The sequence below is a fragment of the Misgurnus anguillicaudatus genome, chromosome 5 (genome assembly GCF_027580225.2).
Source record: "Misgurnus anguillicaudatus chromosome 5, ASM2758022v2, whole genome shotgun sequence".
NCBI lineage: Eukaryota > Metazoa > Chordata > Actinopteri > Cypriniformes > Cobitidae > Misgurnus > Misgurnus anguillicaudatus.
Window position 1 is genome coordinate 2528044 of NC_073341.2, and position 72089 is coordinate 2600132.

The 72089-nt window shown below is 39.6% G+C and overlaps 3 protein-coding genes and 1 long non-coding RNA gene across 7 annotated transcripts; 2 read left to right on the top strand and 2 right to left on the bottom strand.

Annotated features, from left to right (window-relative positions):
• The first annotated feature begins 8297 nt into the window (after positions 1–8297).
• On the top strand, positions 8298–31364 carry creld1b (cysteine-rich with EGF-like domains 1b). The gene is made up of 11 exons (XM_055167876.2): positions 8298–8497; positions 9524–9646; positions 18621–18703; positions 18858–18968; positions 19397–19488; positions 25331–25510; positions 25666–25761; positions 27062–27145; positions 27216–27311; positions 27435–27575; positions 29821–31364. Exons 2-11 carry the CDS (start codon positions 9530–9532, stop codon positions 30039–30041), a joined length of 1221 nt encoding a protein of 406 aa, XP_055023851.2. The 5' UTR covers positions 8298–8497; positions 9524–9529; the 3' UTR covers positions 30042–31364.
• Positions 31365–31759: 395 nt separating this feature from the next.
• Positions 31760–37287, bottom strand: mbd4 (methyl-CpG binding domain protein 4). Of its 2 annotated transcripts, XM_073867407.1 has the most exons (7): positions 36556–37274; positions 35595–36034; positions 34511–34570; positions 33629–33767; positions 33370–33515; positions 31964–32067; positions 31760–31883 (listed from the first exon to the last, which is right to left on the bottom strand). In XM_073867407.1, exons 1-7 carry the CDS (start codon positions 36708–36710, stop codon positions 31809–31811), a joined length of 1119 nt encoding a protein of 372 aa, XP_073723508.1. In that variant the 5' UTR covers positions 36711–37274; the 3' UTR covers positions 31760–31808. The 2 variants fall into 2 exon arrangements, with proteins under 2 accessions (XP_073723508.1, XP_073723509.1); XM_073867408.1 differs by lacking the exons at positions 31760–31883; positions 31964–32067 and adding an exon at positions 32613–33033 and having other exon boundaries at positions 36556–37287.
• Positions 37288–37363: 76 nt separating this feature from the next.
• LOC129414015 (uncharacterized) lies at positions 37364–46561 on the top strand. 2 transcript variants are annotated; one of them, XR_012369488.1, is made up of 3 exons: positions 37364–37654; positions 46013–46066; positions 46329–46561. It is a non-coding gene; the product is annotated as an uncharacterized lncRNA (long non-coding RNA). The 2 variants fall into 2 exon arrangements; XR_008634201.2 differs by having other exon boundaries at positions 46338–46561.
• A 201-nt stretch (positions 46562–46762) lies between these two features.
• trh (thyrotropin-releasing hormone) lies at positions 46763–49416 on the bottom strand. Of its 2 annotated transcripts, none has more exons than XM_073867409.1 (3): positions 49231–49416; positions 48868–49053; positions 46763–47956 (listed from the first exon to the last, which is right to left on the bottom strand). In XM_073867409.1, the coding sequence occupies exons 2-3, from the start codon at positions 49043–49045 to the stop codon at positions 47403–47405; spliced, it is 732 nt and encodes a 243-aa protein (XP_073723510.1). In that variant the 5' UTR covers positions 49046–49053; positions 49231–49416; the 3' UTR covers positions 46763–47402. The 2 variants fall into 2 exon arrangements, with proteins under 2 accessions (XP_073723510.1, XP_055023854.2); XM_055167879.2 differs by having other exon boundaries at positions 48868–49058; positions 49231–49404.
• Between the last annotated feature and the right edge of the window lie 22673 nt (positions 49417–72089).

A 72089-nucleotide genomic window follows, 5' to 3' on the forward strand; every position in this document is an offset into this window, starting at 1 on the left:
CTTTTTACCAAAATAATTACAACATTATTAGGTATTACGTGTATTAATATGTGGTATCAAGAGAAACGTCTCGGTTACGTATGTAACCCTCGTTCCCTGAAGGAAGGGAACGGAGACGTCACGTCGTGACCGACGAATTGGGAACCGCTTCGCGGGTGACCTATCTACTTCGAGAACTATCAGAAACGCCAATGAACTTGGCATGCAGGTATTTGCATAATGCCGGCGCCGCCCCGCCAGGTGCGTATATAAGGCGCAGGTGCATAATACCAAATCAGCTATATTATTGCTGAGAAGCCGAGCAACAGTGCCCGGCCTGAAAACAGCAATGGAACAGCAAACTGTGGCGACGGGACGTGACGTCTCCGTTCCCTTCCTTCAGGGAACGAGGGTTACATACGTAACCGAGACGTTCCCTTTCAGTCGGTCACTACGACGTCACGTCGTGACCGACGAATTGGGAATCCCTACCAAAACGCCACTGCAGCTGAACCCTTTCAGTGCCTGCAAAAGCCCTCCGCCTTCCACATAAAGGGGCGGAACCTAAGGCAAAATGCAGAAGGCCGGTCACTACCTGTTCCTTAACCCACGATAGTGAAGCAGCAAACTGGGGAAGCATCTAAACTGAGCGGAGCTAGAACACTGCGGAAGCCATCCCCTAAGAAGGTTAAATGGATGACATAAAAATATATGAAACAACCGACAGGTTGCTCACAAAAAAGTCTCTGAACAATACATGGTATGCCGAGAGATGCAGAGCAGGCTCTGCTAAGGAAAAACGTGGAGGATTAGAACCCCATGGACTATACACACAAATGAACCCCACGTAGGGGACAAATGTGGACGCCTAGCCTACACAAGTTTACAGAGAATACAACAGTGATAGGTTGACAGCGGATGGTCCGCAACACCAGCTATCAGGGCGGTGGAGGAGAGGCAAAAACAGTTTTTGTGACGTTTTTGCCCCGATGGCCTTCCATATTGGTGCAACTGTACAGCACCAAAATAGAGGCTCCAAGCCGACACACGAGCCGACCCTCGGCATTCTTAACTAGTTAGTAGAAAGAACCCGAGTGGAAACCGGTTCGACACGAACACTATAGAATCTTGTGAACGTATTAGGTGTCGCCCAGCCTGCAGCTCTACAAATATCTGTTAGCGAGGAACCGCGAGCCAGTGCCCAAGATGATGCCACACTGCGTGTAGAGTGGGCACGTAAATTAAATGGACAAGGCACATTCTGCTTTTGATATGCAAGGACTATAGTATCCACAATCCAATGGGACATCCTCTGCTTGGTGACAGCTTTTCCTTTCTGCTGACCACCGTAACAAACAAAGAGCTGATCTGAGGTCCTAAAACTTTGCGTCCTGTCTATAAACACACGTAGTGCACGAACAGGGCATAACAAAGCCATGGCTGGGTCTGCCTCCTCCAAAGGCAGTGCTTGGAGATTCATCACTTGATCTCTGAAAGGAGTGGTGGGAACTTTGGGCACAAAGCCGGGCCGGGGTCTCAGTGTTACGCTGGATGCAGCCGGCCCGAACTGAAGGCACGATTCATCGACCGAAAATGCATGAATATCCCCTATCCTCTTAACAGAAGCCAAAGCAAGGAGAGTTAATATTTTCATAGTAAGAAATTTAACACTCACACTATGCAGAGGCTCAAATGGGGCTTCCTGGAGTGATTTCAGCACCAAGGACAGGTCCCAAGGAGGAATAGAGGGAGGACGCGAAGGATTCAGTCTTCGAGCGCCTCTGAGAAATCTAATGACCAGGTTGTGCTGAACCACTGTTCTACCGTTTACGGGTGAATGGTGAGCTGATAACGCAGCGATATCGACCTTAATAGTGGATGGTGACAGCCTATTCTCCAAACGACGCTGGAGATATAAAAGCACAACACTAATCGAGCATTCTCGGGGGTTTTCACTTTGGGAAGAACACCAGTCGACAAACAGGTTCCATTTAAGCGCGTAAGCCTGTCTCGTAGACGGCGCTCGCGCAGCAGCAATAGTGTTAGATACCTCTTGCTGTAAATCACTCATATCCTCCGTGCCCCGTCCAGAGACCACACATGGAGGTTCCACAGGTCAGGGCGCGGGTGCCATAATGTGCCCTCTTGTTGAGAAAGAAGGTCCTTCCTCAGGGGAATCTTCCACGGAGGGGCTGTCGCGAGGAGAGAGAGTTCTGGAAACCAACTCCTGGTTGTCCAATACGGTGCCACCAACAGCACGCTCTCCTCGTCCTCCTGGATTTTGCATAGGGTTTGCGCAATGAGGCTCACCGGAGGGAACGCGTATTTGCGCATGTTTCGTGGCCAGCTGTGTGCCAGTGCATCCACGCCGAGCGAGTCGTCGGCTAATGAATAGAACAGGCGACAATGGGTCGTCTCTGGGGAAGCAAACAGATCTATCTGCGCTTTGCCGAAACGTCTCCAAATTTGCTGAACCGCAATGGGGTGGAGCCACCATTCGCCGGGACGCGCAGCCCGAGAGAGCGCATCCGCCTCTACATTGAGCGTGCCCGGGATGTAAATGGCACGAAGAGACCTCAAATTCTTCTGACTCCAAGTGAGGAGGTGACGGGCGAGATGCGACAGGTGACGCGAGCGTAAACCGCCTTGACGATTGATGTACGCCACGGTCGCAGTGTTGTCTGTTCGAACTAATACATCTTTGCCCCGTAACTCGTTGCTGAAACGGACGAGCGCAAGATATACAGCCCACATTTCCCAGCAGTTTATATGCCAATGCAGCTGGGGTGTCGTCCAGACCCCCGAAGCCGCAAGCCCATCGTACGTGGCCCCCCACCCCGTGTCTGAAGCATCTGTGCATACTATCGCATGCCTGGAGACCTGTCTCAGAGGCACACCGGCTCGGAGAAACACACGGTCTAACCACGGAGTGAAAGTGCGACGACACGCAGGTGTAATGATAACACGGTGAATGCCGCGCAGCCACGCTCTCCTCGGGACTCGATCGTAAAGCCAATGCTGAAGCGGTCGCATATGAAGCAGTCCGAGCGGAGTTACAGCTGCGGCTGCTGCCATATGCCCCAAAAGCTTCTGAAATTGTTTCAGCGGGACCGCGCTCTTGCTCTTGAATGTATTCAGGCAAGTCAGAATCGACTGTACACGCGCTTCTGTTAGACGAGCTGTCAAATCGATCGAGTCCAGTTCCATACCGAGAAAAGAGATTCTCTGCCCGGGGCAAAGCTTGCTCTTTTCCCAGTTGACCCGAAGACCCAAACGAACGAGGTGTTTTAAAGTTAAATCTCTGTGATCGCACAGCGTCTGACGTGTTTGAGCTATTATTAGCCAATCGCCCTGATACGCGAGAATGCGCACACCTCTCTCTCTCAGGGGTTTTAAAGCCCCCTCCACTACTTTGGTGAATACACGGGGCGACAGAGAGAGCCCGAATGGGAGGACTTTGTACTGGTATGCTCGCCCCTCGAACGCAAAGCGGAGAAACGGCCTGTGCCGGGGGAGAATCGATACATGAAAGTACGCGTCCTTCAGGTCGATAGATGCGAACCAATCGTTTGGACGAATGCATGGAAATATGCGTTTGGGCGTCAGCATTTTGAACGGCATTCTGTGAAGTGCACGGTTCAGCGAACGCAGGTCCAGGATCGGTCGCAAGCCGCCGCTTTTCTTGGGTACAATAAAGTAAGGGCTGTAAAACCCCGACCTCATCTCGGCTGGAGGGACCGGCTGGATCGCGTCTTTCGCCAATAAGACAGCGATCTCTGCATGGAGGACGTGCGCATCGGCAGCTCTCACCGTAGTGAAACGAACGCCGGAGAATTTGGGGGGACGCCGGGCAAATTGGGAAGCTGTTCCCACGCCCCCAGATACCGTGCGAAGGGGACTAAAGGCACGATCGGTGTACCCGCGGCGGGCGCAACGGAGGTGCTCGCCGGTGTGTGCGTAACGGCCGCACCGACAGCAGTGTTGTGTGTGATAACACTCACCTGAGTCCGTTGCTGGGTGGTTGAGTAAGGGAGGCTCTGCTGAAGACACCTCACACCACTCGATGCACCTTCTGGCGAAGGAGGAGGGAGACGATGGGTTATGAGCCCGTAGCTGTCTCCTACCGCCTGAGAAGTTGGAGAGCGCGGTGGGGTTATGAGCCCGTGCGCCGCTCTCGTTCTCCTCTGATGAGTCGGAGAACGAGGGGGGGTTATGAGCCCGCTCGTGTCTCCGGCGCTCATCTGAAGACCTAGAGATGGAAGTGGAATTCGCTCTTTTTGTGAATTTGTGGGTGCCGACTGAAAAGTCGGCGGAACAGAAAAATGAAACAAAAGATTCCCCAACCGGCCCTCCTCCGGTGGGGGGAGTGGTGCCTTCACCATCTCCCAAAGAGCAATCCCCTCCATCTCTAGGTCGCCCGTCTCAGGGCCGCTTTGATCTTCTTTTACCACCCTTTGAAGCGGGCTGAGCGGGCGGGGCGGGCTGCTGACGACCGGTTCCTCGCTTCTTAGAAGAGCCCCGGGGAGGAACGGAGGCGGCCGCCGCAGGACGCCCTCGGCGAGGAGCAGGCTAAGGCGCCGACGTGGACGGGGCAGGCGCAGGACGCTTCCGACGTGGCATGATCTGAGCGATGGCCTCAGTCTGCTTCTTGGCCGCGGAGAATTGCTGCGCAAACTCCTCGACCGTCTCGCCGAACAGGCCGGTCTGGGAAACCGGAGCATTCAGGAGCCGGGTTTTATCGGCGTCCTTCATGTCCGCCAGACACAGCCAGAGATGGCGTTCCTGGACTACCAGGGTAGACATCGCACGCACCACAGGGCGCGTGCGGTGACCTTGGTCGCACGAAGCGCCAGATCCGTAGCCGCACGTAGTTCAGAGAACTCCGCCGAGTCGTGACCTCCCGCGTGCAGGTCCCTCAGAGCCTTAGCCTGGTGAACCTGCAGCAATGCCATGGCATGCAGGGCAGAGGCTGCCTCCCCACAAGCCTTGTAAGCAGCACCGGACAGCGCCGAAGACTGCTTACAGGCCCGTGAGGGGAGAGTAGGCTGGTCCCTCCAGGAGGAAGCGACACCGGCCGGACACAACTGCATCGCGACCGGGCGCTCCACTGACGGGATACCAGTGTACCCCTTGGCATCCCCACCCTCGAGAGAGGTGAGAGGTGAAGGCTGATACGGCCGGTTCCGGGCGGAAAACGGGGTTTTCCACGACCGCGTCAGCTCTTCATGCACCTCGGGGAAGAAAGGCACCGGGGGCGAGGACTGAGAAGCCCTGGCACCCCCGAAGAACCAATCATCGAGGCGGGATGGTTCAGGTGCGGGAGGTTTAGTCCACTCCAAGCCGACCGCCTCCGCCGCCCGAGCGAGCATGGCTGCCATTTCAGGGTCAAACGCAGGACCCGCAACCTGGCCCGAAGGCGGGAGCGGATCCGGATCGACGTCCGAGGCTGACAACCCCCCCTCCGACGTTACGGTGGACATCGCGTCAGGTGGAGGCTCGACAGAGCGCGAGGACACCGTAGAACACGGGCCGCTCGTCTCCATCGGGACCTCCGCTGGCAACGGATCAGGGCGCTGGGAGCTACTGGACGAACCAGCAGACCGACCCAGCACCGTTATACGGAGGTCATCCTTCGCAAGTTTGGTAGCTGCGCCCTTAGCAGCACCAGACTGGAAAGGCGGGAGCCGTTGCCGGAGGAACGACACCCGTCTCCGCAAATCCGCCTTAGTCATGCCCTCGCAGATGGGGCATGAGCTATCACGCAACGCTGCCTCTGCGTGCTGAAGCCCCAGACATGAAAGACAACGCTTGTGGCCATCCTGGGGGGCGATGAACACACCGCATCCAGAAACGGAGCACGGACGGAAATCCATCTTTAAAAAGACGACCCCGACCGTGACACGAATGAGTGGCTGTCTTTAAAAAGACACAAAGCTCAAACGTGCTGCTCTTTCAGGGAAATCACTCTTTTGTGCGAGCTGGTGAAACACACAGGGAGAGGTAAACGCACTCACTCGAACTCAAGTCCTAAAAAAAGAGACAGAGAGAGAGAGAAAGGGTGGAGAAAACACTGCGAGCCTCCGCTGAGGTGTCTTTACCCAACCAACTTCAGCAAGCTGAGATTTTTTCTTTTCCCTCTTAGAGACAGGATCTACGAAGATCAGTTTAAACAGCTTCTTGAGAGCAGATGTCTGCCGGCTTCGAAGCAATAAAGCTGATTTGGTATTATGCACCTGCGCCTTATAAACGCACCTGGCGGGGCGGCGCCGGCATTATGCAAATACCTGCATGCCAAGTTCATTGGCGTTTCTGATAGTTCTCGAAGTAGATAGGTCACCCGCGAAGCGGTTCCCAATTCGTCGGTCACGACATGACGTCGTAGTGACCGACTGAAAGGGAATGGAATAACATAAATGTCGTGGCTTTCCGTTACCTTTTTACAGATTGAATGTGAAAATGGTTCAATCAGGACTGTGTTGAGAATGTGAATGTGTTTCTTTGCTCAGAATGCATTTAAACTGTTAACTTTCACCTCCACCCTTCTAATCTATCACCATCTTGGTCCTGCAAATTTTATAGTGATATAGTATTATCACTGTTGATTATAATGATTATTTTGTGTTGTTCTAGCATGTGAATTAGTATTATACAGTTATTTAGTGATGCTTTGTACTGGTGTGTACATGTCTCCCATTCAACCTATACTACATTGTCTGTCATTTTTCTTGCGATATTAAAATGAAATCTATTCTAGAAATACTCCTAGTAAACAGGACAATCTTCCTGCAGAAAAATTAATTGTAATCCTTTCAATTTTTAGTTATATGGGAACATAACATAAAAAACCTTTTTTGTTTTTACTGTCAGATTGTGTGATTAGACCTCACCAAAGTGAATTTGGGTAACATTATTGTCATTATGGGGGTCACAGATTTCAGTAACCTGTTGTTACTGTCCGTTAGATTGTGTGAACCTGCTTGTATGTGTGCTACTGTTAACATCAGGTCAAAATCCTCAATCAATCACCAGAGTGAATAATACACTTGAAATAAGTAATATACATTTATACACGTATCCTATATACTGTAACATTAAACAGCAACAGTCCCAAGTAAAAAACATTTTCATTTTAATCGGCGCGTTCGCTTCTCACAAAGTCTGAGTAACAGAAGAGAAGAAAAATGCAGTGAAGGAGGAGAGATGCCACAAGAATTGCGGCTGGGCGCAGAGGCACGGAGACTCACGTTTATCATATGATTTTAATGATGATTGACAAGTTTATGTTCCTTTCAAACCTACGTTAAAAGTGTAGCCATTAAAATATTATAAGCCTAATAGTTTATTTTGATCATGGTGCTATGATCGATGGATAATTCTGAAGTTGTTTTAAAGAAGAATAAAATAATTAATTTTCAGTAATTTGCGCTGTCACACAGTTGAACGTCTCCGCATATGAACATCATTGCGACGTACATTTGCAAATCATTCATAAAGTCATACCTCTGCAATTCTTTGATCGATTGTGTTTTAAAAGTACTGTATGCTTAAACTCTAATGACCACAATGTGATTGCCAATGAACTGGAGAGAGGGCAAAAAAAGAGAGTGCGCGGCCCAGTACAAAAGTGGAAATGACTGATGTTATTTAAAGTCGTCTCTTAAAGTACATAATACCCGATTAAGCTATTAGGTGGCTATTATACAAATTATTTTCGGGACGTTCTTGCGACCCGGTGGCAACTTGTACACGACCCAGTACTGGGTCGCGACCCGGTGGTTGGGGACCTCTGCGCTAGAGACTAGACAGAGCACAAGGTAGAGGTCTGCGCAGCGCCACATGAAGTCGAGAGGTTTGTTTGAGTTTGACTTCATGCGGCGCCACAAGAACCGACACCCGGACGACGTCATGAAGTTCCGCGAGAGCGATTAAAAGTAAACTTATTTTGCGATTCGCTCTCGCGGTACCTTGACGCCATCCGACTGTCGACTCCTGCGGCGCCGCATAAAGTCGAACAAGCCTGAACTCTGCAGTACGGGGCGGGCTACACGTGTCGGTCCGCCCACAGTTCCCCTCATTGGTTAGTGGCAAAGTAATTCAAGTAATGACGTTGAGCCTGCTTTTCATTTTACTGGTCATCGCTTTATGGTGAGCAGACTACATCTTTTGAAAATTATTAGTGTACTCTCTGTAGCGGGGATAGTGTTGTATAATTTGTTTCCCTAAGGTACGATTACCCAATGATAAACTGAGTAATTTTGGCACACGGCGGCGTGTGATTGGTGCATTAAAATGCTATCTTTAACAACAGTGGTTGTTTTCACAAATAGGCGGGGCTAAAGCGGTGAACCGCAGGACACAATCAGAATGAACTAGAAGAGTGAACGTACCGACGATGACTCTGGTGGGAGATTCTCTTTAAATTCAGCGGAAAAAAAGGTCCCTGTGAAGACTTCACCAAGACGAAGAAGTGTTTTTGTCAAGAGTGTCTGGAAACGGTTAACTGTCGCACTATTTTTAAGTGAGTATACGGAATATAGCCTACCAATCACCCCTCGCCCACAAGGCACGTTTAGATCAAAGTAAGGTTTTTATTATTGTGTTAATGCAAACACAGGGTCGAAACATTGTAGCCGTGTATGAACAACATTATCCGTTTCAGTGCTCTATATCAAATGTTGCATGAATACATTTACTCTAGGGTGAAATGTCCTTATTATCGAGCAGTCAGGTGTTGCCCTACATGCATGCTGCTTGGAAAGAGAATCTGATTTCAGATCAGTGTAGCCCATAAACGGTTATTACACGGAGATCTGATTTTTGACAAAATTCATCACAGCCTGGGCTTAAGTGTCTTTATAAGCATGATCTGATGTAAAATATACAAATGTGGTGTTATAAAAAGGCAGTTATTCCATGTAAGACAAAATCTGAATGTTGTCATGTACATTAGGCCTGTCTTGCACATTCATAGATTGTAACATGCCATACATTATTATGTATCCATACATGCATGTAAATGTACAAAAAGTAAAGTAAAAGAGTAAACCCCACTTTTCAATGTCTTCAAATTCAATGCCTGTCTTCCTGTATGATAACTTCTGTATTAAACCACACTTTTTGATATACTACTTGGAAGACTGTTTATTTGTTATTGTATCTTATATTTGTTATTATTGCAATAAAATGCCATACATTATTATAATATCTTACAAATGCCATGCTATATCATACCAACAAGTATGGTCCAAAAGTAAAATTGAGAAAATTATATGAAATGTATAATTTGTAAGTATTTATTATGCTTCATTTTGGTTTTATAAAAGCATCCACTCAAAATGACATAAACAAGAACCTTGTAAAGTTTCATTTATTTTGGGTAAATATATAATTTAATGTATGTCCTTACAGTATTTTTTAAAATTGTAAGTTCCATTTCTAAACTCACATAGGACAAAATAAATAAAACATTAGGACAATGGGTTATATTTAGTTGGAGTGGTTGTATTTGGGGTATTAACTCTTTGCTGGTTGTTTTGTTATACAGGACGTTATGTGGTGGTCTTGGCCCCTCGTGTCTGTTGTGGTGCTATGCTCTCTCTTGTCAGTGGGTACTGTGCGGACCGCACCCTGCCAGACTTGTCAGAAACTTACGACCAGCTTCATCAAGGTGGGTGTCTGTTTTACACATTTTACCATATTAAAAAATCCATTTTGGGCAGAAAATGCAGCAAAATCTTTAGATACAGTTCAAGGCTACTATTAAGCGAAGCTTTCATGTATTTACAGACAACATTTCTCTATTATTAGCAAAGTCAATGTAGATATTTCCGAATTAAATTAAAATTACTCAAATTTAATATGAATATGAATATCATTAGAGGTCGACCGATTTATTTTTGGCATATTTTAAAAAATCGGCTTTGGCCGATTTTGCTGCAAAATTAGGCCGATTAATAGGCAGGCGCATCTGCGTGCACCTAAGCGCTGTTGTAGAACTCGTGACGCTGCCTCTTGCTGCAAGCAGATCGCTCCCGTCTCGTGTGTGTACAGCCATGCCTTGTTCACAAACAGCTTTAGTACACGATGGCGGGGTCACGCGAATTAAGCAGCCAGTACAACAGCGCGACGGGCTTATGTCTGGCGGTGCACTGTCCGTGCAAAGATTAGGCTCATTTCATGTGATAATGAGTGATGATGAGTTTTGTTTGCGTGACAGAGAGAGAGAGAGAAGAGCTGCGCGCGCACGCTTTCTGTCTCCCTGCTTTTATTACTCAAAACAAAACTGACTCGATGGCGAGAGGTCGGAAGACCAAATCATATCCACCGAGGAAATGTTTTTCGTGTTGTTACAGCAAGACTTTGTTTACAGTTTTGCGCTGCTCAGCCTGGATTAGAAAACACAGCGCGTCCGATTCGCGAACTGACTCCTTTGAACGGATTCGTATGAATGAACGGTTGAAACAACAGATCTGTTCCAACACTAAACTCACAAGACGTCACTGTCAGCACAATCAGTCACTTATAGCGCCTCAGAAATGAGAATGTAAATGTGTTTAGAAAGATTTGCCCTAAATAACAGTCTCAACTAAAAATCATAGACATTTACTATGTTAACTTTATGATGAATAAATAATTTATTAGGTCTAACAAATAATGATTTTATCCTACGAAGCAATAAAAGCCATGGTAAAAAACTGATCAAAGATGATGACAGAGTGTCAAGTAATATCTGTGTCTGATAAATGCATGGTGCAGAGGAGGTTGTAAAACTCTTCAGAAAGACCAGTCATAATTTTTTAAAATACTTTGACTTAAATAGTGACATTTTTACATTTAAAATATCTGCTAATGATGAGAACATTTTGATTATTATGTACAAATAGAAAATCGCCCAAACATGTCGGCCATCGGCTGCCCTGATTTCTAAATATCGGCATCGGCCAGAGAAAAAGCCATATCGGTTGACCTCTAAATATCATAATGAATTGACTGTGTGATTGAAGACATATAAAGGTTTTGTTGAGGGATGCACTGATATATCGGCCTTTAATGCGTGTCAGCAGATGAAAGCATTTTTTTTCATTGTCGGACATCAGCCGATTCTTTTCCACCAGTAATGCGATTATTTCCAATAATCAGAGTAAGGACCTAATCGCAGGAGGATGCTTACATGTCTGAAGCTAACCTCCACACTACTGTTTACATGCAGTTTTTATTTTCTGATTATTTGCTAATAATTGTGTTTATTATTTACACATACCCCAAAGCACATGAAGATGATGAAGACTGAAATGATATGACAGTGCCTGCGTTAACGAGTCTCATTTACTTTGAATGGATGATGTCATGCGTTGCCGAACTGAATTGTGGCTTCGTCAGGGTCGCGTCACTGCCTTTGCTTGCTGCAGAAGTTAAACATTTCTCAACTTTTCAAGCGCCAATGTGTGCGTCAGCCAATCAGATTGCCTTATTAAATTACCTAGTACAGAACCAGCCAATTAAAGGACAAGTTTGGTATTTTGCACTTGAAGCCCTGTTTTCAGATTGTTTATGATGAAATGGAACGGTTTTGACTGAAATTTCGACATATGCGGCTGCCCTGAGAATTTTTGGGTGTTTGTGTTTCACCTCCCACCTCTACAATGGGTTTATAGGTGCACTGGAACAATCCTTTCTAAAATGCATTAAACTTTCATTTACAAAGACGTGAAACTCACCGAGTGGTCAGGGGTGTTCACTGATATGCGGTTTTCTTTTGGTTCGTTTCAACAGTCAGACATGTATTTAGCATTTAGTCCAGGAAAAAATAAAAGTTTTGATTTTATGAAAATTTACTTTTTCTGACTGTAATGCATAGTGCTAGTAGCCCTAACATCCATACGCATTACAAAAGTCCGGCATCTTCCATGAATTCGAAGTACAGGCGGAGATACAGTAGCAGCTTTACCTAGATACTTCCTATGACAAGACCCCTGTTCTAAGATGGCGGCGGTTTTGACGCATGCTCAGAGCCCCAAGGCGACAACTAAGCTGTGTCTGAAACCGCTCCCTATAAACTATATAGTGCACTATATCGGATGTCGGCCATTTTGTAGTGGTGTCCGAAACCTGAGTGAACAACTTCATTCCCTACATTCATTCACTACCTTTTACCCAATACCCACAATGCACTCTGATTTTGAGGGTACATTCGATGTACACTCGTTCACTCATATTTCCCATGATGCAACGGGAGACGAACGCTTAACTTGAATCAGCTGAAGGATACTGACAGTAAACACCAAACATTTAGGTTTATACCACTGATCTATATAAATGACTGGATTGCACATGACGTCACAACTGTGAAGCCACCGCGCCGCCATGTTGGTATACCCAAACATTCTATTACATCAATGGACGCGATCAGATTTTAATGATAAAACATCACCTTACTAGTCTTCATTTTTATATCTGAAGTTACCCTGTACATTATTACAACACAAACGTCCTAAGCATGTACATAGTTATTTACTGAAAGTTGTACATTTTAGTTTTTAATCAGTTATTATACATTCATCTTCATTACAGTATCAGATCAGCAGACAGACCGCAACATATTTACTATTAATGACAAACGTGCTCATTCTGAAATCTATATAAATAATCATACTTCATACCGTATGTGCATACAATAATTTGCTGGTTTTATTTTATCTAAACTTACAAGTTACCTAAACTTATTAAGAGAAATATTGCTGACCGTATAGCTGAATGTCAAAAAAAAACTTTATTTATACCCGTGTCATTAACAGAACGCAGCAGACACACTCACCTTAACGTTGTTTTATAAATCCATTTTCCTGCCCGATTAAAGCATAAACATTGCAAATAACACCAGAAATAACAGTTAATTTACGTACGTACACATATCCTAAAAATAATCTTGCGTGACTGATACGCTGTAAAGCGGGTGAATTTAAAACATGATTTTGAATGGAAGTCAATGACGCCACCTGCCGGTTGGGTATACCAAGATGGTGGCTCAAACTCTGCGCTGGCTTCACCTCACGCTGTTACGTTAAGCGTTCTATGCGCAATCCAGTCATTTATATAGATCAGTGGTTTATACACTTTTGTTACTTCTTGTTGTCAGTCATTTTCTACTTTTTGAAAATAAACAAATGAAAAATAATTGTGTTATCTTTTATTTAAAATCTTATACACATTTTTATTAAACAATAAATAAACAGCAGTAAATAAATATCATAAGCAGTTGTTTTGTTCTCTTTATTATCAACTAATACCATAAACATGACAAATGTGAAAAACAGTAAGAAAGTAAACTTTACCATTTCACAGTACAATCAATAAAGCCACACGGGTGTTTATGATGAATCTCTGCGACAAGCTCTCTGTGCATTTTAAATATGTAACACGTGACCTCCCTACGTCACTACGCATTTACGTTAGGTCGCGCTGGACCGGATCTAGACGAGAAGTTGTGCTTTAAAAGTAGGGCTGTGCAAAAATATCGATACAGCTAACTATCGTGATTAGCTGTATCGATAGTGTATCGATATTTCGATCTCTACTATCGATATTTTAAAAAACCATCAAATCCCTATATGTGCGTCAAACGACCTCCTCTGCCCCTGCTGTAGATGTCACTGTCCAGTTGTCTGCCATATACGGCCATTCGGCCAATGTCTCAGAAGTTAGAGGGAGTGAGAAAATGGCAGAAAATGTAAAAACACCTGCAGCTTTCAAAGAGCTGCAGGTGTTCAGCTCTATTTTTTTACATTTTTGATTAAAAAAAAGAAAAAGTATTGCAATGTTTCGCAACCTGCAACGCATTGTATTGTATCGTGATACGCATCGTATCATGGGCCATGTATCGTGATACGTATCGTATCGGGAGGCCCTTGCCAATACCCAGCCCTATTTAAAAGTGTATATTTGTTATTTTTCTTGTCAAAAATGACAATCGTTTTGCTAGATAAGACCCTTATGCCTCGTTTGGGATTGTTTATAGTCCTTTGAAACTCCGTTGAAAAAAACTGTTACGTGTTGAGTTAAAGGAACAGTATGTAGGATTGTGGCCAAAACTGGAACTGCAATCACACAACTGGTGGCCAGTACACAACATGACAACATAAACATCAGTTGAGGGCTGCAGCTCCACTTTTTAAATGACAATATCCTGGCCGGACCACTGTTGTCAGTGATATAAGTATTTGAAATGACCATGATTTCTTAATGTCTAGTGACATATCAGGGCCATTTTATGATTAATTGATATAAATTTCTTACATACTGTTCCTTTAAGTGTTAATTGTTTGTGTCTATTAAAGGTAGGGTAACAGATTTGATCCTGAAACAATTTTTGTTATGCTGGTTAAAAGTCTCCTCACATCCTGATAGCAATCACTGTGTTAAGTTGTTTAAATGTATTTGTAGAAATGTATGTCATCTGTGAAAGGCATAGGACCAAAAAATGTTCAACAAATCATAGATTTCGGTCCGAATGGACGTTTCCATTTTTGTCCCTCATACGTAAGCGTAATTTGAATGCCCACCGCGCAGCGAGTGCACGCAGACACCATACGTCATCGGCGCGTTCACGTGCGCTCACCTCCTGCCTGTAAACAGAGGCACAAAACTAAAGGCATCTTTTATAACAACAACAGTAAAAACTGCCTGGATCAGCAAGAGCAAAAACCCAAATGAACATCGCTAACTTTACTGCTTTACCACAAGATGCAACAGCTGCAGGAGGCAAAGGGTCTGAAAGGGTCGTTGCACTGTTTATTTTGGTAAGGTAGGTACGCCATATGTTTGTATTGAGATGGATTCAGATATTCTACATTGATGAAACATTGTGTTGCTTATGAAATTTGTGTTCGTTTACGGATTAGCGTAACGATCAGTTACTACGTCTACACAACCAAACGTGTGCTTAAACTAATTCTGATGTAAACCAGTTGTTTGGTTATTTTGGAAGTGTTATTCGACTTTGTACTGCAAAGTTTTCTCACTGGTGAATGAGACATGAGATGTGACCGTCTGATATGTGCGTGTTCATGTTTTTTGAAAGAGGCGTGACTTTGGATGACGATTTGACTTGAGGGCGGGATCGGGATTTCATTGCTAGGCGGCTACCGTTAGCATTTTTCAAAATGTGTTACCCTACCTTTAAAGTCCATGAAAATGAGAAAAATCCTGCAATGTTTTCCTCAAAAAACATAATTTCTTCTCGACTGAACAAAGAAAGACATCAACATTTTGGATGACATGGTGGTGAGTAAATTATCTGGATTTTTCTTTTAAGAAAATGGAATATTCCTTTAACTCCCGTTGTGGATGTGCACAAATCAGCAAGCTTTAAAACACGTCCAGTCAAAGCACAAGCTTCATAACATTAAGCAGATTTAAGTGTTTTGCTATCATTCAGCTCGTTTACATGCACACCAATAATGCGATTATTTCCAATAATGCGAGTAAGGACTTAACCGCAGTAAGATGTTTACATGACTGGAGCTAACCTCTTCACTCCGGTTTACATGCAGTTTTTATTTACGGATTATTCACACATAGCCCAATGCAGAGCACAAATGATGAACTCACATATATGGTCCACTGTTTTAATTTACTTACGTTAAATGACAAACACGTTGTTATGGATGTATTTCATTATCCGGTGCCGTGATGAAGATATAAATATGACAGTGCCTGTAAAGGGCGTTCACATTAAAATGATATAAAAATGTAGTTTTAAAAATTGTTTTATATTAAAGATAATAGCAGAGTTCACACAACAACTATAACGATAGGGATTTTGGCACATGTTGAACGATGAACCATTGACAGCCAATCAAATCTATTTTAACTTGAAGTGCACGCGCACTTAAATGCAGTAAAGCTCATTCATTGCTGAGGTCTATAACAAAAAATTACCTCAGGTATACAGTGCTGATGCAGTTACTGTGAAATTCACTAACTTACTTAATGCTTTTGCTACCACACTGACTACTACGCCAAAAGGTAAGATATTATTACACACTACTACATTCATTGTTTAGTTACGCGAAACGCAGCAAGTTGAGGACATCTGCTGGTTTCCCGCTGTGTAAATGGAACAAGAACAGCAAATTCAGTGACATGTAAACAATTGCAAAAAAGTTTTTATTACAAGAAATATCCAATATTAGGTAATGCCGCGCTGGTTGAGCGAATTAGCATGAAGTTATCATTATGATGTGGTCACTAATATATTTATTGTTGTAATTATTGTTATAATGTCCCTTAATGGTTTAATACACTGATGTTGTGTTATTTGAGCTATTTCTGAATGAAGACAGACTGCTGACAGCAAGTCGTGTTGGCAGAGTTCACGTAAAACTTCCTAATGTCAAGTTTAAAACGAATTTGTGCTTAAGGTGCGTGATTAAAACACACGCGCACTTCAGTTAGTGCGGTATAAATGCGATTAAAGCGTTTACATGGACGCATACTGCGATTATAAACGGCGTACACCACCTCTTTTAATGCGATTATACTTACTGCGATTATGAGCTTAATTGCTTTATTTTTATCGAATTATTGCGTTTACATGAGGTAAAGTATAATCGCAGTATTGACAAAATCCCATTATAATCGCATTATTGGTGTGCATGTAAACGAGCTCATTCTAGCGATTAGCTGTGTCATATTGTCCTCTCACCTGTTCTCAGTCAAGATGTAATGCTCGTATGGCTCTGGTATCGTATGGTACATTTGATTTTTAAATATGAGATGATAACCTATTGGACTTGTGACGGCGCTGTACATTTTGCTCCTTACTGACTGTATTTCGTTTTCCCAAAAGTGAATCAGAAAACCACGGCATCCTTTTAAACCACAGTGCCTTAAGGGCGATTTATAGTCGTGCGTAGGTTCTACGCCGTAGGCTATCCGTAGCCTGTGCGTAGCTCTGCGTAGCCTGATGCGCACCTCGCAAAAATTTTAACAGCGCGTCAGTTCTACGCCGACCGCAAGCGCTATGATTGGTCCACCAGAACCCCTGCCGTCAGGTAAAAAAACTGCATCATAGGTATTTCCGTTTGCGACTGTGAAAACAAAGAATGGCCAAGTTGAGGAGTGATTTAACTCAAACTGCAAAAAAATTAGCTGTTTATTTACATCCATCATTGCTGGTCTTCTCAAATTATACACAACAAGTTGCTGTTTCTTCTTCGTTTGTGGCTTAACTTGCAAAGCTTCTTCTTCTTTGGCGTTCGCGCTGCTACTGTGGTTACACGCGTGGTTACTGCCTACCAGCGGCCTGCGCGCGTGTTTGCACGTCGACGAGGACGACGACGCAAAAGTATAAATGAAAACCGACACGGAACCTACGCCATCGCGGCTACGCCGTAGGACCTACGCACGACTATAACGAGCCCTTTAGTGATGTGAGGTGTGTTCGGCTTCACAGTAGGGATGGGCGATAATTTGCATGTGATTGTCATTGCGCATCTCGTCAGTGAAGCCGGTTCCGTGATTGGAAGTGGATCGCCGTCGGCTGCTTTCGGATGGAGCGGCAATTGCTGCACAAAGCTGTAGTTCACTGACAATCGAACAATTTTGCATCAATTATTGCGGACGTATCGCTTGCTATATGTATGCGATATGGCCCAGCTTGTCAGTGAACTATGGCTTTGTGTAATAAATGCCGCTCCATCTGGAGGCAGCTGGTGGCGATTTGCTTCTAATCACGGAACGAGATGCACGTGATATCGCATGCAAATTATCGCCCATCACTACTTCACATCATTGTTTTTGTGATCGATCATCACTGCCACGTTTGAGTACTTGATTACTCATTGAGTGCCCATCCCTATCTGGCATAAAGCATTAAAGGGACATTCCACTTTTTTGATTACTTGGTTACTTTCAATGGCAGGGGACTATTTTCGGGCAGTGCGTAATATCACTATGCCTGCTGCAGCCATGCAAAGTCAGCAAAGTCACTGATTATTATGCCAGAATGAGAGTATAGTTCCTAGCATATCTGCCTAGAAAATCGCAACTTTTAATTTTCCATCGGTCTTAGTACACAATGTAACCTACAAAAGAGTCAAGTTTTAAATAGGAAAAATATTGAAACTCTTTGGTTAATTTTTAGCACGATGCTAATGGTCTAATCAGATTCAATGGATTGTGCTAAGCTATGCTAAAAGTGCTAGCACCAGACCCAGAGATCAGCTGAATGGATTCCAAAACGGTACAAATCAAAAGTTTAACTCTAGGGGAGCTGAGGGGGATATTTTCAAAAATAGTGGAATGTCCCTTTAACTAGCATGTAGCGCTAACTCAGCAGTCACACCTTTGATTTTAGCATTGTAACAACATTGTACTTAATTAAATATGTAATTTAATGTTGGGGCATACATCTCGACTGTAACGTCACAGTTGGTGTTATGTTTAGATTGGTCTGTTTTTCAGCGATCTTTTGAATGCACAAGGTTTACATAAGGAGGAGGAAATAATCGTGTTTGAGGCTCATGATATTACAGAACTCTTATTATTCTACAGCACCTTTAAGGTTGAAAAACTACAAAGTGTTGCTTTAAACTACCTAATTCAGGTTAAGAATTTCTCTTTTATTGTGATGGTTGATTCAGGGCTTGGAGCGAACAGCCAATAAGAATTTTGGGGGAGGAAATACTGCTTGGGAAGAAGAGAAATTAGCAAAATATGCACGCAGGTAAGAGATCTGAAGTAAACGCACCTAATTAGATCATTGGTTGTCTGTTCGACTTTTGAAATATTAATCGTTATTGTAAAATGAAGATTTGCAAATGTCATTTCTGTTTGGCCTGCAACCTGTTTTTAAATTGCGTTGTTTTGTGTTTGTGCAGTGAAACTCGTCTGTTAGAGATCATAGAGACTGCATGTGACAAGTCAGACTTTGAATGCAACAGACTCCTGGAGCAGATCGAGGATCAGGTGGAGACCTGGTGGTTTCACAGGTGAGAGCTTAAGTCTAGACATCTATTGTAAAAATTCAAGTCTTATTTGAAACTTTTACATTACATTACAGTTCAATGAAAATGAATCATTTTATATTAAAATGCTGTTATGCTATCTTCTTACATGGGGCTTAGCATAACCAAAGCCAGATATGACTGCACACTGATAAAAATGTGAATCTCACTTTAAATGAGAAAATAAGGATATGGCTTGTTCTTCTTTTGGAAATTGATGGAGAAGAGTAGGTGTTTTATTCAGTAATGGAGCTCACAGCAGACTGGTGGGCAGTGGTCACAGGAGAAGCACATTTTCAGACTCAAAAATTTTTATGGATTGATTCGCACAGATAAATTGTTCACCACAAAACTAGTGCACTAACAAAGAAAATGGGGTTCATTTTAGTTTTTATTTTGTGTGTGATTATCAGGCAACAGGAAGCACCAGACCTGTTTGAATGGCTGTGCATTGAGGAGCTCAGACTGTGCTGCCCACCGGGACGCTATGGACCTGAATGTGCAGGTGAACAAACACACACCAAACATTACAATAGTTTTCAATATCATGTATTTGTCACACTACTGGTACAATATAGATTGCATATAATGCTGTTGTGTAACATTGTTTGAAAATAATATAATTTCAAAAGTCAATTTCATTTAGGTCTGTCATTATAGCTACTTTTCATAAGTCGGTTAATTGCCCCAGAAATAATGGCGATAGTCGATAGCATTGTCTTTTAAGACCATTTTATGTCACTTATTATATATGACAGTAAAATAGAATAATAATGCAATATTTTTGTTATTAAGATGAAAAATATGAAATATTAATATGAAATTGGAATGTAGAAAGAAAAATATTTTAAATACTTAAAACATAAATAAATATTATATGCATTTCAATTTTAAACAGGAAATAGTGATTGTTCTGTGTAAATCCCACCTTCATTGCTTTAGACGAGTGTTACTCTGATCGCATGCGTCATTATGCACAGTCTCGCGTAGCCAGACCTTAAATACTGAAGGTCTGGTGTTTTTCGCTGCTTTTTCTGGACAAAGCCCGCCCACGAGCTGTTTGACCGACATGTCAAACAACCAATCACAGTTTGTTTCGTCTAGCATCACATTTCGGACTCCCCACAACAACGAGCCGGCTTGCAACAAGCCAGTTATTGAAATAACCAGCCGCAACCGAATAGCATTTAAATAAACAACATAACTCACCATAGAACATCGTTGTGCACTTCATCTACAGCCACACCAATGAGACGCTCCCGTTAAACATCTGTTTGAAGCATATCTCTCCACTTTTATAACACCTACAAGCAATTCAGGAGAACCGAACTTTTTGACTCCACTAACTGCCTCAAGCAAAACTCTTGGACGTCTTTTAGAGAGTCTTGTAACTAACTCTAAGAAAGAGTAAACAAGGTAATTGTTCTGAGCTCTATTTTATTTAGTCTCCTTTGTTAATGTTAGTCGGGGAGCCAAAGTCTCAAAAATGGGTTGAACCTGACATGGTCTGCCATACTTTTTATTTGTGTTTTTTTGTTAACTTTGACCCCAAGAACCAATAATTGGAGGGTCTGCTCTGCCGGAAATGTCGCGAGGGAAATTGTGGCCATTTTGGTGTGTGCCCCCTTTATTTTTGTCAGAAAATTGTGGAATTTTTTTCCCCCTCGAGTTCTCAGTGGGTTGGGTAGGCTGTCAGTGGCTGCATTCCAGATACACAAAACACATGTGCTGACAACATCCACTGAAAAAATAACTCTTAAAACACATTTCTGCATAATTTTGCATCAATTTAATGCAAAAAAAGTAGGCGTTTTTTCCAATATTTTCATCTTTGCTTCATTGGCGATCAACTATTCCCCCAAGTAATGACATCAGTCAATATACCATTCTTTTCACCAAACAGTATACTCATTCCACAGAGAAAAATTATAAAAATCCAACCAAAATCAATCAGTCTATCGGTGGGACCCACTCACACTACAGACCTATTACAGATTAGTGGGTGGGACTTATGGAAATAAACGAAAATAAATGATACAGCTGCCATCTTTTTGGAATCTAAGCTAAAAGATGCTGTGGAGCCAGGCTTGATGTTTTCCAACAATAGTGGAAGGTTATCAATATGATATGGAAGAGGGTGATTTGAAAGCGTGGTGCAGATGTTCGTGGCTTTCTTTATGAGCCACAATACAGGGAAGAGCAGCTGAGGCAAATGGAGGAACAGGAGGTAGAAGACCGAGGTAGAAGACCTGCCTGTTGCAGGCAAGGAGCCTGGACTGACTCGAGCTGGGAGGGACTGGTGGTGCCTGTGCTCTCGCTGTGTGCCTACGGACACAGAAATTGAGTCCGTCTGCTGCAGAGAATTTCAAAGATGCCAGTTTCTTCTGGACGAAATTTCTACATCAGATGAGGATATGGATGTTTGTGTGGTGAACCACCCAAGCCTAAAGCCACTTTCTGTCTTTTTTCGGTCAAATAGGCACCACATTTGAAATGTATGTTACATTTTGACAACAAATATGACCCTTTCAATAAAGATTAATGTTTCCATTGGTGAAAGGTCCCTAATGAAAAAAATAACATAACTTAAATATAGCTGCAAGCAGCAATGGCGGGCCCTCGCACGTTTTTTACCACTACACGGTGCCTCCGAGAAAACGATGCACGGTGGGCAAGTGCATCAAGTGGGTAAATATCAGTGGACTATTTCATGTTGCTACTGAACCATTTATGTACTGTAGGTAAAAGAAACCCCACATTTTAGACAAACGGGGGCGCTAAATATGCCTTTAAAATGAAAGTAAAGTTTGACGCGTTGCCATGGGAAAAGCATTCAAGATATCAAAAATCCCTTTGCAATTTATCATCTACAATGTCTCCGCATCATGTTGACCACTTTTGGTGTCAATGGCATGAAAATCCTAGGAGGAGTATTTAAAAGGACATCACATGGAACTGTCAAAAAATCCACCTTTTGTGACTGCCACACTTCCTGATGCCGTTTGGTGGCGCTATACCCGAGACTCACAATAGGCACATCGATGCAATCGGAATCTTCAGACAAACAAACACCCCGCGTGTCATCACTATAAGACATTGTTTGCCTTAGATATTAGACACTTCCTGTTTCTCTGAATTCACCATGAATTTGTTGCCTCGCCATGGCAGAACCGTTCGAGATATCAAAAATCTCTAGAAATTTCGTCCAGAAGAAACTGGCATCTTTGAAATTCTCTGCAGCAGACAGACTCAATTTCTGTGTCCATATGCGCACAGCGAGAGCACAGGCACCACCAGTCCCTTCCAGCTCGAGTAAGTCCAGGCTCCTCGCCTGCAACAGGCAAGTCTTCTACCTCATCTTCTACCTTCTACAGACAGGTCTTCTACCTCCTGTTCCTCCATCTGCCTCACCTGCTCTTCCCTGTATTGTGGCTCATAAAGAAAGCCACGAACATCCGCACTACGCTTTCGAAATCACCCTCTTCCATATCATATTGATAACCTTCCACCATTGTTGGAAAACATCAATCCTGGCTCCACAGCATCTTTTAGCTTAGAGTCCAAAAAGATGGCAGCTGTATCATTTATTTTCGTAAGTCCCACCCACTAATCTGTAATAGGTCTGTAGCATGAGTGGGTCCCACCCATAGCCCCCCCCCTGGAAAAATAAGGACAGAGTGTTTGTAGTCTTACACCCTCGACAAAGATATAGCAATTCCTTCTTTCAATGACGCAAAATGACGATTTTTACATCATTGAAAGAAGGAAGTGCACTACTAAAATCTGTATTGCTCCCATCTCAAGGAAAATTGAAAATGATGCATGACCATTCAAAAACATGACTGGGTTTCTAAAGCTACACAGCTTAATGCAAATGGGTGAAGTATCTCTTTAAAGTTGTAATAGTTGTCATCTGAGGCAATAAAATAATTAAAGTCATTTTGCTGTATTATATTTATTGTGTGACACATTTCCATTGGGAGAACAGGGTTATGTTGAAATTAAAAAGATCCCTAGACCATGATGTTTAATAATGTGGACATACGCAATCATTTTATCCAGTATGTCTTTCGGAATTTTGAAAGTAGCCAAAAATTCTATTAAGGTTCTGAGCCTGTTGATCGCCAACTAGTAGTGAAATCATCACAGATCCATTGATTTTGGTTGGATTTTTATTATTTTTTCTGTGGAATGAGTATACTGTTTGATGAAAAGAATGGTATATTGACTGATGTCATAACTTGGGGGAATAGTTGATTGCCAATGAAGTAAAATGAAAATATTGGAAAAAAGTGAAAAACGCCTACTTTTTTGCATTAAATTGATGCACATGTGTTCTGTGTATTTGGAATGCATTTATTGACAGCTTACCCAACCCACTGAGTATTTGAGGAAAAAAATATTTTTTCACAATTTTCTGATAAAAATAAAGGGTGCATACACTAAAATGGCCACATTTTTTTCGTGATATTTCCGGCAGAGCAAACCCTCCAATTATTGGTTCTTGGGGTCAAAGTTAACAGAAAATACATAAATAAAAAGTATGGCGGACCATGTCAGGTTCAACCCATTTTATTGAGCTTTTGAGACTTTGGCTCCCCGACTATGTATAGAGTCCTTTAATCTCGCCCCCTAGTGGAACGTTAAATTCGCACCTAGAAAGGTGGGACACTGTATAGCTCTTTTCAATGAATCTGACTTTGAATAGAGTAGACATGCTTGCTTGTTTACATTCATTTCCTCTCCTCAAGTCTTATTCACGTCGGAGATACAGGTTGTAGCTTTGAAACCAATTCCAGTCGGATTTATTCTTTTAAACTGTGTGTATTCACCAGAAAAGTGCAGTTTTAGCTCGCTATGTGCGTGTGTTTGTGTGTGTACCTGGTAATTGTCACGTTGTCCCCAAAAGATATGATATACCAGTAAATTTGTGACCTTGTGGGGACATTTTGAGGTCCCCATGAGGAACCAAGCTTGTAAATCAAACGCAGAATGATGCTTTTTGAACAAAACTGTATTGATAAAGTTCCCATCTGCTCTGGGTTCTTATTTACTGAATCATCAAAAAATTCAATATTTGTTTTGTAATAAAAGAAATGTATATGTTGGCACAATATATTTTTCTCCACTATAGTTTCAAACATTCAGACATATACCAGATTAGTCAAGTCAAGTGCGCTTTAACTTTTGAATGGTTTGTACAGGTTAGCCTAATCTTTATCAGTTAAGTTGGATTCACATACAACGTATACTCTGAGTAACATCACAGCTTTTTCTCTAATCATAAACATGTCAAGTGTCAATGAATAAGAATAACAGTTAACATTGACATTTCATAAGATGTATAGTGTTACAAGTGTTATAGTAGTGACGGCTTTTATTTTTTTTGCTAGTCTAACTTAATAAAAATAATGTCCAGTTTACATTTTGGCACAAAACCTTAAAATAATTTAGCCAGTGCATAATTAATATTTTCAACTTTATTTTATCCCAAATGTCTATACAAATTTGCCACGTTTACTTTGTATAATTTTGGGTAGGTAGCTCGTTATGGTGTCATACAACATTGGTTTTTAATCACAGTCTCTCCAGCATCGACTTGTGGCTTCTTTACAAATGAATCTGCAGTACACAAATTAAACAAACACTCCCCACGCAAGCTGAAACTTCTTTAAAAACAAACTTCAATGTTAGGTTCCGAAGGTTAAGGTTATACAGCGACTGTGTTATGAGTACCCATGGAAATGGAGTGTTCAGTTGTCGAAGAACAGAGTCAAAATAAAAGTCTCTCAGGAAAAATGACCAAGTCATTTTGGTTACATTTGGCAATCTTTAAAGACATGTTTACTGATTGTTAAGACACTGCATATGGTTTGTTTTGCCCCTGGCCCACAAATGGGTCATGCAAACCTGTGGGCCATTTGAGTTTGGAGGTGGTCATTAAAATCTGTACAACGTCATACACATTCCTGAACTGTTTTCTTGGTTTGGTGCCAAGAACTTTTTTTTTCAGTAAAGAGGACGTTTTCAGTTTTGAACCTTGCAGGATGTTCACCTCTTGTATGATGACCTCTTGTATAACAAAATATCAAATTGATTGATTATGTGATTCACCGCTCCTTTAAATTAGATACGATAAATATTGTTATTGGATTACAATATGATTACATTTTTACCCAGCTTTGTGTTCTGTCCAATATTTACCCAGCATGGAAATCAAGCAAGTATTTTTAAGAGTGTATATCAGCATTGCTGCGATGCATACAAGTGAAAGAGTCTGTGAAATGTGTCAAACATTTACATTGTCCCTTATTGTACTGTTTGTGATCACTGTGCTTGTTGTTCAGAGTGTCCGTCAGGTCCTGGTGGTGTGTGCGGTGGTCTTGGCCGCTGTGAGGGTGAGGGCACACGTCTGGGCGATGGAGAATGTGTGTGTGATCCTGGATACTCAGGCCCCCTGTGTCAGAACTGTGCTGATGGATACTACAGAGAAAAGAGCTCCAATCACACACAACCACCCTGCTCTGGTAACCAATCACCTGCAGACGCAGAAATGGCTATAAACAACCATATATACTGTACCAATGTCTCCATGATATCTGTGCTTATTTCATCTTAAATAAAATGATCAACATGCAAGATTTTTAAATGTGCAATTAAAATTCTTTCTTTTATTATATAGCTTGTTATCACTCCTGCAAAAAGTGCACCGGTCCACAAGATAACCAATGTCAAGACTGTAAACCTGGATGGATCCTTCACGACAACAAGTGTGTTGGTTAGTGATGCCATTACAGGTTCAAAATATAAGCAGTTGAAATACATTTCTTACATTTGTAATTTATTTATATAGCGCTTTTCACAATTGTTTAATGTTCCAAAGCTGCTTTACATGAAATCGAAACAAAGAAAAGCAAAGAACAACAAAAGCATGTCAGTTTCTAAATATAGTTAAGGATAAAGTATATGAATTCCCTGCTGATAAAACCAGCATGGGAATTATGCTGGTTTGATGCTGGTTTAGCTGGTGGTCACCAGCATACCAGCACCAAAACACAACATATGCTGGTCTTGCTGGTATGCTGTTTTTTTCAGCAGGGTTTACATGGATTTATTTCTTATTTAAATAATATTAATAATAAAAGAACAGTGTAGTATGTAATACTCCCAATTTCAAACGAATACTTGTATTAACGTAACAACAAACTAAGTCCTAAGTTAAGCTAATGTCAGCAGTCTCCCAGTAAGCAAGCCAGCAGGGTGACAAGAAGAGGATCAAGGAGAGACAGAAAAAAACCCTCGAGGGGAAATTACGTTTTTTGAGGAAAACATTCCTGGATTTTACCTTAATGGTTTGCAGTTTTAATGCATTTTACAATAGCAGTTTCAGTGCAGCTTCAAATGGCTTTGGATGATCCCAGCCGAGGCATAAGTGTCATAATAAAACACTTTTAAACCACAACTTCTCGTCTTGCTCTAGCCATCTGGCATTACTTAAGTAGTATCATTCCACATACATCATAAGCTTTATGCGTAAGGTCACGCCGGCGCGTCACACGGCTAGTGCAAGACAAGCAGTTATGGTTTAAAAGTACTTTTGACGATCATCTTGCCAGATAAGACTCTTATTGCTCGGTTGTGATCGTTTGGAGTCCTTTGAGGCTGCATTGAAACTGTAAACTGTTGAGGTTCACAAAGTCCACTATATGGAGAAAAATCCTGAAATGTTTTCTTCAAAAAACTTAATTTCTTCTCGACTGAACAAAGAAAGACATAAACATCTTAGATGACATGCGGGGGAGTAAATTATATTTTATGTTTTTTAGGAAAATAGATTTTTCATTTAAGCTTAAAGTATATAAATAATAAAAGTAGTCCAAACCATGATCATGTTATTTCAGAAGGATTATAATTTACAAATTCTATTGTTTACTTTTATGATTCTTTTAAGGTCTGAAAATCATTGTATGGATTTAGTGGCTAGGACATTTTCCCAAATGAGAAAAACATTCTTTTTGGGTTAAGTAACCTTTTAAAATGCTATTCCTGAGCTCTTTGTTATTGTGTGTTTATTTCAGATGTGGATGAGTGCGGGACTGAATTGGCTCGCTGTCCATCTAACACCTACTGCTTTAACACTGATGGTTCTTATGAATGCAGAGGTCAGTTTCAAGAGTGCATTAATGCGTTGTGTGTGTTTGTTCACGTTTACACTAATGGGATTATGTGTAGGTTGTGATCAAGCATGCGTGGGCTGTATGGGGAGTGGACCTGCTCGCTGTAAGAAATGCTCTCGAGGGTTCAGGCTCATTGGCGCTAAGTGTCTAGGTAAGTGTGATGGTTCTGAACCATCTAATGTTAAAGTACAAGAGCAGGTGCAATATGTTACCCTTCATACACTCGAGGCTTGTTTTATGTCTGATGATCTTTCTGTATTTTTGTATTTCTCAGACATTGACGAGTGCTCTGAGAAAGCAATAGCTTGTCCTGGACTCAATGAAGCTTGTATTAATGAGGAGGGCTCGTTCCGCTGCGAGTGTGCCGAGGGATTTATTCGACGAGACAGCATTTGTGTGGAGAATCTACCACCTAGTGAGTAAAACTCAATTTGCCTGAAAGTTGTCTGCCTGTTGCAAACGTCTCCATTTTGCAGCATGCAAGCAAAGCAGAAATAGTAACTTAAACGTCCTGTGAAAATGTTGGCATCAATGACCTGGTAGGCTGGGCGCTAACATATTGCACAGTAGAGCTTTGGGTAACCTGAATTTAAGTCCCAGATCATTCCCCTACTTTCCCCCTCTCTCTTCCAATCTGTGCATGATTACTTATTCTTAAAACACCAAAATAGTGCAACAATACAATATTTTATGACAGCAACTAAGTATAAATATCCATTTTGTATAGATCATAAGAGTATGTCCCATATAATTAGTGCCCGAGCACCGGTGTGAAAGGACCCTATTGTTCTTCATGGAGTTATCATTTTTATTTCCCTTATGTTTTTTCAAGACATGAACATAGACTTTATTAAGTAAATTATTAATAATTATTACGTGTGATTTACTTGATAACAAGCTATTTACGGGATAGTTTGTTGTGCAAGTATTAATAAAAATGTAAAATCAATATGAACCCACAAAGTTGTGTAAAAATGTTATTAGAAATGAATCCTGCTTCTGTTGATTCTGGTCAATGTACTTTGTATAGATTGTAACACATTAACGCCTTGTGTTTTTTGTAATCTGTACTCTGAAATATGTACTTAAAGTATAGGACTATATTAGTGATTTAAAGAAAAGTAAGCATGCTTAAAACATTAGAAATTAATGATTAGCCAACAACAGCGCTTTCAATCCATGTGGGTTTGAATTGTTTTACCTTCATAATAAAAACCTTCCTTTAAAAAAATGTGTTTATATGTGTTATCTTTGATTAATATTTAACCCTTATGTATTGTTGGGGATGTTTTCATCCACTATTTTTTTTGTCTTAATTTGGCCACAACTTTCTCTGTAACCAAAAATCATCCCATTTGCGGAAACACAGAGCTTATATTGACACATATTTTGTGAAAATGCTTTAAAAAAAAAAACCTCAAAAATACACCATGGGCAAATTTACTACCATTTCGTGTTGTTCATGGATGAAAACTAGCCTGGCTCCACCCTCCTACGTGCTTCCGCTTAATTTTCATTTTGCTTCAGCACAACGTCTGGGAATGTTTCATTTTCTCCGGCAAAAATCTGCAGGTCCAATCAGCGAACAGAGGGGGGTGGCTAAGAACAATGACGTTGAGGTCGTGCGCCAGACTGAATGACATACGTCACGACAAAACGTTAGCGATTGGTTATGGCAGATTCAGAGTGACTCTGTTGAAGTTTAAAACTATTGGATCTGCCCAGAGGACCCTCCTTAACGGAAGTAACGCTTTGCAATGGAGCGTGGCCAGACTCTCTGTACAAATGAAATGAATGTACGAGAGTCTGGTTGAACCAGATTAGATGAAAACATCAACTAAATAAAACTACTGTAAAAATCTATCAGATATTTATTTCTATTTTGTTTGCACAAATCTGTTAATTAACCTCAGTCCTGATCAAAACTACCAAATGTCAAAAACATTTCAGGATTTCAACTCCTTAAGCTCACAAATGACGTCACTGACCCGGGGAAAAACACACAAATGACTGATCCCCAATACAACGCTTTTGTGGACCGGATTTTTTACCCTCTATCATGGTCTTGGGCATGTCAAAGATTAGTAAAAACATTGGCTTTGATGCAATGTTGGGTTTTCTGCTACATCCGATTTGTTTTCTCCCTCATTTGCTGTTTTTGCCCCATTGACTTCCATTATAACCACATTTTTGATTGCAAAAAACTGTGATAAAAGATAAAAAAATCCAGTCTACAATCACTTTTTATATTGAAAATCAGTCATTTGTGTGTTTTTCCCCAAATCAGTGACAACATTTATGAACTTGACAATTAAAGAGTTTAAATTCTGAAATATTTGTAACCATTTAGCAGTTTTGATTTTAACAGATTTATGCAAAAAAAGTATTTGATACATTTGGATGTTGGATGCTTTCATCACGTACAACACGAAAGGGTAGTGAATTTGAACAATGCACATGGGTTAAATTTGTTTGATCTGTAACCTTAAAGTGTGACACGCATGCAAAAAAATTTATATCAGGAAGGGGGCCTACACTTTTTCACACCAATGTACTTCAGGGAATCAACAGTATGTGAATTTAGAAGAAAATGTGACCTACCTCTTCACCTACTTTTTTTAACTGTTATTCCCCTCTTCCATTTCATCTCCTCTTCACAGCGGATCCAGAGAAGGGTCTGTTTGATGACATCACGGACGACGAGGTCCTCGTCTTGCAGCAGATGTTTTTTGGTGTTGTGATCTGTGCCCTAGCTACTCTAGCGGCCAAAGGAGACATGGTCTTTACAGCCATCTTTATAGGAGGCGTGGCCGCGATGGCAGGATACTGGCTTTCGGAGAAAGGCGATCGTGTGCTGGACGGCATTCTTAAAGGACGCTAATGGATTGGACACTCGTAACCTGAAATGTGGGTGACGCCACCGAAGTGCAAAGTTATTGGGCAATTCAGACTGGAAGAAAGGCAGTGAACTTTGCAATGCATGTCAATCAGGGATGCTTAGGACTGGGATGAGTGGCAATACTAGTGCTACTGTTTAAAGCTCTGAATTAGTGGATAATGAAGTTTGTACAAGCTTATCTATAACACTGTGTTTCAACAGTTTCATTGCTGCTGTATTTATTGAAGGTTTTCGGTTATACTGGATTTGGGTTGATCTGACGAGAAGCAACAGAATCCGCTAGAATTTCTGTATATATATTGGCATGGATATTTCTTGCAACCTTAGAAAGTAACGTCAGGTAATGTCATTTATTTATTACTTTTACATATACTGTATTTATTTCTATATGGTGCCCTAATATATACAACTGTTCCAAAAACATTTCGAAACAGTTTACAGGCAAAAGTCGGTACTGTTTGAGTTTAAACTTGAAACGCTCCTAAAGGAGGGCAGGTAGCTACCTTGAGATGTACAGACCTCTTCTTGTACACAGAATCATTCTCTGGATGAAATCATGTTTGAATTATTTCCCTGTCAAAGTTGTGTATGTATGTCATTTTGTTTAAGAGCCATGGCGAATTATTTGTGTTAATTTTAATGCGGTTCCAACACACTTTCATATCACATTAAAGTTTCAGACCAGTTTGTAATTCATTAAAGTTATCAACTCAACCACTCTAGTTTGCTAGTTGTACTCTACTTGAGCAATATTTACCTGAAATTTTGGAAGCAGAACATCAAGAACAATTATATTTAGTATGGATAATAAACCTCTTATTTCTATGTTTTATTCTTTTAAGGCTTTTGCAATTCCCTCATATTTCCAGCTAATTATATGACACTGGAAATGCTGTTTATAAATATGCAACTGAAAAATAAGATCATGTGACCGTTTATTGCTTTTACATGTTGTTTAGCCGATTGTAGTGTTAATTTTAGCCAATACATGTGGCCTTCTGATCATTAGTTTTAACTTTTAAGTTCACAACAGGTGGCTTAAAAGCATCAGTTAGATTGTGCCAGTTGGAATCACTGAAAAATACACATATAGTTTATATGTATCTTTCATCATCACTGCTTTTATTTATTGTTTTTTTTCTGTTTATGAGTGTGAATCTGACTTGCAGCATCAAGAGTTATCTGAAACAAGGGGCATGATTTTGCAATTCTTGCTAGCCTTAATGTGAACTGTTTAAAGTTTTTTTTTAACATCTCTTGTTGGGGGAGATTACAAAATTTTTATTAAATTTATCTTAAATGACATCCTAAATGCTTTGTTTTTGCTTGAATATCATATACGTCTCCGCAGAAATAAACCAATAACAGTGATTCTAAGACAAATTTATACCCACTATTTAAACTCGAATTAATGAAAGGTTTGTCTTGTGTTCAAATATTTCTGATTTTATTTCTTGATATTTTCTAATTAAAGCAGACATCTTGTGTTCAACAGAATTAAGAACAACACGATACAGGTTTAGAACAACATACATAAGGGTTAGTATGACAATTTTCATTTTTAGGTTAACATCCCATCTTTCTTCCAAATGATTGTGTGTTAAGCAAGACTGTACATACAATATATATATATTCACTATAAAACATTTTCAGAATTTATTTAAAAATCTTATTTGTTTTGTGAAACGAATAGACTCACGTATGCTCATCATGATGGGTTTATTAAAGTACATTTCAGTATCACTGAAATCAGATCCCTAATCTTTCCTGGTTTTCCCACAACCATGTGTGATAGTCATTGAGCTTATGATCATGTGGAGTAACCTACAACACAAAAAAAAGCTACAACAAATGCACTCCAACATATAAACTCTTAACTGGAGAACAGCCCGTTATAACTTTACCTCTTTCCACTCCTCCACACAGAAGATACGGTAGGAGTCGTTGCCATACTTTCCAATGCCGTGTAGCTCAATAGGATACCGCCACGCTTTATTCAGATATTCATCTTGCATAAAGGAAGAAAATACAGAGAGAAATATCTATTAAAGCTATCAAAGGCAACTTTGCATAAATAAACTTTTATTGCAGTAGTAGTGAGAACCCTATGGACCTGTTATTCTGCATTGAATACAAATAAATGTGGTCTGAGAAAAGTTACAATAATAAACACAATTTGTCTATTAAACTAACACTTACACTTTACTGTAAATTATTACTCAAAATACGGCTGGAAAAAACGAGCAAAGCTCTGTTGACTGTTCTCTAATTTAAACACCTGAATCCAATTAGCTTTTGGCGATGCCACCTTTAAATAAAGGCACACATTTGGAATTTGGACAATGTTTATACTCTCAGTTTAAATCAGATTTTTCTACATATAAAATTTGAATGACTCACTGGTCTCGTTGTGTTTCGGTTATTGAAATAGGTGTGCTTTATTTTATGTAAAGTTGTGCAAGACTGATCAGAGTGTGAACTAAAATAACAGTGAGAGAGACATTCTTCTGAATCACTCTCACGGTTCATATGACTCTGTCAGCACAATGAATTCAAACACTTAAAGTATGTTTTACAATACCACAATGATGTGTAGCCACGGTTCTGGACATCTGCCTCTAAAGAAGCAGCGTCAGAAACACAGACTGGCACGCATGGTTTTATTCCTTGCTGCCAGCTTAACTCGCCCATCAACAATAACACAAGAAAATTGCTTTTGACGTAACAATGTCTGACGTGCTTCCGTATTACATGGTGTGAGAAATTAAAATATGTTAAAAGCTATGCCAGATCCGATCAGAGTCTTCAGAACTAAAACGTATTTTCCAGAAATGTCACTTCAAACCACACATGAACGTTGCTTGGACATCAGATCTGGACTCACAGTGTCTAGGTATCCCTGTGCCCTACTTCCTTCGAAAGGAGACAGCCGTTCAGTAAGCTCCTTGACGGGTGGCAGGCCTTACTGTCTCACCTATGCATTTGGATTGCAAAGGGAGTTACTTCTTCAAGGTGATCATCGCATGTACCCTTTACTAACAGACTTCTGGACACACCCTACACTTTACTGTTTTTAGTTGACAGGTGTGGCACTGTGTGCGGTCTTTGCTATGTGGTTATTTGAGCTACTACTAGTTTATTGATAGCTTATACCTTAGCTTGAAGTCAGACCATTTTCACCTAGAAACCTAATTGGATATTTTTCTTAATATTCTTTTAAAAAATCCAATGATCAGCGGCGGCCACCAAGTAAATATTTCAGGTTTCAAGCAGGTGTGGAACAATTCATCATTATAAACACATGACGTACCGGAAAAACGGATGAGTGTTTTTGCTCGGAGTTTACTGAGACCCAGAGGCTGCATTAAGTCAGACAGATCTCTCCAGTCAGCTGCTCGAGTCACCTCTGCACTTGGGTACCGTTCAAAAAACTGCCACAGTGTAGGAATTGCCATCTTCCCTGTCCATATGCAATTAAAACAAAGACAGTATACTAAATTCTGGACATTAACAATGAATTGAATTGTTGGAAAGAGCATGTTTTACAGATTCAAATGTATATGTTATTGTTCCCGCTGGTCTTGTTGAGGAATATTGTGGCCACTAAAAGCTTCCATGGGTCATGAAACAGGATCTCCTGAACAAGGTTGTACGGTGAGTGTGGTGGGGTCCACTTCCTGAAGGCTTTACGCTTTGGGGGACTTAGATCTGAGAAAAGTTTTTAAGGATTGTGAAACTCTAAAACATGTTTTTTGATATCAACATATATGCATGTATTGCACTAAGGAAAATGATATGTACTTAAATAAAATAATGCATATTTTGTTCTACCAAAATAAGGTCATGACGAAATATGTCATAAATACATTACATAAAGAAGGTTTATAATTTTATTTTTGGGGTGTTGATTTAATAAAAACTTCATATTTAATTATTGTACATTAATGAAGCAGGTCTTTGTGGTCAGCTGACCCATTCTGTTATGTTTGGAGATCCGCAAATTCATGCACAGAGCATGAACACAAAAAAAAATCTAAGAACGACATACAATATGAAAAAAGTGTCTGCCACATGCATAAATGTCATTTAAATGTAAATAAGTAGTAACTTATGAGTTGTGAGAAATACAGCATCGAACTCTGTATGGTTTGTTGCAAGGATGGAGAAGGCATAAAGAAGGTTTGTAGTTGTTGTTTTACTAAAGAACTGCTTCAAAATAAATTGTTTTTATGGGAAACCACCAATTTTTTTTTTTTACATAACTTGGCCAAATTGGTAGTACACAAAATGCTATATTATACACTGAAGGAAAAATGAAATCAAAACAACATAATAATCCTGTAAAGAAATGTATCGAGATGAGGATAAATGGATCACATTCAACCCAAAAGCAGTTTAGTTTAAAAATGTGTGTACTTCATTTATAAAGAAAAATCTTTGTGGTTACCTACCATCATTCCTTCCACTAAAGTATGGACTAGTTTTCCGTTTCTCCACCGATACATTTGACCCTAAAAATAGATTTATTCGAACAGATTTGTAAAACAAAAGGTTTACAAAATTGCATGCCTAATACCAACTTTAAGTTGCATGTTGCAACTTAAATTTTCTACAATTGCAGGTGTTTAGAACATTTCTTAATCTAATCCACTACTGATTCGAATGAACAAATGCTCAATAATTTGCACAAACCTTTACAAAACATTTGTAGTAAGCCACATGCAGTAATTTGCTTGAGAAGTATAGTGCCCTTTACTTTTATTGGCACCCTTGGTAAATGTTTTTATTGTTTAACCTTCTGATCATTTGCTCAGAATATTAACATAAAAACTTTGCTCTTATTGAAAACAAACAATTGCAAACGAAAAAGTTTTATTTAAAAAAAAATCTTTGTTAAATATTAATGGATTAATTGATCTGGGCATTTTGTTAGGATACATGGCATCATGAACTTAAATGTCAATAAATGAACAATGACATGACAATGATCAAAGTAAACACAAAAATGGTTTACTGACCAAAAAAATCAAGGCCATCAATGGCCATCCCAGTCTCTTGACTTAAATCCCATAGAATGTGGTGTGAACTAAAGAGGAAACTTAGGAAAGTCCACCAGTGTGGAATTTAAAGGATCCGTAGATTCTGTCTGTATGGCGGAATGGTCACAGAACCTGTGTCATGTATTCTCCAACCTCATCATACCTCAGTCATTATACGAGAAGACTCAAAGCAATCATCTTGGCAAAGGCAGGCAGCACAAAGAAATTACTAAAACTTTTATCAAACTGTTGTTGATAAAACTGTGTTGTGTTTGGAATAGTGTTTTTCCAATGAGAGCATGTTTTTGTTCATTTTGAGCAAAAGATCAAAAGGTAAAACAATAAAGATATTTAATTTACCAAGGCTGCCAATATCAGTGTGTGCTATTTTATAAATGTACAACATTGGACAGATGAAACAAATAATGCATGCAGTTATGTGATTACAATATATAATCAAATGAGTTCAATATAGAATATATTAGAAGATACTCACTGTTTTCTGTGTTTCTAAAAGATTCCACGTATCTTGAAGTCATCTCTTTATCTTCTTCAAATGTCTCGTCACTTTCTTCTGTATTCTCTAAAGGACACGATGGCAGGCTTGCAGCAAAAGTCACTGTATGTTTATCTTGGGTTTGATCTGAATTATTTACTTCCAGGCCGATTTTTTCTCCAACCTCTTCCTGACCATCCATGTCTTCTCCATGTCCCGTCATGTCTCCATGTCTAAGAGAAGAATCTTCTAAAATGCTGGACCTTATTTTCAGTTTTCTTTCCTTTTTCTGTTTGCTGTTTTGTTTAGTTTGAGTCACTCTCCTTTGGTCACTGGATGTGGCTGTGAAGTCGAAGTCACTAAGCTGCAGGTTGAGGTGTTTTTCTGAGAGCAGATAATTGTGGAGTTGATTCTTGGATCTGAAGCTTCTGCCCTCAGGACTACAATATCAAATATACTGTAAATAATAGTACAGCACAAAAACTAATATCACACATTCGATTCAGAATCCAAACTGTCGTGTGCCCTTCAGATGAATATATTATAAAGTTATAGAGTTACCACACATTCTGTCCTGACAATTCACTGAAATGGTCCAACATCCATCCTTCATCTAACCAGACGTCTATTATGGCTTGATACATATAGATTTAATATGAATAGTATGTGATATTGTCAAAAGAACAGGGTGTCTGTTACAGTATCTATAAGGACGAGATACCAACTTGTACTTGTGTAAACAAATCTCATCACCAGCCTGGTATAAACTGTGAGTGGTGCGCTCATGCTGCAATGCCATGTTTAGCAATATTCTAACCCCTGATTGCACCACTAACGCTAAATATCAATGCAGTCATCTGAAGCGTACAGTAAGTCAATAACTGAATGCTTTTAAACAGCAGTTGCATGTGAAATTACGTCATGTACGCAGTTGTATTTCACTCATGTGATGATGACCAACCTGATGATGTAGACATCGACTTTTCCGGCTGTCCTGCCTCTCTGTCTCTCTTTCATCTCTCTCCTCCAGCCTGCAGGCACACCACCACCTGCAGCAGCCGTCTGCTCCTCGCTGCTTGTGCGCAGCTCTGCGTCCGCGCCTTTAACCACTGCCATTCTCAGTCACGAGTTGTTGGTGCACATCGCATAACAGAAAATACTTCAGCTGTTATGACATTACATTATAATGTCACGTTTAACTGTTTCGTGCTTGTTCAAAATAGACGATTCTTCTGAGCTCCATGATACTCTCATCAGTGGTAACGTTAGAGGTACTGCTGGGTGAACAAAACTCTGCTTTCTTTCAGCAAACCACGATTTCAGCTTTACGACTTTTACACGATCACGGAACGGTTTAGACTGTATCGATTAAAGAATAACATAATACTTTTACCGTTTTTGTGTGTACGTTCGGAAAAACGGAAGCCTCATATTGTTATGAGTTGCTTTGACACGCATTTGCCTTCTATCGACACCTAGCGCTTCGGAGGCACGGACTGAGATAATTTATTATCTTCTACACATCTTCTCCCAAAGGCGCATTTATATAGTGTCCAAAGTTAAGAATACGCTTTTACTATAATTTTTCTTAAAAGATTTCCAGTACTAAACCGAATATATTTACAGGACATGATTTAGGGCGGCTTTCGGATAGCTCTCGCGCTACTTGATGTCACACGCTGCTTGCGCTGCGCAGCGTTGCATCAAATCGAACTGACGTCTGTGGGTAATTTACACATCAGGAACTGTTGGGAAAATGTTGTCATGTGACGTCACGTACTTAGGGGAAAGTCACGCTGGAGGGCAAGAGCTATCGGCCGTTGTATGCAGGTTGAGCGAGTAATTTATTTTGTTTAGCTTAAATACTAAATAGTTGTTGTGAAATAAAATGAACGTATCGAAGAGACAAGCCTGAGCTATGCTTCTACAGAATATAGTCGGAGAAGAAATCACAGAAAGGAGAAATTTGTGAATTTTGTGCGATAAATGTATGTGCATCTGTCCCCAGCTGAAGGAAACAATGACAGCCGTACATATTTACAGTGATTGCTTCATCAAAGGTAAACTTACGTAAACACAGATAGCACTCACATCATTACATTCATATCGTTGCGTCATTTTCTCATTTGTTGTCACGTCCTGAGGTATCTGCAGTAGTTAGACTAACAGCTGAAGTTGTAAAAATGCAAAAGTGATCTGAAAAGAGTTAAAATGCATGTTTGCACATCCTTTTGCACCTTTCAATTGTTGTACAAAAGACTTGCGCAGTCAGACTGATCTTTATTGTTTTTAATTAATATTATTTAAAATATTATAATACAACACAATATTAATACTGGCGGCAGTACAATGCGAGGGATTTTTCCACGAAAAGTCTGCCAGGAATATCTGAAGAGTGCTCAAAACTTTTGTTCGTGTTTATATCTTACTTTTTATTCTGTTGAGAGGTGTTTTAAGCAGACGTGAATTAAAACAAGACGGAAAGTTGACCGGTTTGTGCTGCCTCTCAGGCAGAGAGAGCCCAATGTAAACTGCCGCTTCCTTTACCTCCTCCATCCACCCGATTGCTCACGTGACTGAGAGTTATCCATACTAATTCATGAACGACTATTGGAATGAGAATTTTGAAATGATACGACAGTCATATATAACACTATGCAACAACATCTCGTTCTGTGCGTAAACCGCACATTACCCGCTGTATCAAACACCAACGGTGCCTCCATATTGGTCCGGGCATGTGTAGCTGTGTTTTTTTTTTTTTTAAAGCACAATAACATTTCTTAACCGATTTTAATGTCTTACGATCTACGCGAAGTACAAAGATGCTCTCATAAATGACCGAATAAACCCACTCTTGTCAAGCATAGATTTTTTTCTTGATAATTATGGAGACATCTCTAATCTTACGTTATCTACTGAGTGTGAATTCATGAAAAGCCACTAGATGGCACTATGTTCAGTAATATGTTATTGATACTTTGAATCACTGAACAAAACACCTGCGGTAATATATGACCCCAAAGTATTCTGGATATGGAAAAGTTTTTTTAAATCACGATTTTAGCTTGCCTTGTGCTGCAGATTAGGTTAGAACACAGCCCGATCACACAAATCATATAGTGACACACTGGCAGTCGTTCTGCTGTCTATGAATATGTAGAATATTCAACCTGTGAAAACCCAGCTAAAGTCGTTTTGTGATTTACTGTTTTCTACATCAAATCATCCTACATACTATAAAGAATATTCTGTAAAAATATTACCTTGATATCTTTGATATTGACCGAGTATGGTCATGTCAAAGTTTAAAATCATAGTGAAATTAATGATTGAATTCAAACTTTGATGCTCTTAATCTCATGATTTGGATTTTTTCAGTTTTCTATTCATTTGTTTTTCTATATACTTCAGTAGACTTCAGCAAATAATCGATAACAACACAGTCACTCTACTGTACATTATTTCTGATAACAAGCAAAATACAATAAATAACAAGTAAATTACATTAGTTTAAAGGCGGAGTCCATGATGTTTGAAAGCCAATGTTGATATTTGAAATCACCTAAAAAAACACGCCCCTACCCCAATAGAATCTGGACCTTCTGTTGATAGACCCGCCCCACACATACGCAACCCGGCATTTGATTTGATTTGATTGGCTATAAGTGTGTTTTGGTAGTCGGCCCGTCTCCTTTTCCAAAGCGTTTTTCAAACATCGTGGACTCCGCCTTTAATAAAGCCTAACAACTTCTACACTGTGCTAATGTTTACTGTGTAAAATTAATATACAATGTTAGCTATGTGTGTTCTCTTCGCACAACTTAATGCCAGACACTTAACTGCGGCAATGCACATGCATCTGATAAAAACGATGAGTGCAAGGTTCAAAGGGTTAATTTATATTTAGAATAACTATGGCATGATAGGGTGATTATATGAGTCCAATGATTTCAGAAGGATGTCTAAAAGTAGGATAAATAAACAGGCCAACATAGTTAGGGCCCTGAATATCAGTAGAGAGCCTTCTGGCAAATGACCAATCAAATATTTAAAAACAACAAAACAAATTTCTTGAAATGCAATCAAAAGTTGTTAAAAAATGTTTTAAGTTATACAGAAACTGTCTTTTGATTGGTTCACCTACCCGCCAATGCACAGGATTGTGGGATATCGAAGGCACTGAAGGACACCCATCAGATCAGGGGTGGGCATTCCTGATCCTGGAGGGCCACTGTCCTGTAAAGTTTAGTTCCTACCCTAATCAAACACGCCTGAAAAATCTAATCAAAGGCTGCACGATGACTTGGAAATGGCATTCAGGTGTGTTTGTTTAGGGTTGAAGCTAAACTTTGCAGGACCAGGAATGCCCACCCCTGCATCAGATGAAGCCAAAGATAATAGATACTAACAAGATGCAGCATTGCTGTTACTAGAGGGGAAATATGTGTAATGTGCATGCCAGTGGCGAGGATACATTAGTTTGACGGCTAGCCCACCCAGTCAGAAGAGACACAAAATAATTTTTGTGGAAAAGCAGAAAAATTCACGCATAAATTATAATAATCTCTTTTATAAGAATAATCACTAAAGAAACTAAATAACTATTTATATAGAGAGTTCATCATTTGTTAACAATCAAACCATTTTAAACAATTTGACTGCAATAAGAAGTTAAATGAGCTGTTTTCTGTGCGCACAGACACACACACACTCAAATGGACACACATTTCATTAGCTCACGCACAGAGATGCACGTTTCAAAAATGCATTAATGTGCTTCCATAAAAGCTGAAGCAACCTGAAAAAGTGTTTTATCCCAGTCAAGTAGATAGGACTTTAGTCTTGCATGACCAAAATGGCTGCCCATAGGCATTGCAAACATGGCTGCTCTAAAGATTGATGAAGGTATTGATGATATCTCGAAGATGTGACTACTAGTAGAGTCACAGTAATAGTGCCACCAACTGGAAGCGCAGACTTTTTGAAATTTTTGAAGTTGGGTCAAAAAGGGACGAGCCCAGCTGAGTTAAATCAACCTAGACAATGTTTATATTTGACCCAACAATTGATTTGCAACCTGATGAGTTGGGCTCGTCCATTTTTGACCAAACATTGGGTTGAAAACAACCCAGCATTTTTTAGAGTGTATGAGGCAAAGATATTGAACATAAGGGTGAACGATATGAGGAAAATATCATATCACAATTTTTTTTTTTTTTGGGAAAATCACGATTTAATCACGCCTCTTTTTTATGTTGGTTTTTTAAAGATTATTTTGCCATAACTGAGCTTTAATACAGCCATACTAAAGCCCCCATTTAAAAATGCAGTCCTACAAGGTAACAATAAATGTGCGGACAGCACCCGTATAACAGCGCATGGGCGAGAAAATATTGACAAGGACACTCCACTAAAAAAAATTACACAAAGGAAATAGACAGCATTTGCAAACACACACACACACACACACTATTGTTTTCTCTTCTTTAATTTTCACTTCTTCCAAGAACAGAAAGCCGTGGAGCATTTTTGTATTCCTGTACTTTGTTTTCTTGATTTTTGTTCTAAACTTTGTTTGCAATGATGGATCAGCTACTTCTCTTTACTTATCCTAAATTTTTTAATGTACTGGAAATGTTGCAAATCAGTGCTGCCCTGACCTGGCCTGGTAGAGTAATAATTTGAACAAGAAATCATTTGTATTGCGTTTGTGTCGAACACAGCCATCCGAGCGTAGCCACGGTGAAAGCTACTCGGACGTGTGCGAGTGCGAGCTAAACTCAGAGAAAGTATTCCCAGCCCTTATGTAGCATGCACCTCAGTTTGTTGCATACTTGTAATTTAAATAAATCACATGGTCTGATGATCTAATAGGTTTATGCCCAGCTGCACTACTTCCTGAACTTCAGCCAGCTCCTTGTTTCCTGTCTGCCATTATTGGACAAACTGATTAATTCAGGTGTGCCTGACCTCAGTAGTCACAAACAAACTGACAAATCCAGGTATGCCTGACCTCAGTAGTCACAACAACAATAATCAGACGCACCTGGATTGGTCAGTTTGTCCAATAATGGCAGACAGGAAACAAGGAGCTGGCTGAAGTTCAGGAAGTAGTGCAGCTGGGCATAAAGCCTATTGATGTGGCTATTGTAAGTCCTGGGGCACGTTCAATGTCACACCGGTGCGCAACGTTTTGCTACAGTTTCCGGGTTGAACGACATGTTTTCTGGAAACGGTGTGCAACGGCGTGCAATAGGTTTTAGAAGCGTTTTCTCTTGTTTGGTGGGTGTGTCAGAAATGTCGGCCCGATCAGCGGCAAGATGTATAAAACCACGCGGTAGTAAAGAGACAACTCGCTCAATGTGTTCAAGTTGGAATGTTGTTTTTCATTTTGGACGGCAAGGTCAGTGACTGTAACATCGAGGGTATTTTACAGCAGTGGTTCTCAAACTGGGGGCCGGGAGATAGTGCCAGGGGGGCCCCAGTTTTATGACATTTTATAAAATACATTAATTTACCATGAATTCTGTGTAATTAAACCTGAAAAAAGAAAGCTACTAACCAACAGCACTACTTTGTATAACTTAATATGTTTTGTTTAATTATAATGTTAAATTTTAGAACAGTTTTTTTGTCATAAATTTTCTTTGGGGGGCCTTGAAGGAACATACTGTACACAAGGGGGGCCGCACGCAGAAAAAGTTTGAGAACCACTGTTTTACAGTATTAAACACACATTTATAATGATTTCAACAGGCTTCAGAAACATTAAAAAAAAAACACAAAGAATGGCCTCTCACCTACCGTAGTTGCAACTCTTGCGTCATCACAACACATCACCGTTTCTGTTTAATAAACGTTGTGAAACGTTTTGTAGGGGCTGAACACAGCCCTGGGCATAGTGCCACCAACTGGCAACAGGAAGTGTGTCACTTACTCACAACAGACTGAATGAGGTGAATATTTAAATACCTCATAAAATCTATGCGTTACATTATTACTACGCTCGCTAGTAAGATTTAATTTTAGCCATTGTATTTTTCTGTGTTTCTCCTGCTTTTATTAATGTAAAGCTGCTTTGAAACAATTTTAAGGTATATAAGCGCTATATAAATATAATTGAATTGAAAATAGGATTTGACAATGAGATGTCACCAAATCTAGCAATCATGATGTCATTGCAGATGTTAAATTGCAAACAGAATTTTGATATATGGAACAGTGTTGCCATGGTGAGACATTTCTGGCAAAAAAGAGAAACAGGAATTGTTTTATATCTTCTGTGTACAATGCAATGGCGGCTGGTCAATAGAGGGTGCTAGGCTGTCGCCCTCTCTGTGCCACACACACACACACACACACACACACACACACACACACACACACACACACAAAATAATAAAATGCATGATTCAAAAATCATTATTTTGTAAATTATAGAAGTTCATATTTATATGGTATGACATGATAGAAAATTATCTGTGGAAAATATATGCTTTTCCTTATGTCTTTGTAGAAGTTTAGCCAATTGCTGATTCAGGAAATGAACACATAATATGACATAACATTTTGCCAGTCAGTGTCCTTAAATCATATGAGTTGGGCAACTTTTCTGGTGCCCCAAACTACTAAATTCATTACTGAGATATAGATGCGCAATTTTCACTACATGACAATGACGGGCACAGTCTTATTCACCCACTTATTCTGGGAAATGTCACTTTGAGAAGAGAACTTTGGCAGAAAAACTGAAGGCCCAGATGAACCTGACCGTTATCAATTCTTATGGGTCTCCCCTGTTCTGTTTTAACGAGGGGTTGTGTACATGTGAATCCCTAAATATTTTACTACTACCATGGTTTTACTACAAATAAATCCTTAAAGGGGCAATAAGTAGGATTTACCCCCATCTAGTGGTGAAATTGTATTTTGCATTCAAACGAATAGTGCTCTCTAGCGCCTCGCTTTTCCAAATGCGTGTAGCCGTTATGTACTCACTGATCTCCTTCAGCTGGTTAACGTGTTCTGAATGAAAACGCATTGTGGAAACGCGTTGGTAGGTAAGTGTTTTTTGTCCCTATCTGCTATTATAGTTTATCAATACGGCGGACGATATGAAAGCCTCCTTGGACTTACTCGTTCAATGTAAGTAAAGAGAAGAAATTCTAAGCTTACAAAGAAAAGTCAGATCACTGGCAGAGGTCATTTGACACCAACGAGGACATATTTATGACAAAAGACATTGATTTTGATTAATAAAACACTTAAAATCCTACTTACTGTCCCTTTAAACTTATTTTTGATACAGAAACCATAGTTTAAACTTGGTATTTGTAGTAAAACTATGGTTATTCATTTTAGTATCAACGCTTTTTAACACAAGATATCCCCAAATTAAATAAAGTAGTAATCAAAAGAAGTTCTAGAAACAACATCGGACCAAATTCTATATAAATTCATGAAATTAATAAAAGCACAAGCCTTATGCTCTTGTGATAACTTATATGTGGTAAATGAATGGGAATATACAAAATACTAATTATATAATCAGAAACAATTGCAAAAGAACAAACAATAAAAGATTTTCCACAACTCATAACATTTTAAATTAATAAGGACACTAAACATCTGGCAAAAATATGTTCAGTTATCTGAATGTTAAACTTAAACTTGTTCCACTCCCCCCCACCAAAAAATAGCACCAGCCGCCACTGGTACATTGAGTGATTTTACACAGTAAACGCGCATCAGAATCTAAACAGCGGCTTGTGACTCCTTACCAATAACTTTGTATATATTTCTATTGTGCTTGTGAGGATGCTCTTACATTCACGTAATGTTACATACCACAGTTTTATGATAAAAAAGCTTTGTTGAGTGTTGGACCTTTCAAACGCAACTTGTCTAAATTACCGTATGCAACACAGTAAGCACTTAACAGAATCTAAATTACGGCTGGTAAGTCCCTATCACTAACTTTGTATATGTCTATCGTTATAGTAAAGTTGTATTGTTGAGTGTTGAACCTTTATAACTCGTTTAGTGTTTTTAGTAAATTAAAACAGTCAAACATACGTGTTTAAACACGAAGGTTACAATCAGGACATATCATGCAATCTCTACAAAGCAATAGTGAAATGTAGTAACTTACTAAAATGTTTTACTAACATAAGACTGCTGTGTCATTCCTGTCAGATCCAATATTGTACATGATATTGTATATGGTACACAATTGCTTTTTAATCACAGTCTCTCTGCAAATTTAGCATCGACTTGTGGCTTCTTTACAAATGAATCCGCGGTACACAATGAAGAAGTAAACAAACACTCCCCACGCGAGCTGGAACTTCTTTAAAAACAAACTTCAACCACGCATTCCTAATGTTAGGTTCCAAGCCAAGGTAAGGTTATACAGCAACTGTGTTCTTTCACAACCGAACATTCCGTTTCCATGGGTACTCATAACAGATCACTGCGTCAAAATAAGTCTCAGTAAAAAAAAATGTAAAGTCATTTTGGTTACATTTGGCAATCTTTAAAGGCATGTTTTCTTATTGTTGAGACACTGCAGTGCATATGATTTGCTTTGCCCTGTGCCCCACTGTGTCACGTGAAGCTGTGGGCGGGGCTACAAAAGTAATTGTTGCAATTTAAACGAGGTGCTGATTAAAATCTTTACAAAGTCATTTTTTACACCACTGTGTGTCCTTCTGAAGGTACAGCACAATGGTGTGGCATGGTCTGTGCACTTTGTACTGTACAATGATCCAGCAAACAAAATAATATGGACTTTTTTTGCTAGATTCTACAAGCATTGACACAATCCTATAGATTTTTATTCTTACAGTTAGTAATGTATTAATAACATCATATTAATTTGTATTCTATGCAGTCTATCTGTTTGTGCTAAAATGTATACATCTGAATGTAATGTCTGAATGACGTGGCATATGTCATGATTTTTTGTAATTGTTGTCTATTAACAATGATTGTCTTTGCCAAATTTTATTGTTAGTTTATTTAATATTGATGCAGTTATTTAACATCCATATCTCATTTGAGTAATGATTTGTTATATTTGCATAAGCCATATATTTATTTTAATATATATTTTAACATAATAATGTGATTTTAATACACATATTTATTGTTGTAAGACACCTCATGTAATGAAAAAGTGAAAATAAAAGTCTTTATCTGATGTCTAGCAGTTCTGTTTTTAAACTGTTAAACCTTATAAAGTGCTGAAAATTAAAAAGTGCATAAATAACAAAAATAATTAATAAAAGGTTCTTTATAGCACCACTGATGTTCTATGTACCACGTTCTATATAGAACCATCTAAAAGGGGTTCTATATAGCACCAAAAAGATACTATAGAACCATTTTTCTTATGAGTGTAAGTTATTTTACAGGATATTTTCATGCGGGTGCATGGTGGAAGACAAACATTCTGAATTCGGATGGAGGTAACCCCTGTAAATGTTGAAAATACCTTATGTCCCCATGAGAAACAATTACTATCTGAATATTGTATACAAAGCTAAATTTGCAAATACTATAGGACCTATGTTGCTTAATGAGTTTAGGCGAGAAATAATATATTAGTAGAGTGTAATAGAGTTTTATTTTACCATGTTAACAAGTTAAATAGATTAAAACAATGGTGGGATAGAGATTAAGGATTTGTTTACATGTTTAACATGTTCTTTTGTATTATTTAATGATGAGTTCATCTAGGTTGTGCAAAAGAGTTGAAGGAAAGGGATTGAAACACATCCACCCACACCAAAGGGAGCAGGCAAATGAGATGTCTATGTGACCTGCTTGGATTTCACAGAGTTAAGGCTAATTAATGGACACCCCATGGGCTGCCGTTTCCTTGAAGCTATGATCAGTGAGTTTATTATATCATCTGCAGTACATCACACTGTGACTAATGCCCAATGCCTTGCAAACGGCTGTTCAGAACACATGGGAGATACTTACTGTTTTCAACCATATCATTTAAAAATCTTTTAAATTAGTCTGTTTTTGTGAATCTAATATTTCTAGCATAAAGCTATTTGTGTAAGCTGTCTGGTTTTCATTTTATGCATACTTAGAAATAATGTAAAGCAGTCCTACGCTGTTTCACTTTCAACTCTTTGATGCAAAAGCAGACATTGGCATCGAAAGCATTTTATTGTACAACATAATTGTAATTTATATGCTCTATATCATTAGAACAAAATAATGAAAATGTACAGGTTGCAAATTCTTCATGCAAGAATACTGTAGAAAAATATTTCGGCAAGGAATGTTCATTTAAAATCTACATTTCACACAATTAAGTAATTTAGAAATCTCATTTAAGTTTTTTTTTGAACACATGCATTAATGCGCCTCATTTCAAATGTTACTGAGACCTCAAAAGAGGAACTTAAAGCAGAATACGATCTTGTTCGCTCAGGTAGTACATCTCATTTGCAACAAACCTTTAAGACCAGCACAGGTGCAGTGCAGGGATTAAAATCTGTACGTATAACGGTAATGTGCAACATATAACAACGTCTGACTTCAATGGATATGAGCATTACGAATACAGAAACACCTCAGCAGCATTTCACGGAGAACTTAACAGTAAGGCATCTGCACATTTTCAAATAAGACTTTTGCTTTGATTAAATGTTAAGAAACTTAAAAGCGACCGGTTAAAACATATGACACATTGAGACAGACGCGTTTCCCATTAATGTGATATTTTGAAAAAACAAGAATTAGGCTATTCATCGGACTCATCACATTTGACACGCTCCTCTAAAATTAATCCTGTTCCGTGGCATCGTCCTCTGATTCAAACCGTTTCCCGGGATGCTGTCTCTTCTCCTCCGCGCGACTTTTACTTGCGTTGTCCAGAATCTCGAGCAGGATACTGGCTGGATCACAGTCCGCAACATCCCAATCCTCACATGGACCGGTCTTCGCTTTCCACAGTCTCTTTCCAGGATGTTGCCGTTTTTCCACATCCAACAGGTCTCCTGTTGTCCTGTCGCTCTCGTATAATTCGCGCCTGCCGGGATGCTGTCTTTTCTGAAGCAGCATCAGGTACCGTTTTCCCGGGTGCTGGCGTTTGGACAGCCCGATCTGAGCGCTCGGATTCTCTGCCATCATTTGCTCCAGAGACAGACGCTTTCCGGGATGCTGTCTTTTAATCAACATGCTCTCCTCCTCTTCCTCCTCTCGTTTTCCAGGATGTTGTCTCTTCTGGAGGAATGCGTCGTCTTCGTAGTCCACATCCTCGCGTTTACCAGGATGTTGCCGTTTGCCCGGGTGTTGCCTCTTCTCCATCCACTTTGACTGGGACTGAAACTCTTCTCCTGGTGGCGGAAAATGAGAATCTATTAATTATTAACTTGTGACGATTAGTATAAAGTAAGATGTTTAAATTAATCTCTATTCTCTATAATCCCAAAATGACAGAGGACACGGATAATTCAACAAAAACTTTGGCACTATTTAGCATAATGCGAACATGTCATCTGACTAGGTAAAACCTTTGCTTGAGGCAGGCAACTAGTACTCTAATTTAATCGTTCATTTAACGGTCAGATCAATTGCCAATGAGTATTTGCTTAGCTTTTTCTTTTCCAGTATTCCAGAAATTGCACAAATTATCGCATAATAGCCTATTTGTTCAACTACTTCTTGCAATAAATTATACAGACGGATAACTAATTGAAGAGCACAGGTGCAAAACCCTCCAAGTGTGTCTGACATATTTTCTTTTAAATGAGCATTTTTTATCAGACCTTTTAATGGATTCTACCAACAAAAAGGTATTTCTGAATGGTTTTAGTCCGGGATTGATCGGATTTTTAACGAAATAAGGATATTTGAATTGGCTACGTTCTGCGAGTAGCTCAGTTAAAAGGCTTTGGCATGGTTTTACATTCTGGATTTTCTACTTAATCTGTTCAATTCTTTAATATATAGCCATAAATCATTTTCACTTTGATAATAGGCTAATATATAATATATTAATGATTTGCTATTAGGCTATATAATTGTGACAAAACTTAAAGGATCATAAATCTGTCACTATTATCCGTAACATCTAACATTTAATTTATTTCCCAATTAATTTCGGTCATCCCAATTCCTACATGACTTATTCGTTTTATATACGTTTCCCTTTCTGGTCATCTGTGATAGACACTTAATATGTATATTTTGTAAAAGTGGATTTTAAGTAGTTAAGTGAAGCAAGTAAACGTGAATGTAAGCAGACCGTTTACGTTCTTCTCGTCCTCCATCTGTGTGAGAATAGAGCTGATGAGTAAACTCTCGGCGCGCTGGAAAAGCTCACTAAGTGACGGATCTTCCTCAGCCGGCAGACTTTGACACTCAGTCACGGGTGACATAGAAACCGACAGAGAGGCCAGGATGATCACACACATCGCCCTCATGGCAACCTCTGTCCTGCTCAACAAAGCACGTAAATTAATTCATATCAAAGCATCGCAAAGAATGAAATTTTAATTACTTTGGAAATTTGTGTTACTTTACGGCTGCTGTGTTAATTCAAATACATTATATTTAAGTAGACTACAGAATTTTGCATAGGCTACTGAATATACTGGCATTGTCTTACCTGCAGTGGATGGTTTACTGATGGTTTAGTCTCCTGCGCAAAATCTGTTGATGATGGTTACTGAGGATATATCAGGAGCCCTGGTAAAAATGCAGCTGTTCTCGCAATTTTGAGGCAGGCCGAGGTTAGTGGTGTGAAGTGTGAAAGTTGCTTGAACTTTTTATATAGGCGTTCTCCGCCCCCGTCACAGCGACCCTTTGACGTTATCTCTGAAAACTTCATCACTTTGATGTCATCCTCGCAGTACATATTTAAACCTGAAGGGGGCAGCATGTTACTGCTACGCATGCTAAAGGTATACTTAGATTGTTTTCATTCATTAAAATACGCTTTTAAAAGTAGCTATGACGCAAATCATCATTCATGAATCTGTCAATGTCAGTTAAGATCAATGTCTTTTATTACTCTGTCTTGGTTGGTCTTGGGGATAGGTGATATGCCAAAGTCTGAAATTTTCGAGTTAGTCAAAATTATCAGCTAGAAAAATAATCAGTTAGTGTTTCCCACTGATCCAATTTGTCAAGAAAGACAAAAAAAAACAATTCAGCAACTGGGAAAAGAGCAAACTTTGTCCCGTGCAAAGGATCTCTTTTCTCTGTATGCATCTGGACTGGGTTGAACTAACAGCATGTTTAACAGAAGCGCGTATACAGTCGATACTGACTTGCTTGAATATATTCAAAGGCAAGAACGCAGTCCCACTGAAACAATTTCAGAGGCTCCTGGGGCATATGGGAGCAGCAGCACCCGTGACACCACTCAGGCTGCTCCATATGAGACAGCTTCACGACCAAGTCCCGAGGAGAGCATGGGACAGGGGCCTGCACCGTGTAACCATCACACCAACTCTGTCTCACTGTCGCACAGACCTATCGTTTCTCCGGGCTGGTGTGCTTCTGAGACAGGTTCCAGTAGGGATGTGCATCTCAATAACTGAGTGGCTGTGATACGCATCTTGATGCATAGCCTACGATGCGATACATATGAAACAGCTACCGATGCGATACGATTCACCTTGTTACGATGCACTGCAGTTCGATTTCGATTTGATTCAACACAATGTCATTCAATGCAGTATGGTGCAATGAAAAAAAATATACAATGCTATATGCAATTTAATTTGGTACAGATTGTTTCCACACACTGGATTTGTGCATGAGCATCTGAAGCATTATAAGACCACTTTAAGACTAAACTGTACAAAAATCTTTGCTGCCTTAATGGTTTTGTTTAATCAACTCAGATTTTCATGTCATTTCAACTTACTATTATTTATTATAACTAGAGATGAGTTGTTATTACTTGAAATATGTCAACTTCATTTTATAAGTTTTAACTTCATTTTTTCAACTTCAAGTCAAAAATTAAGACGGCAGATTTTTTTACAGTGTAATGATATTGGACCCACTTACCTTTTCTTTAATTTAGAACATATGTCTGATCACTTGTCAGAGCGACATCAGTCAAATCTATTTCACTAGGAATTCCCTAATAAATTAAACTCTGTTTGCTGCTGCTTCCTAAAAATCCATTCCACTTGACTCATTTAGAGTCCATATAATTTAAACTCCATTTCGTGTTTTTACTACTTTTGCCAACTGTGCTCCCGCGACTATTCCTCCTTGGGATCTGTCCGTGGTTCTGAAAGTCAAGTTTCTAACAATGAAAACTTTAGCGCTCCTTGCATTGGCCTCTGTTAAGAGGATAGGGGACCCCCATGAATTTTCGGTCGACGATTTGTGCCTTCAGTTCGGGCACACTAAATCCAACATAACACTGAAACCCCGGCCCGGCTATGTGCCCAAGGTTTCCACCATTCCTTTCAGAGATCAGGTGGGTGAGCTTGCAAGAGCTGCCTTTGGAGGATGCAGACCCAGCCATGGCTTTGTTATGTCCCGTACGTGCACTGCGACTGTACATTGATCGAACTCAAAGCTTTAGGACCTCAGAGCAGCTCTTTGTCTGTTATGGTGGTCAGCAAAAAAGAAAGCTTTCACCAAGCAGAAGATGTCCCACTGGATTGTGGACACAATCGCCCTTGCTTATCAAACGCAGGGCATCACATGCCCTTTTAATTTGAGAGCTCACTCTACGAGAAATGTGGCATCATCTTGGGCATTAGCTTGTGGTTTCTCGCTGACAGACATCTGTAGAGCTGCACGTTGGGCGACACCTAACATGTTTACTAGATTTTATATTGTTTGTGTTGAGCCAGTTTCCTCTTGTGTTCTCTCCTCAGACCGGTAAAACACAGAGGGTTGGCTCGTGTGTCGGCTTGCAACTGGTGCTACACCATAGCGCCATTATGGAGTACAATTAGTCTCATTGACACCTTACAAAAAGTTCTGAGACCGCCTCTGCTGCTGATGTTGTGGAGCATCGGCTGTCAGCATTTTACTAGATGTATTCTTGTGATGTCATTGTGACAGACTGAAAGATAACATCTTGGTTACATATGTAACCCTCGTTCCATGAAGGAACTCCACAGTTTGCTGTTACATTGCTGATAACACCTGGGCACTGATGCCTGTCTTTCTCAGTGAAAATAGCTGATTTGGTATTGCACCTGCTGCTCGTTAAATACTCACATGGTGGGTCTTCTTTCAGGGAACGAGGGTTACATACGTAACCGAGATGATCTCTGCACTAAATGGCAGTGCTGTGGTTGGATTAAAGGGCGGTATTATTATAATAAGATCACCTTCTGACATCACAAGGGGAGCCAAATTTCAATTACCTATTTTTTCACATGCTTGCAGAGAATGGTTTACCAAAACTACGTTACTGGGTTGATCTTTTTTTACACATTTTATAGGTTAAAGGCGGAGTGCACAATGTTTGAAAAAACACTTTAGAAAAGGGAGTCGGGCCGACTACCAAAACACACTTATATCCAATCAGCAGTAAGGGGCGTGTCTACTAACCTAATTATAGCACTTAAACATGGAAAAAGTCAGATTTTCATACTGTTTAAGCCCAAATCCTATAATATAAAGTAATGTTCATTCCTCATAATGTTGACAGTAAATGGTTAAAAGTTAACCCACATTTATTTCCCAAAAAGTTTAAACAATTAAGTGACTTCGATGCTGACTTCATTAATTTCTAGTCTTAATTTGACCAATTTTCAACTGCTTTTAAGTTCAGCCAAATACAGTAATTAAATTTTTACAGTATAATATAAAAAAAATGTGGGACCATTAAGAATGGAACATAATTTGATTGTTGGGTATTTGAAACAAATGCTGTAGTACATCTTCTGTTTCAGTTAAATTTTTCTTGGTCTGGCAATTCTTGTCTCAGTCTTAGTGTCTTTTCCTAATCTACAGCGCACTCTAAAAAATACTGGTCTATTTTCAAACCGGATCAAACAGGCACAAACCCAAAGGGTTATAATCTATGCTGAATGGATTCAACCCAAAATGCTGGGATTTTCTAACCCATTGTTTGATTAAATATAAACATTTTAATTTAACCCAACAGCTGGGTTTGTTCTGTTTTGACCCAGGGCAGAGTTCAAAATAAGCAAGCATTTTTTAGAGTCTAGATTTTAGGGGATTTGGTTTTGGATAGTCTGGCCTTGCATAGACTTCTAGTGGAGTTATAAGAACAGTATACTCTTTGTGCACAACAATGGTCTATGGTCAAACAGTTTTAGATTTGTAAACTGTGTTTATAGTCAGTAAAAATTAAAAACATTACAGTTACAGACAGTTTAAACAAGATTGATTGAATTATCAGTGTTTAATGTGTAGTGTTTAACATACTATTTAAGTAGGCACTTTACTGCATATTCATTTAACAGGACTCTTGAATTCTAAAACTTTATTTTTCGACATCACTGTTACAGTGTAATTATACATTTAAGTACTAAGTAATAATCATTAACAACATGTACTTACTATAGGGTTGGGGTTAGGATTAGGGTTTGGTTTAGGGTTAGTTGCATGTAACTATGCAAAATTAACTGTTAATACTGTAATAATTACATGTAGCATGTGTAACAAAGACACCGTAAAATAAAGTGTTACCAAAAAATGTATCTTTGGTACTTATCTTTTGTAAGTGGAGTATGTTAAAGGCTCTCTAAGCGAATAATGTGCGACGTCACTTCCTGTTGATGTTTGAACTGTTTTCAAACAAACGGAGCGTAGCTAACGCCTCCCCCTCCCTCTCCCGTCCGTGCTTTCATGAACGCGCCCAACCCCCACCCCCAAATCCTTCTTGTCGTTTATTGGCTGGAACACTTTGTTATGTTTTGTTGTGCTAGGTTTGGCCACCACGTTGATATTGCCGTTTGTGGAGCCTGATCAGCGGACAGGCAACAAGCAGATAGTGAAGAGATGTTTGCTGTATGTAACAAAAAATGTTTTATGGTCTAAAACGCGTCAATTCGCTTAGAACGCCTTTAATACAACTGAGGTTTGCTATTTGTGGCTATCAGACTTGAGCAAAATTCACCTGTTGAGATGATAATACTTCAGCCTAACAGTGACTGACATCATGTTGAGCAAAACAGATAACACTGACATCAAAAGTGCAATGTTTAAATTGATTGTATTGCGTTATGCATTTGACGTCATGCGCCCTCGTCTGCGAAACTGCTTATATTTTCGGTTGGCAGGCGTCCGAAATCTGATTCTTAAAAGCAGACATCATTCTGCTGGGCGTTCTCTAAGCCCCACTGAATTCATAATGCACAACCTCATCATCAAAAGCTCCCATACATCTGGTCAGCTGACGGTAGGATGACAGCAAGGGAATCACTGTGTAATCGATTAAATCAGGTCTCTTTATGCACTGTCACATCCAATACTTCAACTGTCAATACCATTCATTTTATATGTGCAAGGGAAAAAGGAGAGTAAAAAAATAGTGCTTTAATCGGTCTATAGGAGGACTTTATGCATGAGGTCAAATGTATAAACCATAAAACATACTGATTATTGTGACTAGAAAGAGTTTGTAAGGCCTATGTAACATACTTGCTTTTTGAAACCTACCACATTCAAACGTTTGTCCTAGCAAAGTTTTCTTTAGACATTTTCTTCCAGTTGATTCAGGCTTTCTACGTCTACCCTAGAAATGTGTGCCTTTTTGTTCTGTGTACAGTCATCTTTTGTGTTCACAAGACGACACACACAGAATCACTTATAACAGTTCAAAATAGTTGACAAGCAAATTTGACCTGAAAGGTCATGCTGTCAGCCACTGTCAGGCTGTAATTGCTGGATCAATGCAAACAAACACCCATGCACAGTTTAATTGTGTATCCAGAACTTCACATTAAAATACAATGAGACTAATTATTTATGCTAAACTGAATGGGAACCAAGAAATACCAGAGGAATGAGAAAACTCTTGTACAGACATAATGATCAGTGTGCTTTCTTCTTTTTTTGTGCATTTACCTAGTCTAGTCTGGCCTAGAGTAACTTGCAGATATTTAAAACAGCACTTTATTTTCCCTGCTTCCTCTTATCACTTGAATGTGTATTGTTGTGTATACGGAAACATTTTATAGACGAAATGAAATCAGACCCAAGGTCTAAATGACTCAAGGTCTAAACCAGGGGTCTCCAACCTTTTTGTGAGCAACGGCTACCACAATGGATAAAACAATCTGGAAGACTACTTTTGATGTTGTCTACTCCAAACGTTTTTCTTTTATTTGAATTTATATTTTATATTAACCATTAATATGTTTTATCATTGTTTAAAATGTTAACATACAATTAAGATTAAAATTAAGGCTTTTAATAGAATGTGCTTTGGTGGGCAACTCACATGCTGCGTCCGAAATCGCCTACTACCATACTATATAATATGCAAAAAGCACTACTTTGCCTACTATATAGTATGGAAGTAGGCGCTTTCGGACCCAGCGACAGACTCTGGTCTAAACTATATACTGTATGGTCTATATACTCATTCTCATGTTGTTCTTGTGTGTCACATATGCATTTGAATGTCTGTGTTTACCACAGTATGCGCAAAGTTCATCATATAAAGCCTTCCTGTTTCTTCAGAAAACTTGAATTTGATCTTATAGGCTTGAAACAACATGAGGGTGACTACATGATGATACTATTTGTACTTTTGGGTGTATTACACCTTATAAGCACAATAAGCTGAGTGTTTGAAATCGCAAATATAATCATGTTTCCTTGATCAAGTAGCTGCTGTGTTTTGAACCAGCGGAAGCTTATTATTTTGATGTGCAACATACATAGGATATGTAACAGTTTGCTTTCTAACATAGCGCCCAGATTCTTATTGACACTGCAGCCATATAAAGAAATGTTGTATTATTTCTAAAACACCATTATGATTTCTGATTCTGAGTTTTCTTAAAACTCTTCTTCCTATTAAAATACAGTACATCGACTCATTCAAATGAGTTAAAAATACATATATTTATATTCATAACACATCTGCGGAAGGTTTGTATCTGGTGAAGCACACACACTGTTAAATATCATCCTCGGGAGTTGACAGTAATGGTGATTTATGCACATGCACCAGCAACCCTCCTGACTTAAGCTGTATTATAAGTAGTAGTGTAAGACTGATCGACTCAGCTTCAGGCTCTTTGTGTTCATTAAGATATAAATGTCAACAAAGAAGAAAACTTCACTCTGTCTTTTAAAACCTTTCTGTCATTCCTTAAAGACCTTTCAAAATTACAATTGGAGTTTGTGGCTTATGGTCCATGTTTGTTAACTTTAAATACACCTATACAGTATTTGCAAGTGAACCCTCAAAAGTGAATGATAACACTTTCAAAAATAAATAAATAAGACTGTCTCAGGGGGATGAGAGGTGTCCCGGGATGAGCAATGTGGCTCAAGCAGAAGATGAGCAGAGCGCAGAGCGTGAGAGACTCAGTTTGTTATCCTTTTTTTATCTCTATTATGTCCCACCTACTAAGGATGGACTGGCCAATGCGGGGATGTATTGCGACAAATAGCAAGACTTTCCTGCCCTACATTTCGATCATTACTGGCACCTGTAGATACACATCTGATTTTTTGTGCAAATCAGTGAAAGAATACCAGAAAGGAGAAATTATGAGTTTGAAGGAGGTAACACATAAACAAACTACATCCTCAGCCAGTCAGGTCTCAGACATCAGAGGTAAAAGTCTCAGGAAAACATCTGTTAAGTCTATAGTTGAATTGTTGCTGAGAAATCACATTTATGCGTATTTCTCTAATGTCTTTGATTACGTATGATTAACAATAACAATAAATCTTTCGGCTATAAAAATTAATATTTAATTCAGTACCTCGCTACCTTCACTGCCTAGCAGTGGCGAAGCTACGAGTGGGCCTGGGCCCGCCCACTTTGAGTTGTGGCCCACCCAATCAGAAGGCCTTTTTTTAGACAAATGTGTAAATAATTTAACAAAAATAAATAATAGTACTACGAATATACGTCTTATCACACTATAATTTAAGATATGTAATAAAATTATAAATATAATTAAAATATAAAATTTAAGTGCAAGTTTGCATGTTCGGGCAGTTTCGCAGTTTTCTTTTACCCTATAGGTGCACACGCTTGTCGACATGAAATGTTGAATATGATTCTTCAGTCATTGTTAGTTCCGCCTACGCGCGATTAAACTGAATTTGAAAATAGCGAGTCGCAAATCATCGAGTTTAACAGCCTTTCCACGATGACATCTGCTGTCGTTTGTTTACTTTTGAAGACAGAGACTATTACATCACTCATGGAAATGTTGGATTACTGAGGACATCTTTTCAAACGTCAACAAAATGAAACGAAACACTTATTACTTTGATAATGACTTCATCCTGTGTTGAAAGACTGTTCTTCACCACATATTGTATAAAAAACATATAACGTTACGCTCATCGATGATAAATGATAAATGTATTTATGCTTTTCTTTGCGCGAAGGGACATATTATGATCAAAGATATTGGACTTTGTTATTATGATCGAGACTTTCTCCATCTTTCATCCGTCTCAGACTAATACAGTAGGACATGTAACGGTGAGTTTAGACATTTTCTTAATGTTTATATTGGTGTCATTATTATTTATTATTATTTACAGGTTTATAGTCAGGAGTATTACTCCAGTCAACTATTTAGGGGGGCAGACTTTGTGTCGTTTCATAAGCTGTATGATTTACTGTTGTTGGAATATTTACACTTAAATGACAACACATGCAATTTTGTATTGCGCCATGTTGTTTGATGGCCATTTTCTCATTAAAAACAATCTCTGAAACGAGTTCTTTAGTAAAATCACTACCTGTTGAATCTGTCGTAGCCTATATGACGCTTTCACATCATGCATTTTGCGGATCTACGTTCATGCAACGTAAATAACGTAAAAACTAATTCCGTTTCTAATTCAGTGTATATTGAGTTCTGTGTTTTCAAGTGGATTAATAATTTGGTGGGGCACTGCCCATAGACTGTATAAAACAGGCACAGCCACACCTGCCCATATACTGTAGATAAGCTACTGTTGGTTATTTATAAGTTGTTTTATAATTTTCTCTTGAAACATTGTGCTGCCTGCATGGTATCAAGGTAACTTGGCTTAGGTAGCGTGCACACCAAAGCTTTTAAACGCGGCCTGAAAACGCCTGGAGGACGCCGAATGCCAGCTGTTTTTTCAGCCAAGAGCTTTGGTTGCTGTGATACTTGAGGTGTGAGCCGGTTGGTTGTTGTGATATTTGTCCCGCCCTTCGTCCACTGTGATTGGATGGCCATGTGAGAACTTACATTGACGAGCGTTTCACCCAAAGTTGAATATTTTTCGACCACAGCGCGAAACAAACGGACAGCTGCTGTGCACACCCCCAGTTTATGTATATTCTGTGCTTTGCCCATCCTGTTTTATAAAGGCCCACCCACTTGAACATTTCTGGCTTCGCCACTGCTGCCTAGTTTAGGACACTACAAAAACAGTTGGCAGTTACCATATAGCATCGTCCTTTATAAAAATGAATCATGGTTTAACTGTGCTTACTATAGTAAGACAATGGTACATTTGTGTTTTCAATGGTTTTACTACAAATAAAACCAAAGAATCTGTGGATACTCTAGTTAGGATAGATTTAAAGATGTTCCAAATCAGCTGGGGTTACAGCAATCCGAACATGTGCAGCATATAAAGACCGATGGTTTGACCCAGCTGCAGTTTGTAAGTCTGCAGTCTTACGCCCCATTCTGACCACCACTTCTAGCAGTAGCAGAGAAACGTGATCTCATTAATATCAATGGAAGTTTGGTGACCTCCGGCAGCATGAGCGAAAGTGACCATTGCCGACCAGATGGGCGTGTCCAGCGATTTGAGAAAGTTAAGAAAAGTTTGACTTTATGCAAATGACGAGCGAGTTTCGGGAGCAACTACCAGTAGGAACGAAGCAATGTAGTTCACTTCATCCTTCACTTATCAGTTTCTGGAATGAAGGGTACTTATTTTTTTATGACAACCTGATTTAAAAATGCTTAATTGAAAGAGACCTGCGACAAACAGGCTCATTCAGATCACACAGTCGCTGGTGATCTGAATGAGCTTGTGGGGAGTGAGGCATGGTTCGGTCTGGTTAGGTATAATGTGACCATGCCCTTAGAGAATCTCCCTGCGGTTCTTCAGTGTCTCTATGGCATCATCAAGTCCATGGAAGTAGGGTGGATCTTAAATATGAGGTTTTAGTGGCTTAAAACTATCTGGATCGCAAAAAGGAAAATTTCAATGAAAGATATACAATACGTTTTCTACTTGCTGGATAAAATTATGTTCCTAAGCTTGACACAGGTTATGCAGATCTCTCTGACAACCCAGTTAATAGCTGCAGTTGTGAACTGTTGTTTAGTGTGCTGAGATGGCTCCACACATGGCTGAGATGCACAATGGGACAAGACAGGCTTCACCATCTTGCTGTCTTAGGGGCGATTCACATTTCATATCTTTTGCACGCTCAAGTTTGTTATTTCAAATGTAGGGACGCGGTATGTGCGCTCACAATGGAAGCGACACGGTCACGATGCGCACACGGTGCGATGCGCTCGTTTTTTCCAGGCGTGTCCGCATCGAGTTAAAAACATTTCAACTTTCTAGAAAAGCGCAAATGCACTGCAGTTCATGTGACAAGAACCAAGTCGCGTTTTCCGTGTGGATTTAGACACCAAATGTGAACTGCCCCCTTAATGGTTAAAAGGGAAAAACTTTGTAAATTGAGTCAGAGTCAGGGGATTGACCTTTTTGCCAATATAAAGAATAAGCGTTACAGTTTAAAGGCAGGGTATCTGATTTGTTTCAAAAACATTTTTAGTTATGATGGTTGAAAGTCTCCTCACATCCTGATAGAAATCACTATTTTGAAGTGTATAAATGTATTTGTATAAATATAAATGTCATCTGTTATATGTCATCTGTAAAAATTTTCAAAAAATCATTGAACTTCGAATGCGATAATTGGACGCATGCAATTTTTAAGTAAATTTTTTTCCTCTTCTGTGAACGTGTTTTGCATGCCACTGACACCCTGTTCAAGCAGACATCATACGTCATCAGCGTGTTTAAGTACACTGTGTAAATGACAGGCAAACAAACTCACCTGCTGAACCGACATGAAAATTAACTGAAATTATTTATGGGGTGGCATGAGAACTACGAGGGGTGGCAATGAAGTAAGCATCCTTGCATGGTTGTCGTGGATTCAAGAAATGATAGACTGTATATACTATATTCAGTGTATACACTGGAACTCAAATTTTTATAACATAAAAAACCCAACAACAAACGTTCCTATAAGTACCCAAGCAGCTACCTTTAGCATCTCTACTGTAGCACCCTTTCTCTTACTAAAGCCCGGAATACACTGCACGATTTTTGTCCTCTTATAAGATCATTAGCTTATCACACTGTGCGACATGTATCGTTTAAACTCGGGTACGAGAGGCGTGTAGACTGTACGATGACACGGAAGCTTCGGCGGCTGCGTCACACGTTGTGGAACGTCACCAGCATGCGCTCGTGGTAAACAAATACCGGCGCGCAGGTCGTAGCAGCAAACACACTGTGCGGTGATCATGCCGAATTTCTGACACTGCCAGAAAACTATCGTAGGCTATCTTTGGACACAAGACTGGGAAAACGGCCGTCTTTGAACCTCTCTCACTGTACGACATAGGACCACCACCGGTGAACGTGATTTCACCAAGTAAGATGTGATCCTGGATCAACACCATTGTTGGTCCTGGATCAACATTTTCATTAACCAATCAGATTGCAAGATTAAGATTAGTGTGCATGTTAGATTTAGGTTTAGGATTGGGTTAGAGGCTTTTAAGAAATACTCCTCAAACTACTATTTCACACTTCTTTGAGGGTTAAAAAATGGTTAGGGTTTGAGTTTTGGGTAAGTTGGGGTATCTTTGATACAAATGTTGATCCAGGATCAACAAAAAATGTTGATTCAGGATCACATCTTACTTGGGGAAATCACGGCGACCTAGGACCACCGATGGAGAGCCACAATCACAGAAATCGCGACGATAGTTTCACGATGGCAACCTTTCGTCTGGGACAGCCAATTATCGTGCAGTGTATCCCGGGCTTTAGTTAAGACATACATCTTACTAATATCTAAAAACACTGACTGTAACCATGATGAGCAAGGTTGAACATAATGGTTGAACATAATTATCCTGATGCAACATTTATCTGTAAAATATGACCGTATTCAGTACTCTGATTTGCTGATGTGATGCTCAACTTAATCACTTAAAGCCACTAAAAAGAAACCACTAATGTTTTGGCAGCATGTGATGATTTGAGGTGCTTTATTAGATCAGAATTACTTGCTACAGACGTGAAGAGTTTCTTTTCATATGCATAGTTTGCACGTTACATAAACATTCTTACCTTTCACCTCAACGATGGAAAAGTAACGTTTGTGCTATTTATACTTTGTGCTTGTGTCCACTACCTTTGTTTTGAGCTCGTTGTACTTGCCATTGCTCTGTTGTTGCGGGTTTGTGCGACTCGGATCACTGATGGACTGCAGCGTGAGATCCAGGCTGCATGTGAATGCCTTGGATGGGGCGATGCATCCTTTCATGGCAGTTTCCAAAAGTCTCCAACCATGGCAGAAAAGATTGCTAAATTTGTCCTAGTCGCTTTTTTAATAAAGTCGCTAAAGGGGTCTAAAAAGTTTCTTAATCTAGCGACAAAGTCACCAAGTTGGCAAGACTGCGCAGACTTTTTTTACACTGTAAAAGACTTTCTGCTGGGACTGACTGTTTATGAACTCTGCTGCCTCTGGTTGGCTAACGATGGAAATTAAGTCAAGTGATTAGGCAACCTATGTGGTTGTCCCACCCCCTCTTAGACACACACCAATCATCGTCAGATATGTGTCTCCTACTTGGGTATAAATGATATATATTGGGATACCAGCGCTGGGGTGGCATATGGGGTGGCAATGCTTTTATTTAGGGTGGCAACTGCCAACCCGGTAGATCCGCCCCTGCACAGGAGCCAAAACGAAAGACATTTTTTAAAACAACGGCAAAAACCTGGATAAGCAAAGAGCAAAAAAGTGAATTAACATGGGTAACTTTACTGCTTTTCCACGACATGGAAACTGTTGGAGGCAAAGGATCTGAAAGGGTCGTTGCTGTGTTTGTTTTGGAAAGGTAGGTATGCTATGCTGTATGATTCTATTTAGATGAAATCTGATATTTTACTTGGATTGAACATTGCTCCTGGTTCTTTTGTATTTCTTCTGTCTGGAGCTTTAGTGCTGCTGCTTTCTGCTCCAGGAGGGTGACATTTCCATTACTGGACAGTAAGGTTGTGCAAGCACACTGCACTGACAATCTCTGTGGTCGTAGGTCTCCAGTTCAGGTGCTGGAGCTCATGGTCAGCCTTGGGCAGAAGAGTGTCGTCTCGCTCTCTACACTCTGCTTGTCTTCTGCTCATCCTGGTAACTGGGGCTCATCCCGTCCATCAGTTTCAGTTTGACTAACTTCGTCATTCTTCCTGGACCAACCTGATGAGGACTTCATCGTTCACATGAACCCATTCAAAACTCTCTTCACCTCATGTACATGTGGACCCCTGTTTAGCATTAAACCATGCAAGTATCCGATTGTTTATATCATTAATGCATTAATCTACAACTCTTTTCAATTAAATATCCTGTTTTACTGTGTTTTCAAAGCTTTAATTGTATTTAAAGTGCACAATATAACATGTGTTCATGTTTTGTCTGTAAAAAACAATTTACTTATCTCTATACAGCTGTTTTCACTGTCCTCTTTCTTGTTCTATGAAGTCCCTCCAGAAATATTTAACAATTTCTGATTGTGTAGCTGGTTTAGTGTGTTTTGATTCGAGAGCAGCTTAGCTCAGCCAGAGCCGTTTGAGCTTGAACTGACATTTTCCTCTTGGAGGAGGTTGGTCAAAAACTCATAATTTTGCAGACATTATTTATGCTCTAACAGCAACCTAAAGCCCAGGATACATTGCACGATTTCTGTGATCTTGGCTCTTCATCTGTGGTCCTATGTCGTACAACGAGAGAGTGTACAAAGACGTCCATTTTCCCGGTCTTGCGCCCAAAGAAAGCCTACTATAGTTATCTGACAGTGTCAGAAATTCAACATGATCTGCATACCAGTATTTGTTTACCACTAGTGCATGCTGGAGACACTGCGCTAACGTGTGACGCAGCCGTCGAAGCCTCCGTGTCATCATTGTACAGTCTACATGCTTGTCGTAACCAGAGTTTAAATGATCAATGCCACACAGTGTTATAAGGTAATGATCTTATAGGAGTGCAAAAATCCTGCAGTGTATTCCAGGTTTTACACACCAACTAAAATTTGCTAAATGGGATCACATAACAGGCTTTAAGGTAATTTATAGAGAAACTTAGGCTAGTATCAAATAGCAGAATAGGATAGTCTCGATTAGACTGTAACCTATTTTTCCTCATGCCACATACAGCGCTGAGGTACCCGTGATATGGCCAGACTTTATTTTATTCTCCTTAGTGGTGCTCGCCATCCCGCCTGTCATCCAAATTCCATTCACCAGTTTCCAGTAAAATGAATTTTATAACAAAGCTGGTAATGGCCTAACAGCATTGCATAGTACTGTGTCCAACTGGCATTGGGGCATAATGGTCTGGCACAATTCTGTGTGCTTTGCAGATTTTAAAATACACAAAATGGTTTTCCACATCTTTAAATAGCATGCAACTGACATTATTACTGTAAATGTGGAAAACCTCCAAGCTTTTAGATTGCTTATTATACAACTGAAATAATGATGTATATTTTATCCCTATTGATTTTTCTCACTTTTGTATGTCACAATGGATTAATGTGATCTGCTAAATGCCTAGATGTATCTAAATAAACTGTAAGTTATGGCCACCGCACTTTAAAATCGTCATCTCATTCCTCTTAAAAGCAGTAAAGGAGGGTATGCTGATGTTGTTTATAAGCATTGTCAGTGTATGAGTTTACTTTTAACTATTAATGAATTACTAGAGACACTGCAGAATCCATAGATGCCAGTATGGAAAAAACACAAACATTTTTTTCTTCTAAGTTAGTAATGTTAATGCACATCCTTATATAAATTCTTGTATTTTAATGAATATTATAATTTTGATGAATGTAACAAATATAAGAACTCAATGAATATTGGCGTTATCAAAATTTTATATAATATCTTGTCCCATTTCCATTTAAGCTGGAATGGCATCACTCAAAAAAGTACAAGTATTGTTTTAGTAGGTGTTTAGTAATGTTCTTGATACATTATCATCATTTGAGTAGGTATGTGCCTTCAGATGATATGGCTAGTATTTCTGATGTGTTTCCTTTCTTAATTTTTTTATTGACCCTAACTTGCAAACTTGATGTGCATGGCCCCGCTCCAACCCCCTCTTTCTAACTGTCATAACTGTATTTTAAATCATTTAATATATAATTCAAATATATTTAAAATAATACACCGTTAATATACATAATTTTACGATAAATAGAATAGCCTAATACTAGCCTGGGTCTGGCGTCGCTCCGTTCTGGTGCAACTATGCTTGACCCAAAGCTGATCAAACAAATCAAATTGTCGGGGCGGGCTTTATACGATGATGAACAAATGATCAACAGTAACGTAATCAACCAAGTCACCAAAGAACGCTTGTGTTGAATCTGTTTACAACAAAGATGGCTGCCGCTGGAGAATTGAGATCTGAAGAAACTCGGCGTGCACGAAAACGTGGAAATAACTTGCAGTTTTTGTCAGCTCCTTTTCGGAAGCCTGTGGATGAAGTTACAAATGGTAAGAGATACATCGACACCTACATTCATATCACGACTTAGTAAATAACTTACAATGTCGTGATATGAATGTAGGTGTCGATGTATGTTCGCTAACTCAAACTTAGTACAATCATAATGTTAGTCTCATTGTAGCGAAATGACTAGCAGTTCAGGTCAGGCTTCAAGAGGACAGACGCCAACGTCAACATACGTCACACACTCGGTTTCTCTGATTGGTTTTATGTCTATCCAATTGAGTGCAGATGCATTTTTTGTCCTGGTTCGGTTGAAACACGCCCCACAATCACAGCCCAATGGAACGGTATCAGACTCAAATTCTGACTAGAATTTTGAGTCTGGCAACGTCAGTCTAGCCTAATACATTAAAATACAATCAATTCAGTTATTATTTACTCAGCCTCATGTTGTTATAAACCTGTATGAGTTTCTTTATTCTGTTAACCCTCTGGGGTCTAAGGGGTTTTTAGGGCCCTGGGGAAGTTTTGACCTGCACTGACATTTGTGCTTTTTTCAGTTGCTTAAAAACATATAAATGGCAACATTCTCATAACACTGCGTTCAGCACAAACTGGGCTACAATATTATATGATCAACATGTATGTACATGTTTGTATTTTTGAGAGAAAAATGTTTATGCGTGGTTTTTGAAAAAGCTAAATTTTTAAGTCACTGATATAAGTCCACAAAACTCATTCTAAACATGTTTCCCCAAGACTTTTCAAAGCAGGATCTAGTAGTCTAGAGTTTTTTCTTCAAAATGATGTGAAAATCATTTGGCCTTCTCATTCACATAAAGCAATATATTGATTTACAATTTCTAAGACACTTTTTCCTGGGAAAGGCTGTATGGGTGGAGGTGGGAATAATCAGTGATTGACAGCTGAGGAACAAAAGAGTTGCATAATGAGCCACATAATTAGCCTTGTGGGGATGTTCAACAGGAATGTAACTTTCTCTGTAGTAAAACCATGATAAGGTTTACTTGGGAATTTATAACAAATATATATATATATATATATATATATATATAATGTGTGTATATATAGAAATATTTTCTATTAATTTCACAAGTATACCTTTAAAAACCATAGTAATTATAGTAAAGGTACTGTTTTGGCCATCGTAAAAATGAACACAGGGTAGTGTTTGGTTGGCCAGCGAGAGTTTTACTTTTGTGCAGCTCAAAATAAAAACTGCCTATTGTTGTCTGGACTCTTATTTGTGTTTTTGTAATCATTATAGTAGAAACACAACAAGGGACAAGCGTGTAAAAACTTATCAATGTTTGTTTACAGCCGCTGCCATTACCTCACGTGTTGATCATGAAAGCAGTATGTGTGCACATGCGAGTGATCCTGTGTTTAATAAACTTGCTGTGCGGAGATATGCGCTTAGACGCAACTAAATAAGGATTGTATTGTTTGCAACCGCGTTGAGTTTCCTGACTCGTGTGTTTGTTTATGTGTGTTCCCCTTGCGTGAAATGTTTGACGGAAGAACAAAGAAAAAACTTGCGTCTGGAGATACTGACACACATTTAAAAGTTGACATTCCAAGCATTATGTAGACATTTATCTTTTGTTTCTATGACAAGTATTTGTTAAGTTACAGTTTATTTTTCTGACGCGTTTGAGAAAGGATTTCACTGAGGGAGAGAGAACAAAACGCGCATCATGTTTATTTTCTTAATTTTGCGAAAAGCACAACATTGTTTTTATTGGGAGTGGACAGAAAAAAACTAGACACTTTAACGTTTTAAATGATGTATAAATCATATCGGTATGTCCAAAATCAGCAGAGTTATCTAAGTCTCTTTGCGGAGTGAATGAAAAATAAAGAGCTTGCGGCGCCCGCGCCGCAGTCGACCCCAGAGAGATAAACACAAAATAATATATTTTGATAAATAATGGTAAGTGCACAGTAAACTGTACCCATTGACTTCCATAGTAGTAATAACAAACAGAGATTAGTGAGAGCCTGGTCCACTATCAAGAAACAGTACTGTCATGAAAAAAATGTTTTCCGCCCAGAATCGGCTGTATCAGCCCCCTCACCTCTCTCGAGGGTGGAGTTGAAAGGGGTATGTCGGTATCCCGTCAGAGGAGCACCTGCAATTGTGTCCGCCTGGTGTCACTTCCTCCTGGCGGGATTGGCCTACTCTTCCCTCAAGGGCCTGTAAGCAAATCCCAGCTCCTAAATGCTCTGGTTTCCCGTACCCATGGCGGGAGGGGCGGAAGTGATCGCCCGTGTGTGCGTTTCGGCCGCAACGACTGTGTTGTGTAATGTAACACTCACCTGAGCCCGCTGGTGGATGGGAGAACGGGTGAGACTCTGTTGAAGATGTCCCAAGCCGCTCAAAGCACCCGGTGGTGAAGAAGAGTGTGCAAGCCTCCCGTGCTCCTGTGAAGAGACGGAGAATGAGGAAGGTCTCTAAGAAAAGTCTAAGAAAGCACGACACTGATCGGGCATTTTCATGGGTTTTCACGTTGGGAATAACACCAGACGACGAACAGATTCCATTTATGTGCATAAGCAGCAATAGTGTTAGATACCCACTGGGGTAAATCAGCTAGAATCTCCGAGGTCCAAAGGTCAGGGCACGGGTGCCATAATGTGCCCCCATCTTGAGAAAGAAGGTTCTTCCTCAGGGGAATCTTTCAGGGAGGTACTGTCACGAGGAGCGACAGTTCTGGAAACCAACTCCTGGTTGTCCAATACGGCGCAACTAATAGAGTGCTCTTCTCTTCTCTTCCTTCCTGACTTTGCACAGAGTCTGTGTGATAAGGCTCACTAGAGGAAACGCATATTTGTGAAGACCCTGCGGCTAATGAAAACAAGTGAACGCTGCGGAGCCACGCTCTCCTTGGCACTTGGTCATGAAGCCAACGCTGAAGCGGTCGCATATGGACCAGCCCAAGGGGTGTCACAGCCGTGGCTGCTGCCATATTCCCCAGGAGCTTCTAAAATAATTTCAGCAGGACCGCGCTCTTGCTCTTGAATGTATTCAGGCAAGTCAGAATCGACTGTACATGCGCATCTGTTAGACGAGCTGTTAAATTGACCGAGTTAAGTTCCATACCAAGAAAAGAGATCCTCTGCACGGGGAAAGTTTGCTCTTTCGCAGTTGCCCCAAGACCCAATGAACGCAAAACAGAAAAATGGCCTGTGCCAAGGGAGAATCGTTACATGAAAGTACGTGTCCTTCAGGTTGATGGAAGCGAACCAATCGCTTGGACGAATGCATGGAAATATGCTTTTGGCTGTCAACATTTTGAACGGCATTTTGTAAAGTGCACAGTTCAGTGTACGAATGTCCAAGATCGGTAGCAACTCGCTGCTTTTCTTAGGTACAATAAAGTAAGGGCTGTAAAACTTTAAAGTAAGGGAACTTACAATAAAGTAAGGGATATAAAAGTCTACCTTCCGATGCATCAAGGCAACGCCATCTAAATCTTGAAGAGGCCAATGGCACTCTCAACTACTGAGTGTGCACGAGTGTGGGCATCATTGAAGTACATTTCCTCTGCGCTCTGAGGGTTAGAGAATGGGGTGAGTAGCCAGCGCCTGAGCGGGTAACCACTGTCACCTGTAAAGTATAACAGATTATTTGTACAATAGGCTTTAACTGTTATGTAAAAACAATTATATGCATTTACTTGCCCAGGAGCCGCGAACAGCGCCTGCCCTAAGTATTTCCTACACTGCTGTGCACTAGAATAAAAGAGTCATGTGTAGAACAGGCCATCGTGCCACGACATTTCTTAGAATAAAGTTGCCGTCACATATGATTTGCACATTTATTGAATGCACATGTTTGCGATTCACATAAATGAATTCATCTACACATGGAGCCCTTATAGCAATATGAGTGCAGTCAATTGCACCGATTACATTGGGGAAACCAGACATTTCTGCAAATTCCCTCTTAATATTGGCCTGTTCTCCGACAGTGTAAGGAAACTTTATGTATCGATTAGTCATTTGAATAATCCCTTTCAAAACTGCAGGCATTAAAGAGCTTAGGGATGGCTGTGAAATCCCAGACCTATGACAAATGAATGTCAAAATCAAGGTTTGCCTTACAAAAAGTACAGTTAGTTACCTGTTGCCTATTTTCCCGCTGGTATGTCCCTTGAGTTGGTACCGGGATGGCGCAGTTATGCTGGGCCAAGTTCAGCACACAGATCCAAGAGCATGGCTCTAGGAAATCTTAAGCGGCTTATTAGCCACTCATCATTGTGGGCATTGTACCTCATGGTCCCTGAATACTCTTTCCCTCCGAGGTCTGCAGTTGGCATAGTTTTCTAGCAGTGCCGGCACATCCATCATGCAATATGAACTGCGGTTACGCCCACTGAGTGGCAAAAAGTCTAAGCAACAGCATTAGCACATAATGACAAATGCGTCTAAAATAGGAAAAGTAGTTGTGTGATCAACTGTGCTAACAGATTCAACAACAATTCGGAGCATCCTATAAAAATACACCAATACACTCTTATTCTATGTAATTGCAAAGTTTTGTCAGTGAGCCTTCATTAAAAAACATCCATTACGATGAGCCTTGTGTTCTACAAAGGTGGGATGGTTTAATAGTGTTAGGCAAGACAAACATATATGTCAGGAAAAGCAATGCAGCCGCTATGATAACCAGCTATTTTGTTGAATGTTTTGCCACTCAACAGGGCGAGCTCCTGCGTGGTCACGGGGGAAAGTGACGTCAATGCATACCATCTATTGTGCTTCTTACTGCGCAAAAGTAAAAACTCTCGCTGGCCAACCAGACACCCTGTGTACATATTTACGTTGGCCAAACAGTACCTTTACCAGGCTTCAATAACACCTCAGTACACTACATTCCTTACTAAATTTACAATTATTACTATAGTAGTATTTGTAGACCAGAACATGCACTTTTTCTATAATAAAACTATATGGTTTTTATAAGGTATACTTGTGAAATTAGAAAATAAGGATCTTGTAGACCATTTGTCCAAGTTCTCGTCATGGTCTTAAGCTATTAAGGCCATAGCCTGCCTTCGGAGATGGATTAAGAAGGATAATACACATTTACCAGCTTCTGTAAGTGAACAAGGAGAGGCCAAATGTTTGATTCTAAGGGAGTACAACGGCGAATGTATCAAAAGGAGATTAATGTGTTGAATGGAGGAAAACAACTTCCAAGTCACAGCTAACTTTATTAATTAGATGCCTTTATAGACAAGGATGGTATGATCAAGGTGGGAGGTAGACTGAGTCATTCATCGTACACTCACACTCATTGTTTCAATCATCCACTGATCCTTCCTAAAGAGCATCATGTAAAAAAGCAGATAATTGCACACTGTCATGAAAGTGTAAAACATCAAGTCAGTGGTTTCACAATTAATAAAATCAGATCTCATGGCTATTGGATACCTGGACTAAACAGAGCTGTCGTATCTTACATTCAAAACTGTGTAACTTGCAGAAGACTGACAAGATCTGTAGAAGGACAAAGGATGAGTGATATTCCCTCAGATCGTGTAGAGCCTTCCCCACCCTTTACATATTGTGGTATGGATTGCTTTTGTCCTTTCATGACTAAAGAAGGAAGAAAACATCACAAAATGTATGGTCTGCTTCTCACATGCCTGTGTTCAAGGGCTATTCACATAGAGATGTTGGAAGATATGTCCACGGATGCGTTTAGTAACAGTCTGAGGTGCATCTCTATTAGCCACAAAAATTACCATTGTTCCCTTCATAAAGCTCCTCGAAATGCCAAATTATGCTCCGACAAATACTGAACGGACACTATGTGCCAGGGTGCCTGTTCTCTGTTCTTCTCTCTTTGATGTGAGTTGTTTTAGATGTCATTGTATTGATTTATTAGTTCCATTTTTTGGCACTTTTGATATGGATCACTGGATGTTTTGTGTTGTTAAAGGGGAGCAGTCAGATATTTGCTTAATATAGCTCTGTGGATATAATGTGCCAATTACAATCCTACAATTACTTTTTACAGTTATTATTGTTGAAAAAATGGTTTAATAGCACTAAAAACCTAAACAGCTTTCACAGTTGATATTGGTAATATAACCAAAAACAAAAGAAAGAACAGAAAATTTAGATATCTATGACTACCAATACAAATCTACAGCTCATACAATATAAAACTCTTCACAGGACACATATCACTGAAAGAAAACTGTTTAACATGGGTCTGAGGGACACAGATATTTGTTCACAATGTACATCGCAAAGCACAGATGACTATTTTCATGCCATATGGTCCTGTCAACCTGTTTATTCATTCTGGATGTCTGTTATTAAAAACCTCTCTAATATTATGGGCTGTAGAATACCTCTTTCCCCATCACTTTGCTTGCTTGGCAATATTACAGAAATAGACAACTTTCCACTCAAACATAAAAATACTATACTTATTTCTCTAACTATCGCCAAAAAAATACTTTTATTAAACTGGAAATCAAAAAACTGTCTACATATTAACCACTGGACCAATACACTTATAGAATACATAACATTAGAAAAAACTACATCCACAGATAACTTGGACACTGACATCTGGAACCCATTTTTACAATACTTCAGTTAACTAGACATATGAACCCGGATACACGCACATTCCTCCTCCTCATTCTTCTTTTTCCTTTTTTCCCTAATATACTTGTTTATAAATATAAAATCATAATATATATTGTCCATTATTTACCCATTGTTATTATTAACATTATTATCATTTGTATTTATCGTTATTATTTACACTACTACATGGATCTATACTCCCCTCCTCACTCTTCTATTTAATTAATTATCTATTTAAAAAAAAAAGTATATTGTTATTATCATTATTATTACTAGTAGTATTATTGTTTTTGACATTATTATTGTTGTTTTTCTCATTTTCTCCCCCAAACACATTTCTGAGAAGAGGGAGAGACATTGATAACGTTATTAGTAGTATCAATTAATTATTATAATTATTAATATTGTACTGATTATAAACATATCGACATTTCATTCTCTTTTCCCCCATCTTCCTTCTGGCCCCAGTCCCCCCCCCCTTTTTTTTTCTCTCCTCTGATTTTCTGCCTGATGATGGTGGATGGATGTGGCATTGAGTTTGAGGAAATTGCCACCTGGTTGTCCCCATAATCTTTCCTCTTCAATTCCCAGCCTCAGTCTGACCCAGCTTTTCGTGCCTCCTCCGTTTATTATTATCATTATTATTATTATTATTATTGCTATTATTAAAACACTTTAAAAATATAATATCGACACCATAACCAAAATATAGGGCAAGTGTGGCGTGTGTGCTGGCAAGGGCTGTACTATGACCTGGTTCGGCACTGCACATCACACTGTTTTTAATGCACTAAACACCAGTAGATTTCTTGATCGACATATTAATTCAATATCAACCTAATATTACAAATATAACATAGGGTAAGTGTGACGTGTGTGTTGACCTGACCACTACCCGGGTCTGGATCTCCACTGCATGT

Excerpts from the sequence above, each read along its gene's own strand:
- creld1b (XM_055167876.2), top strand. The coding sequence starts at position 9,530 with ATGTGGTGGTCTTGGCCCCTCGTGTCTGTTGTGGTGCTATGCTCTCTC. Across the intron at positions 19,489-25,330 it reads CTATGGACCTGAATGTGCAG|AGTGTCCGTCAGGTCCTGGT; the intron begins GTGAACAAACAC and ends CTTGTTGTTCAG. Across the intron at positions 27,576-29,820 it reads TGTGGAGAATCTACCACCTA|CGGATCCAGAGAAGGGTCTG; the intron begins GTGAGTAAAACT and ends TCCTCTTCACAG.
- mbd4 (XM_073867407.1), bottom strand. The coding sequence starts at position 36,710 with ATGGCAGTGGTTAAAGGCGCGGACGCAGAGCTGCGCACAAGCAGCGAG. Across the intron at positions 33,768-34,510 it reads CTTTAGTGGAAGGAATGATG|ATCTAAGTCCCCCAAAGCGT; the intron begins GTAGGTAACCAC and ends AACTTTTCTCAG. Across the intron at positions 32,068-33,369 it reads AACACTCATCCGTTTTTCCG|ATGAATATCTGAATAAAGCG; the intron begins GTACGTCATGTG and ends CCTTTATGCAAG.
- trh (XM_073867409.1), bottom strand. The coding sequence starts at position 49,045 with ATGAGGGCGATGTGTGTGATCATCCTGGCCTCTCTGTCGGTTTCTATG. Across the intron at positions 47,957-48,867 it reads GGACGAGAAGAACGTAAACG|GAGAAGAGTTTCAGTCCCAG; the intron begins GTCTGCTTACAT and ends TTCCGCCACCAG.